Source organism: Monodon monoceros, unplaced genomic scaffold, assembly GCF_005190385.1.
Source record: "Monodon monoceros isolate NGI ecotype Baffin Bay Population unplaced genomic scaffold, NGI_Narwhal_1 Super_Scaffold_3, whole genome shotgun sequence".
Taxonomy (NCBI): Eukaryota; Metazoa; Chordata; class Mammalia; order Artiodactyla; family Monodontidae; genus Monodon; species Monodon monoceros.
Window position 1 is genome coordinate 61,816,962 of NW_021703780.1, and position 71,387 is coordinate 61,888,348.

The 71,387-nt window shown below is 47.5% G+C and overlaps 2 protein-coding genes and 1 non-coding gene across 5 annotated transcripts; 1 reads left to right on the forward strand and 2 right to left on the reverse strand.

Annotated features, from left to right (window-relative positions):
* Positions 1-3,172: 3,172 nt before the first annotated feature.
* Positions 3,173-3,245, reverse strand: TRNAR-CCU. Its single transcript has one exon. It is a non-coding gene; the product is annotated as a tRNA-Arg (tRNA).
* Positions 3,246-16,356: 13,111 nt separating this feature from the next.
* CCRL2 (C-C motif chemokine receptor like 2) lies at positions 16,357-18,184 on the forward strand. The gene is made up of 2 exons (XM_029243915.1): positions 16,357-16,592; positions 17,077-18,184. The coding sequence occupies exon 2, from the start codon at positions 17,089-17,091 to the stop codon at positions 18,133-18,135; it is 1,047 nt and encodes a 348-aa protein (XP_029099748.1). The 5' UTR covers positions 16,357-16,592; positions 17,077-17,088; the 3' UTR covers positions 18,136-18,184.
* A 10,446-nt stretch (positions 18,185-28,630) lies between these two features.
* Positions 28,631-56,723, reverse strand: LTF (lactotransferrin). Of its 3 annotated transcripts, XM_029242563.1 has the most exons (18): positions 56,677-56,723; positions 56,486-56,490; positions 52,860-53,023; positions 51,395-51,503; positions 50,913-51,095; positions 50,425-50,572; positions 49,428-49,483; positions 45,652-45,830; positions 45,021-45,195; positions 43,907-44,061; positions 42,711-42,801; positions 40,516-40,563; positions 39,426-39,581; positions 37,560-37,701; positions 33,635-33,702; positions 31,509-31,693; positions 30,204-30,393; positions 28,631-28,835 (listed from the first exon to the last, which is right to left on the reverse strand). In XM_029242563.1, exons 1-18 carry the CDS (start codon positions 56,721-56,723, stop codon positions 28,795-28,797), a joined length of 2,142 nt encoding a protein of 713 aa, XP_029098396.1. In that variant the 3' UTR covers positions 28,631-28,794. The 3 variants fall into 3 exon arrangements, with proteins under 3 accessions (XP_029098396.1, XP_029098395.1, XP_029098394.1); XM_029242562.1 differs by lacking the exon at positions 56,486-56,490 and having other exon boundaries at positions 43,913-44,061; positions 56,681-56,723; XM_029242561.1 differs by lacking the exon at positions 56,486-56,490 and having other exon boundaries at positions 56,681-56,723.
* Between the last annotated feature and the right edge of the window lie 14,664 nt (positions 56,724-71,387).

Sequence of the window (71,387 nt, forward strand, 5' to 3'; positions counted from 1 at the left end):
AACGGGAGTCTGTCCTCACGAGATTCACTGTTAAGAGAGAAAGCTAGGCAAATAAACAAAGTGACCTGATGTTTGAAGAGCGCCCTGTGAATGAGGTACAGGGAGGAGAGTGAGCTCTCCCAGCCTGAGTACAAGGGCCCGGGGAAGGGAGCCTGAAGGAGGCAATGTGTACTTGAGCAAGGGCTGCTGAGAAGCTCCTTAGGTGGTCATGGGAGAGGGAACAAGTGTGCAGAGGTGACCGAGAGCAAGGCACAGGCCAGGGACCTCAAGTGGCACAGCCAATGAGATAGGTATAGATGGACAGACAGATATACAGACTATGTGAGTGTGGGGGGAGTGGGCATTCCTCCCAAGGGAGGTCAGGAGTGGTGGCCAGTACAGAGAGGGCAGGACCAGGAAGTGTCCCCGCCAGGCTTCCCCTGGGCAAACCCTCTGCCCTGCCTTTGAGCAGAAGCAAAACACAAGGTGATGGGGAGCCAGGAGTCTCCCCAAAATACTACCCAAGTGCATTAGCTATTTATGATTCCACATTCCCCAATTACTCATTAATTCAACATTTACTGAGGGCCTACTGTGTGAAATGTCTGTGTCCAGCTCTCAGGTGTGGATTCCTTTCTGCTGGCCACAGGAAACCCCTGACACCAATAGATCCCATCAGCTTTGCTTTTCAGAAAAAGTCTGTCTGTAGGACAAAAGGAGAGACTCAGGGAAGGAGCAGGCGTCACAAACCAGAGGCGGTAGGGTGAGAAAAGCCAAGGATCACATGGGCCCCAGGGAATGAGGTTTCCATGGAAGCAGAGTTATTTCCAGACATCTAAAGCTCTCTGCTTTTAGTGCCAGTGTTTTTATCATGGCCATTTTATAAGGAGAGCCTGTCTACCACCTCTGCTTGTATCTATGCCTCCTTAAGTAGATTACACTGAACAGAATGTACTTATTCCTTACTGTCCAGCATCACTGTCCTGAGCGCAGGTCGTGGAGGCGTGGGGACATGTCTGCACCTGCAGACAAGGCCCCAGGCTCTCTGAATTCTTGGATCTGGTTTTGTAACTTCCCTGTCTCTCCTCTTGCTCTAGTTTGCAGGTACCAAAGGGAATAATTTAAAAGTCTCCTTCCCACTCCTATCTCCAGTTCCCCAGTTTCCTATCCTAGAGGCAATGAAGTTACCAGATTCTTATCATTCAGGAGATATTTCCTGCATATATAAGCAAATTCTGCATCCCTATCTCCTACTTTTACACAAATGCTAGTACAATATACTACACCTTGGTTCTTTTCACTTTATGATCTTGGGTAACTTACTTAAGCTCTCTGTGCCTCACTTTCTCCATCTGTGAAATAGGGATAATACCAACCCCACAGATTGTTCTAAGGAGTAAATAAATATATTAACTGGCATATGGCAATATGTGACATGTACTAACTGTCCCATGACAGCCACTCAGAGAATTTTAGCTATTGTTGTTGTTTGCCATTCAGAAAAATTTTATTTGTATGCAAGTGGACTTACTTTTTCTTTGGATTCTGGGTTTTGTGGCATGTTCAGAAAAGCCTTTCCCACTCTGAGATTGCAGAAGACTCCGTGTTTTCTTGGCTTCATTTTTTTTTATGTAATTTTTACTGCTCTCTCTGGGATTTATCTTGGAGTATGAAGTGACGAGTGGATCTAAGACATTCCCCCCCCCCCAGCGGGCACATGATCATCCCAAGATCATTTGTTAAATAATTTTCCTACTAACTTAAAATGCCATCTCTCTAATATTTTAAATGCCCCTCAATGTCTGGCTCTACCTCTGTACTTTCAGTTAAATGACTGCATCCTGGGGTGCCATTTAACACGTTTCTCTGTACCCTGTATTTTCTTCAAATTGGTTGTTACATCTGGAGGCCTCTTGAGCTGCAGGTGTGATTCCCTGGGGAGACACCTCATGAATGGGGCAAGCTCTTCCATCCCTCCACACAGGGGGTGCAGTGTCACCATTACTGTGATGTCAGTGTTGAGCACTGGGCTCGGGGCAGTCATATCAGTTAGAGAGCCCCCCTGCCAGCCTTTGGTGGTCTTTCAAGGGCACTGCGGTGGACACAAATTAGAGAAGCGACTTGCCTACACTGAAGTCTGGGTGTATGATACCCAGGTGAGCCAGTCAGATCCTGCTCCCAGAGATGATGACCATGACTGGGCCCCAGAGCAGCAGGCAGTGACCTGGAGAGAGTACCAATAACTGCCTGGTGGGGGGTGCGGGGGGAGGCTGTCCCAACACAGAACTGCCCCAGGTCACATCTTTCCCAGGGCCAGATGCTTGGCGATTCCTCCTCTCCTGTGATCAACCCCAAGAATCTGCCAGCACTTCCCTTCATTGCTGGGTAAGCCTGAGTGGCTCTCTGTTTGCACATAGGGTGCCTTCAGGAATACAGACAATACAGTCATAGAAGTCCCTGCTTCCCCTACACGTGCAGCAGAAGCACTTCTCCACACCACACTTTCCAGCCGCTCCCTTCTTTTTCCAGTTGAGTGGAAGGTTTCATCCACAGATGCACAGATATTTGTTCACCAGCTATTGTGAACTGAATGTGACCACCACCACCCGCCTCCCATTCATTTGTTGAAATCCTAACCCCAATGTAGCCCCAATGTGAAATCCTAACTCCAATGTATTTGGAGGTGAGGCCTTTGGGAGGTAATTAGGTCATGAGGGTGGAGCCCTCATGACTGGCATTAGTGCCCTTATAAAAGAGACAGGAGAGCCTGCTCTTTCTCTGCTCTTCCCCTGTGAGAATACAAGGAGAAGATGGACATCTGGAGGCTTTCACCAGACACCAGACCTGCTGGCACCTTGATCTTGAACTTCCCAGCCTCCAGAAGTGTGAGAAATAAATGCCTGTTGTTTAAGCCACCCCATCTACAGTGACTGGTTACAGCCAACCCAATGTGACCAAGACACCAGGCATTTTGCTACAATGTGTTTCTTTCTTTCTTTTTATCTATCTATCTATCTATCTATTTTGGCTGTGCCAGGTCTGTCTATCTATCTATCTATCTATTTTGGCTGTGCCAGGTCTTAATTGTGGCATGCGGGCTCTTAGTTGTGGCACGCAGACTCTTAGTTGCAGCACGCAGACTCCTTGGTTGCAGCATGTGAACTCTTAGCTGCAGCATGCGTGCGGGATCTAGTTCCCCAACCAGGGATCGAACCCGGGCCCTCTGCATTAGGAGTGCAGAGCCTTACCCACTGGACCACCAGGGAAGACCCCAAAGTGTTTCTCTGTCCTTTTGGAAACTGCTTTTTTAAGGGATCTATATTAATTACAAAATAATATCATTTTTGGAAAGTGAACCCTTCTGCCCCTCTTAAAGTGCTGTCTCCCACCGCACAGTTTTCCTCCTCTATCAAAACCTCCTCTCCCATTTTTCACCCAGCACAGGGTAACTAACAGATTACAGTGGAAAAGTGTCACTAATTCGGGGGATTTGCATTTTAAGTTAATCATTTATATACCCAAAAATACTTATAGAGAAGCTAGTGTGCTGGTGCTAGGGACACAATGGGGCGCGAGTTCCTGTGTTCACGGAATGATACAAGAGTCTAGAGACAGGATCCAGAGAAGTAAACAGACAACTGTACAGCGTAGAGTGAGGCATGCTCCAGCACCGAGGAGGGCTTCCCAGCCCAGTGCTGGGCTGTCAGAGTTGGCTTCCTGGCAGTGATGATGGCTCAGCGAAAGCCTGAAAACCAAGGAGGGCCTTCTGACAAATCAGGGTTAAATCAGGTCCCATGCTCAGAAGCATGAATGAAACTATTTTATAACCAGACATACTTTTCCTCAGTCTGAGCTGCATTTGTTTCAGAACACAAAGTTCCATTCCATCCTTCCTAGCATGTTCAATCCAACTCCGTGATTTTTCAGCTAAATTCAGGATGCATACAATTCATTTTCTGCTCGGTGCTCCGTTGCCAAAAATTTTTCCCCTTTCCCCTGACTCCCATGGTTGATTCTTCTAGTGTAGTGAATCTCAACCAGGGGATGACTTTCCCCCAGGGGCCATCCAGCCACGTCTGGAGACATTCCGGTTGTTACAGCTTGGGAAGAGACTGGGGTGCTGCTCAGCATCCTACAATCCCCCACAACAAAACTGTATCCACCCCAGCTGTCAGCAGTGCCACGGCTGAGAACCCTCCTCCAGCCTCAGCAAGGAGGACCCTGGATCAGGGCCCGCACAGACTGCTGCAGCTGACTCCAGACTCACGGAACATTCTGGACACTCTGCATGGCCACAGGAGACTCAGGCTATCCACAGGCACCCATTCCTGTCACTCCACCACTTCCACAGCCTTTCCACACCTGATGATGCAGGACAAGCCCACAGTGGTCCCACCAAAGATGCTCTCAGCTTCCCTACAGCATGTGCAGACCTAGTGAGTGTGTGTTCCCTGTGCCCCACCAAGCCCCCTTGGCCAGGTGACCTTAGAACACAGCAGTTCCAGATATTTTTCTCAGTGATCCAGTTTGTGTGCATATGGGGCTGGGGGGGGAGGGGGCTATTATATGAGGAGAAATTACAAGGAAAAGTGTATATATGTGGGATGAGTGGAAGAATTTCAATGGAAACAGTGTATGAGAAAACACAGAGGCACAGAGAAGAGGTGGCTTCAGGGAACAGATGGTGAGTGGTTTCATGACAGGGGAAAGTGAGAAGGGAGTGGAAAAAATTGGGACTGGAGGCTGGCGAGTAGAGGACAAATGAGTATGGGCCGCGCACACCCTGCTAAAGGAGTGTAGACCAGTGGAGGAGGAGGGGGCTTTGAAGCCAGGGAGTAAACGCATACTTTGGACCCTGAATGGCCCTGGCAAGTGGCAGATGTGCTGAAAGAAGACGAGAAGGGAGGCAAGGACCCTAGGCGGACGTTTTGGCAGTGCTCTTTCTGGGACACAACGGGGGCCTCTACCAAGATAAAGAGCTCTGTGTGGAGAGAAATAAATGTATTTGAAAGCTATGAGGGAGAACCACTCATTAAGATTTGGATTTAGGGAGTGAGTGAGTGGCAGAGGTCAAGGCTTGGGCCCCAGCCCAAAGGGATGGAGAGCACTGGCTCCAGGGTGTGGGATGATGGGTTCAATTTTTAGGACAGGTTGAGTGAGAAATCCTGGAGGACATTCAGGTGGCAGTGTCGAGAGACGCTGGATGTGCTGGCCTTGAACCCAGCAGAGCAAATGGGTGGAGATCCACATTTGGGGTCATAGGAAGGGAACACCGTGGGGGGTGGACAAGTGGCTCTAGACAGAACCCAGAGGAGCACAGGCAGCAAAGGAGCCCGAGAGGAGGAGAAGGAGAAAGTGGGCAGGGCAAAGCCAACTGCAGAGAAGAGAGCTCTGGGAGGAACAGGAAGTGTCAGTGATGTCTGATGCTGCCAAGCAAGATAAGAACGGAAAAAACATCTCCTGACCCCATGATGCAATCAGAAAGGCACAATAACTTAGTGGTTCCTGCCTTGTCTCTTCCTGGACCAACTCATGGCAAAGGAGCGTAGAATCATATTTCCTCCTTCCCCCAGAAAAACATGATTTTTGTCCCCAAGTTTTGGGCTCTCCCGAGGGGACAGGACTGGCCTTTGTAGTCTGAAGGTCCTGGTCTACTGGTAGAGGGAAGTGCCCTTTCCAATGATCTTTCCAGAGAGTGTGGCTGAATCCTATGAGACAGGAAGGGATGGGACCATGGACTCTGAGGCAGAGATAGGAGCCACCTCAAATAGAGTCCTCGGAGGCCCCAGGGCCTGGAAGGAAATGGCTGCAGAGCCTCTGAGGAGACTCGAGGACCAGCCTGGGGGAGCACTGGGCAGGAGGGAGCCCAGCCTGCAGTCTCCAAAACGTGAGGCTCACATGGGCCTTGGCCCTTGGAGGGGCCCAGAGCAACCAGCCAGGCTGAGGACCAAGGCAAACCCCATCCTGCAATTAAAATCTACCATGATTTAATTCTGTTAAAGGAACTATTTTTAAAGTGAGATGCTACTTAGTTTATTACCTTTTACCACTGTTTATAAGAAAAACATTCTTACCTAATTAAGATACGGTTAGTATCCAATCAGTGACTGTCCAACACGACCGACCCTACGAAAGCTGGAGTGTGGCCAGTGAGATGGGGAAGGAGAGGCGGAGAAGGGAATGTTGCGGGGGGTGGGCAGGAGGGACGAGCCACTTCCTCTTCCACTCTTCTGTTCACACCCTGATGACAACGGTGAGTAGCCAAGGGAGCGGTCAAGTGGAGTGAGCGGGCAGTGCGGCCTCGCTGTGCCCATGACTCCTCCTCCGTACACCGTACACATGGGTTTCACGGTCTTACGACACATGGTGGTGTTGAAAATTTCAGTTTCCATTTCTTGTCATTCAGGGTAAATGAAATGTGCGGGAAACCAGAACCCTCAGCCTGTGCAGCGCTCTGCCCAGATGCCCACTTCAGTCCTGGGGACAGGGCTGCTGCCCCCCTCACTGGGAACCACCCTCAGCCACCAGGACCCACCTGCCCATGAGGTGGCTGAGGCCGATGACGGGCTGAAGTGGGACTGCAGAGGCCGGGGCCCTGCTCTCACTGTGGGATGGCGCTCAAAGACCACCCCGGAGTTCCACACAGGACCGGGTGAGACCTCACATTGTGCTGAGGTGTGTGCTGTACTCACATCGTGGTGGCTCCTCCCTCTGCCCGGTCCTGCCTCGCTCACACCCTTACACGCGTGCCTCCTGGAAGCTGCCCCAACAAGACCTCCGTCCCTGAGGGCTCTGGATTACCAGGAACGCAATCTAAGGTAGTCTGATTCCTGGTTTCAACTTTCTCTTCCACAGAAACTCAATCACAGATGCCAGTAAGTAATAAAATGTCTCTACCCTGAATTGTGTTACTTTCCCTTCCCTTGCTCCATCTCTGACATCCAAGTAGATGGTCCCTCAAGGACCTGAAAAAAAAGACACTAGGAGGAAAAGGGAGGAGAGGGGAAGAGGCCTATGCACGCCTCGTCTGGCTAACTCCCATTCAGAATTTGGGCTTAGAAGACTCCCACCCTGGGAAACCCTGCCTGGTCCCTCAGGCTGGGCCAGGTGCCCCTGCTGACAGCTCCCACAGCTCCTGTGTTCTCCCCCCGTACAGCACATGACTCCCTGAATTATAAACAGGTATGCACCTGACCAGCTCCCTCCGGAAAGTCAATGCCACGAGGGCAGAAAAGGGGTCTACTTTGCTTGCCATTTTCTCCAGGGACCCGGCAAAGTTCCTGGCACTTGGGAGATGTGTCCTGCGGGGTCCTGGCAGCAAACAAATGGCACACGCAAATAGGGCAGCTGAGGAAAGTTTGGTAAAAGGACTCTTTACAAAGATTTAGACAGGGCATGGGGAAACCACAGGACATAGTGCAGTACCTGATGCTAGTGAGAGCAGGCCGCCATTCCTGCTGCTAGGAACAAGGAGCACAGGGCAAAGGGGGGGGCAGGGGCTTCTGTCTGACAAAAGCTGCTCACAGGTCAAGAGACACATCAGCCCCGCCGGGAAGGTGACCCCTGAGACCCACCAGGAAGGATCCAGGGAGCTAAATCCCTTGACCTCACTTTCCAATCTCCTGCCTAAAACTCCCCATTGGCCAAACGCAACTGAAACTCAGAGGACAGAGGAGTCTGCTATTACAAGATAAGGCTCCCTGGACATAAATCAAGGTGGAGGAAAGTAGAGAGTAGATACCGAAGAGCAAAAGGAAGATTTATGAGACAGTCGACACTAAATACATGGGAAATGAATAAATGAATGATGTTTTTCAACAAATACGCACTGAAACACTACTCACTGGATATTTATCATTCTGATCACTGTCTTCATGGAGACAAATCAGAGGCCGCACACATAAAAAGGCCACTAGGCGTAACTCCAACCTGTGGGCAGACAATAAGGCCTTAGGCTACGTGAGATGGACATCTGGAACTGAGAAGTCCTGACAAAAAGCAAGCGCTTGGGAAAAGGTGGACCAGAAGAAATTTGCCCAGAGGCAGATGACAATAAGTAAGCTTACCTGTTTCTGCCTAGGCTCTACGTGGTAGGGGGGAAATCTCTTGAGAATCCAAAACCTGCACCTCGTGAAAATCTGAGGTTCAATTTTACAATACCCTCAAAATGGGAGACCCCAAAACAGGCCAGGAAACCTCATCTCAGGCCATTGATATCTTAGTGCTCCTGGCTGAAACAAATGCAAAACTCCTCCGGAAGGGAGTGTTCCCACTTCAGGTCAGGAAGAAGCTGCTGCAGAGAAAATAATCCCCAATAAAGATGAACTCACATTGAGACTACAAAACACACAAGTAAATGGACCACCATGAGTGACAGCTGGCAGGCCTAACAACTATAGGATTAGAACTCTGAAAGGGTTGATTAAATCATGATTTGATTAAAAGTATTTTTATAAGGAATCAAAATCCTAAAAAAGGAACAAAATATTATTACCAGAACCCACTCAGTGTATACAAAGGTATACTCCACTCTAACAGAATCTGTCTTATTGCCCTAACTCGGCACACTGTCTTAGAGGATGAAAGATCCTAGAAACCCTTCTGGAATATGGGGGCTTTTACTCAGCAGGTGTTTCCCCTCTCTTTTCCTAGGGATACATACTCACCCTCTGAGTCCCCCTGTCTCCTAATTGAAGAACACTGAAATAATTCTCAGGACTTAACGATTTCCCTTCTTTCTTCAGTACCATATCTGTAGTAGGATTAGGTTTAGGTGCAATTCAAATGTACCACATTTCAAAGTTGTGGTACAAGATTGTACCCTATTTCTTGTTCAGTCGCTCCTGGCAAATTTTTAGAATTTTTGTTGAAACTATTTTTCAGTCGTTTTACAAGGCAGTGGAGAAGGAAGAGCCCTTGGCCCTACTTCACTCTGCCATCTTTACTAGAAAGCCCCACACTAATGTTCTTGAGATTCTACAGGGGTAAGCACTGCTTCAGCTTGGGCAGCCCTGGATGCAGCTGTGCTTGCGTGCTGACTTCAGAATTCTGTTGGTGGGGCTGGTGTTCACAGCTGGGCGGCAGGGAGATACTGGGCACCTCGTTTATGGGGCATTGGCCCAACTCGGCAGAGCAACTGATTACATGTCACCACACGATGTTGCTGGTGACCCTGGCAGACCAATCTCAGGGGAACGGTGTGGACAGAAGCCAGGCCAGAGGGGACTCAGTAGGGAGTAAGCAACGTGAAGCAGCTGGACAACGAATGAAGGCTGCCTGGGAAGAGGTAGAGTAAGTAGTTAGAGCAATGTGTGAGGTTAAGGGTGGATTTACAGTCTTTATTTAAGGGAGATACCTGAGCATTTTAAAATTTTGGAGAACCCAATAGAGAAAGAGAGGCTGTAGCTAAAGCAAAACATGGAAACAACTAACGGAGGTTAGACAGAATGAGATCCAGAGTGCAGGAGGAGACGCCAGCCTTCAATATAAGAGGAGTAACTCTGTCCGTGGAAGAGGAAGAATGGAGAATTTGAAGCTGGGGACCAGGGAGGTGAGAGAGTTTGAAAACTGTAGAACGTGAGCTCATCTCCTAAGCATAAATGTAGGTGATGGGAATGGGCATTTGAAGAGATGGGAAGAGCTTTAAATTGCTCAAAGTAGCAAATGGAAAATGAGAGAAAGTGACAATTTGAGATATTCAGAAGAGTTACGAGGGAAACTAGAAAAATCTCTGGAAGCCAGCTGAGATGGGAGACCATAAATGAGTGATGGATCTTGTCTTCATGGCTAGGTGAGTTTAACCAGCTATTCTCAGAAATACATTCTCAAATAAAGAATGGCAGGGAGTAGCAGATTGATGGATTGATCTAAGGCTGGTGGTCAAGGGAGCTCAGGGTACTGACCAGAGAATGACTACGTGATAGACTATTAGATCTCAGCTAGACTAGGGGGATGCAACCACAGGAGGGGCTGAGAGGCAGAGGCTGGAGGGCTTGATGAAGAATGACGACAGTTACAGAAGGAGCGAATGGAGTGAGGGAGACCAAAGGGGTAGACGTTGTGATCAGAAGAGTGAGCGATTTTATTGTGAAAGTCCAGTGGTGGATCAACTTAACAAACCTGAAATCTGACCGTGAGTGTGGACGATAGTGGAGTGAAACTGAAGGCCAGTGAGGCTGAGTAAATGAGCTGAAAGCCCTGGGCCCTGCATGGGGGTCAACATGGGCAATTAAGTCACCAGGATGATGGAGAAAACTGGGGTGAAGAGAAGCTCCTTATCCACGTACACTAGTCTTAATAAAAGAAGGGGGCAATCAGGCAGACAGTGGTAATGATGAGGTGGAGTAGAGGGTAGTGGCTGGAGACCACAGTAGTCTCTTATATATGTACCTATTAGATCTTATGGGAGTAATGGTCACCAAGTGGTCACCTGGGGCCAGGGACGTCACCTTCTGATCCCCAAGGGTGAGGCGGGTGAGAGAGAGAAGGAGCATCCTCAAGGGACAACAGATGGTAGGAACATTAGGAGGTGAGGTGAGGTGAGGGCAGAGGAGGCACAAAGGAGAATGGCAATGAGAAATGTGAGAAGGTACCTGACCTGAGGCACTGACTGAAGATGGTGGGGATGGGGGCACGATGACATCAAGTGGCCTTACGTGTTCCAAAAAGACTGACCCCAGCAGACCACAGGTAGACGGTGGTTAAGAAGATGAGAGAAGTATTAAGATGCTGCTGAACGTATCATTCTCCAGTAAGCAAAGGACTCAAGACTCTCTAGAGACTGATGTCTCCCTTCCAAGGCTGTGTTAGCACAAGTTCTTCAAAATATAGACGCTAAGATGGGACGTGGCATAAAAGAAATGTGTTAGAGGAAACGTCTCTGAGAGAGCTTGCAAAGGGAGGTGGGAGAAGCTGGGAAAGCTGCCGGATCACAATGCAGGTCTGACCACAAGGGAAGGAGAGAAGGAGGAAGTGAGGTTAGGGAGAAGCACCAGTCCATCTCCCAGGAATGGGCCTGTCCCAGTGCCCCTAACAGGGCCACTGACTGGGAGCAGCCCGTGGCTGGCATGGCCTCAGCATGGATGCAAGGATGCATTTCAGAGTGAGGAAGCTGGGATCCTCAGTCAGTTATGCTCATCCCCATGGCCACCACACAACACAGCAATATTTGTATGTCTGAGGCAACATTTCTCGAAATACAGCCTGCAGAGTCCTTGGTCCATAAGTAACTGCATAAGAATTAAAAGGGGATTCCATGATCAAACAATTTTGGGAAATGCTGCATACTTTCTCTAGGATCCTAATGCTTATTAGCACTTGAAGAGTTCTGAGAAGCACTGTAGTAAAGAAACTTGCTTTATATTTTCAGTCCACCTATTTCTCAAACCTACTTGAGTGAAGTCCACCCCCACTTTTTTTTACACCTTTCAGCACAAAGCAGAATAAACCAGACATGAAATGAGAAAGGGTTTTTAAGGATACAGTTAACTATTTTTCTTCCAGCAAGTACATATAAAATCTATATTTCAGGGTTGGTCATCAATACAATTGTTTTCTGGAAGTATCATTTCCCCCTCGCTGCCCTCCCAGGTAGCCCAGGTATTGAGAGGACTAAGCACTAAGGTGACATTTTAGGCTTAGCCAAGATGTGGGAGAAAATGTGGGGGCAGGATGAGACATTCTCAGAATCCCTAAAATTATAACATGTAGGTATAGGCCCCTTCAATCTACTGCTCAGTACCAAACAACGAATCCAGAGGAAAATTGTTTTCTAAGAGTAGCTTTTACACACTTTCCATTAAGAAGCAGTGCTATTCAGGGAGATCAGCTCGGTGCTTTGTGACCACACGGGAGGGGTGGGATAGGGAGGGTGGGAGGGAGACGCAAGAGGGAGAAGATATGGGGATATATGTATATGCATAGCTGATTCACTTTGTTACACAGCAGAAACTAACACACCATTGTAAAGCAATTATACTGCAATAAAGATGTTAAAAAAAAAGTAGTGCTACTTAAAAATTATAATAGCTGCTATTTGGGATTATCATAGATTTTTTTCCTATACTTACCTAATTTTCTGTAATATTTGCTAATAAAAATTAGTTAGACAGATAGATAATCTGAGAACACTGATATTTGATGAAGCCATTTTAAGGAATAGATAAATTATTGTAATTCTAAAGTTCTGAATACCCATTTCTCAATAACAAGCTAGACCTCTGAAAATGTCATCACGCCAGCATTCAGCATCCTAGCGCCCTTCCATCCCTTCGCTCAACTAATTTAATGTTGTATCTATCAATCAGCATCCAGTCAAAAGACAGGAATCATACCAGTAATTTGACCAAAGAGCATTTACTACAAAGAATTATTAACTACTCAAAGGGGATTAACTGTCTAAGGGAGTAGGAAGCAGAGGTAGGAAGAGGCCCCTAGACTGAGGCAGAGCACCCGAGAAGGAACACACATGGAAGAGGAACTCCCTCCCAAGGCTGAGATTCAGACCTGTTACAGAGGGTGACTGCAACCCACTGGATGGTCAGGAAGTTTGTCAAGGTGAGGCCCTTGGGGGCTGGTGAGCAGGAAACTGCCTGCAGGGGTACCAGTGAGACCCACAAGAGGGTGGGCACCACTCGGTCTCCACACAGCACTGTCAGGTCATCCCAAGGAGCAAAAACAAACGAACAATAACAAAATTCTGTAACCGAATGAGAAGCCCCTGCCTCTTCCTGTGATTCTCAGAGCCTTCTACATCAGCTGGCAAAGGAGAAATGCTTATAGGGTTCAGCTCAAGGATCACAAAGCAAGGCAAGGAAGGGTGGGTTAGGAGCTGAAAGGCAATAAATTACTAACAGGTGCACCGCATCCTTTGCTTGTTTTTTTTACTGAGGGTCAATGTAACGTGAAGAATATTTCTGCATCTCCTGTAAAATTATTAATAAAGTCATCACCCAGTGTGTCTTCCAACCTCCCTAATGTAAGAACTTAGAAACCAGAAAAAAATGAGAAAGAGAGTATAAATTACTGGGCCTAATCACCGGCTGCCTCACCCTGCCGGCACAGCTTCCTCTGACTGTCCTACGGAAAACGCAATCCCACCACCCTGGCCCTTCCTAGCCTCCTTCCCTGCTTTGCTTTTCTCCACAGAACTTCTCTCCTACCACCCTACAATTTACTTACTTATTTTCTTTTTGTCTGTAATGTAAGTCCCACGAAGGTCAGGATGTTTGCCTGCTGATGTGTCCCCAGCACCTGGAACAGTGCTGGGCACATGCTAGGCACTTTACAAACATTTGTTGAATAAATGAATTGAATAAATGCGTGATCTACATGTATGGGGGAATGAGAGTTATAACATGACGGTTTCCTAGACTGAAACTGGGATTGAGCTTGAATAGACATTTTTCCAAAGACGACATACAGATGGCCAACAGGCACATGAAACACTGCTCAACATCATTAGTCATCAGAGAAATACAAATCAAAACCACAATAAAATTATCATCACCTCACACCTGTCAGAATGGCTATCATCAAAAAGACCACAAAAAACTAAAGTTGGTGAGGCTGTGGAGAAAAGGGAACCCTCATACACTGTTGGTGGCAATGTAAATCGGTACAACCACTGTGGAAAAGAGTATGGAGGTTCTTCAAAAAAATAAAACTTCATATGACCCGGCAATTACACTCCTAGGTATAGATCAGAACAAAATGAAACCACTAATATGAAAAGATATATGCCCTCCAATGTTCATAGCAGCATTATTTACATTAGCTAAGATATGGAAGCAACCTAAGTGTCCATAAACAGATGAATGGATAAAGAAGATGTGGTGTGTACACATACAATGGAGTATCAACCATAAAAATAAATAAATTTTTGCAATTTGCAACAACATGGAGAGACCTAGAGAGTATTATGCTTAGTGAAATAAGTCAGAGAAAGACAAATACTATATCCTATCACAAATACTATATCACTTATATGTGGAATCTAAAAAATAAAACAAACTAATGAATATAACAAAATAGAAAGGTACTCACGGATGTAGAGAACAAACTAGTGGTTACCAGTGGGGAGAGGAAAGGGGAGAAAGGGCAAGATAGGGGTAAAGGATTAAAAGATACAAACTATTATATATAAAATAAACAAGCAACAAGGATATATTGTACAGCACAGGGAAATATAGCCATTATTTTGTAATAACTTTAAATGGAGTGTAATCTATAAAAATACTGAATCACTTTGTTATATTCCTGAAACTAATATAATATTGCAAATCAACTATACTTTAATTTTTTAAAAACTGGGATTTAATTATAGTAATAAAGAGGAACTCAGACCCTCACAGGTAAGGTTTGTGAGCTACATGCCAAAGCCACAGCATGTGGTGAAGTTTCACCAATAATAATGACCCTATTACAGTTCCAGATTTTAGAATGGTAAATACAACTTTCCTCTTGCCTCAACTTCAGACCTTTAAACCATTCCTACCTACCAATTTAGAATTTCCAAGAATCCCACAGTCTTAGAGATCTAATACACAGTACAGTGATTACAGACAACAAAACTGTATTATAAACATTAAAATTGCTAAGAGAATAGACCTTAATTTTTCCCACCACCAGAAAAGTTGATAATTTTGTTAGCTAACACTATCATGGCAATCATATTGCAATATAAATGTATCAAATCAATACGGTACACCTTAAACTTACACAATGTTATTTGTCAATTATATCTCAATTAAAAAAAAAAAAAAGAATCCCATGTCTGGGTGTGGATAAGCAGAATGCTGGGAATCAAGCCAAAATAAAATAATTCAGAAAGTGAAGGCCATACAAATATCAGGAAGTTAGGGTGATCCTGAAGTTACCAAACAGTGCCTTCTTTAGGAAACTTCAAATTTCACATGATTCTGTGACACAGATGAGGTGCCTGCTTGCTGCCCTTTTCCTCCACTTAACCATATAATGCAGTGCGTACGTTCACAGGGTTTTTCAAGTTTCAAAGTTTGACTTGACCCTCAGTCCCCTGCCTGGGACTGACCAGTGAGTATCAGGCAATAAAGCACCACGAGCCACCATCACTTACTCCGTCAAAGTTCTGGGGGTACTGGCGTGGCTACAGATAGCCCAGCCGCAGGGGGCTGAGCCCCAGGAGGAAGAAGCAGGGCACGGTGGCCCTCACTCACTCACAGAAGCCATACTGCCGGGCGGTGGGGGAAGACCTGCTGGGAAACATTCACAGCCAGGTTCCCACCAGCACCAACCCCTCCCAACCCCTCCCAACCCCTCCATACGGAGGAACATCATGAGTTTCCCTCTGAGTTAAATTTAATGCTCGATCACATGTTTGTCCAGGCCCTTTTAATGTTTATTTTTCCTTTCCCTTAATAGTTTCCTCAGTTCTATTTCTATTTTGGCAGGTCCACATTCTGCACCGACTACCACCTCAAACATATCTTTGGCATTAACAGATGTCGTTTAACCAGCGAAATGAACGCTAAGCCAACATGCAAGACTGGTCCTCAAATTAGGTCCATCACAGGTACAAAGAGTTGATCCAGGAGAAGTTCATACAGATTTTCCAGTTATTTCAAGTTCTTTTTCTCAGTTCATCTTTCTTCCAAACCGCCCCCATCCCCTTCCTCCTCCCCACACCCTCCTCCCACCACTCCAAATCTGGACTCTCAGCTTCCTTTCTCTCTGGCCTTAAACGTCACCCCACCCCAGCCTCAAACAGGGGTTGAACTTGTTCCCCTCACATTCTCTGCATGTGACTTGATGGAGCCTCTGCATCCTCACCATGGCATTTTCCTGTGCTGGGCCCTCCTTCTAGGAGCAGGGTCAGCTCCTAACATCTTGCCTAACTCCTTGGTTCCCTCACATCAATTTCCCCCAGGCACTGGTACTGAGGCTTTGTCTCTGCACCACCCCCTTGCCAACTGACATCACTCTGTAGCTTCCACTGTCCCCAGAGCGGACCCTACTGGGGCCCCATTCCTCAGCCAAAGCACACAGCGTCTCTCAAAAGGGACAATGAAAACCAAAGCAGTGGTTCTCACTGCAAGTTCTTGAAGCCCCATATGCTAATGCTGATGAAATGCTACATAGGAGCCTCAAGCCCCTGGGCCTGGACACACAGTCATCGTATGTGACACTTCTCTCCTCTGCTGCAAGCCACCACCTGCTCAGAGTTACATGTCAGAGCACTTTGCTATCCCTCCCTCAGTATCACTGAGAAGCAGCAGTAACTTAGTTCCCTTATCTAGGGCAGCCAGCAGGATGGCCACAGGGAAATCAAAGGCGGGGTACGGGGTGGGGGTGGAAGCAGCAGGAGAAAACAACTTCCCGGTTTCTCTTTGCAGCTTAAGAAACTCTCTGGGGGTCTGGGGGAGCTTTCAAGTTGCTTTATTTTGGTTAGTCCCTGAGATGTGTGACTGGTGGAACACAGCCACCAGGGGGATAAACAGTGGTTTCTCTTGGCCCTAAGGGTCAGGGGCCAGCTGTTCTGAAGGAAGCCAGCTTTTAACTGGCCCAGACGGTTCCCACAGCAACTCGGATGGTAGGTCAGGAGGCCATACCCTCCCCGCCTAGGAACTCGGTCAGTGGTAAGTCTTCAATGTATTTAACCAGTTATGTCCATGCTAATGCTTAGGGTGGTTTCGCTTTTGCAAACATTTATTTATATCCTTCAAGAGAAGAACTCAGACCTCTCCGCCTGTCACAGGAAGCTGTTACGGGGGGTGAGCAAACTTTTTAAATGCACAGAAATTGCGACTGACACCAATTTTGTGAAACTAAACCCCAGTACTTGGTTCTCTTTAATTGTGTTTTTTCCTACATGGCTTCAGGTAGGCAAGTCTTGTTTCTACCAAGAGAATGAAGTTATATGAAGAAGGGTAATGCTTACTTTTGTCTGCCTGTGGTAGCTCGCATACTACTAAACACCTAAGTGCTTAATGAAGGGATGAATCATAGCAGCTGCTCTCAGGATATAGGGCGTGTTAAAGAAATGTTTATTTTCAGTCTTCTGAGTTGTAGACCGGACCACACAGCTGTATGAAGGGAGAATCATCTTTCATTTCTCCACAGGGCAGCCTGAAGATGGCTAATTACACGTCAGCACCAGAGGAGGATTATGATGTCCTCATAGAAGACAATCTGAGTAACAACGAAATAGAACCATGCACCCCATACGAGCCCAAGATTCTCTCAGCCCAGCTGGTGCCTTACCTCTACACCATGGTGTTCACAGCTGGCCTCCTGGACAATATCTTGGTTGTGCTTATCCTGGTAAAATACAAAGGACTCAAGCAAGCGGAAAATATCTATTTCCTCAACTTGGCAATTTCTAACTTGTGTTTCTTGCCCACCCTGCCGTTCTGGGCTTACACGGCCTCACGTGAGGGGGTTCTTGGTGACCCCCTGTGTAAAATTCTCGTGGCACTCTACTCCATAGGCCTGTACAGTGAGGCATTTTTCAATGTCCTTCTGACTGTGCAAAGGTACCAGGAGTTTTTCCGCATGAGAAGGCTTGTCTCGGCCTGCAGGATGGTGGCTGGCAACATCTTCACAAGTGCTCTGGCATGGGTCACAGCCATTCTGGTCACTTTGCCTGAACTTGCTTTTTACAAACCTCAGATGGAAAGCCAGAAACACAAGTGCTTCTTTACCAGACCTCACTTCCTACCAGCTGATGAGACATTCTGGAAGCATTTTATGACCTTAAAGATGAACATTTTGGGATTTCTTTTGCCACTGTTCTTTTTTGTATTTTGCTATGTGCGAATGAGGAAAACATTAAAGTGTGGGGCGAGGAACTGTGACGTTTTCAAGCTTGTTTTCACCATAATGGTTGTTTTCCTTCTGATGTGGGGACCCTACAATATTGCACTTTTCCTGTCTGCTTTCAACGAACACTTCTCCCTGCATGGCTGTGAGAGTAGTTACAACCTGAACAGAAGTGTCCAGATCATGAAAATCATCGCCACCACCCACTGCTGCGTCAACCCTCTCCTCTACGTGTTTCTCAACAAGGCATTTAGGAAACACCTCTGCCAACTCTGCCATCTGTGCAGTGACACCACACCTCAACCCACTGAGGAACCTGCCCAAGGCACATCAAGGGAAGAATATCACCTTTCCACTTAAATGTAAACTAGCTCCTACCAAAGGCGGGATAAATAAACAATAATTTTTCCCTCATTGCATTGTTTTGTGCAATAGTCTTTACATATTTGTACATAAAATAGGCTCCAGGAAGAAAAGGGGGAGGTGAAGAAACATTCACCAAGCGCTGAATTTGTCTCAGGCGCTGTGCTAGGTTCTTGACAAACGTGAGCTCCTCCGTGCCTCACTGACTGCTCGTGGTGTAGGTGGAATTAGTCCCATTTCTCTGGGGGAGGAAACTGAGGCTCAGAAATTTGTCTAAGATCACACAGCTAGAGCGTGGCAAGGCTGGGACACAAACCCGGTGCCATTCACTCCAGAACCTATACCTTGTCCAGCATATGCCGAACTTCTAAAATTCAGGCAAGAAGACACATAAAGCAAATATGCACTTTTAAAACCAACCGGACCACATTCCAAATTAGAACAACCCATTCACACAAAAGTAATTCATCAGGCACAGTTTCTTTCAGGTAATTGAAAGAGATGGCTAGCTGGAGGCTCTGGATAAAAAGAGGAAAAGGGACTTGCTCTGTGGAAAGTTCTCTGGGTTTTCTTGGCTATTCACCACACCCCCCCGAAGCCCCCAGATACCCCTGAGGCCCCCAGATACCCCCAACCTCTGAGCCTCCCAAGGTTTCTAGCACTTTCTGCTATCTAACAATAGCAAACGTACAATTATGTCTAGAAATGTTTAACACAAGGCATGTTTTGTCCTTTTCAGTGTAACGTACACCTCAGGCCTCACCGCCTGTGACTATAAAACATCACAAGAAGAGTTTGCCTGGGGCAATCCAGTGCCCATTTTCTGTTACATATCCCAAGGAGAGGTGACAGATGAATACAGGATGCCTGTGGACCACAATCTCTCACCTCCATCACTGAGGAGGGAGGAGGAGGAGGTGGCACCTGGGGGAGATCCTGTAGGGAGCACAGTCTATACCAGTCACTGGCTCTTCCGTGTCCTCACCAGGTGCTATGGATGAACTGTGTCCCACAAAACATTCATATGTTGAAGCCCAAGCCCCAGTGAGATGGTATTTGGAAATGGGACCTTTGGGAGGTAATTAGGTTTAGATGAGGCGGAGTCTTCAGGATGGGATTAACGCCTTATAAGAAGAGACACCAGAGAACTTGCGTGCTCTCTACACCATGTGAAGACACAGCAAGAAGGCAGCCATCTGCAAGCCAGGAAGAGAGCCTGCACCAGAAACCCCACCATGCCGGCACCTTGATCTTGGACTTCCCAGCCTTGAGTACTGTGAGAAATAAATTTCTGCTATTTAAGCTACCCAGTCTATGGTATTTTGTTGTGACAGCCTTAGCTGAGTAAGACAGGGCTCACCCTGAATGACATTAAATAGCCAATAAAAACACCATGACAAGTCAAGAGCAAGACCTCAGCTGAAAGTACCCCAGCAGATATGAAAAGAGGAGAAGGAGAAGGGACAGGGATATCTTCTTCACACTCATACTCACCAGATATGAGTAGGTCTGGACTCCCCATTCACTTCTACCACATATGGGACAGAAATCTCAGGCAAAATGAGATCGTTTTTGGATGTTTATAGACACAGTAATGAATTCACAGAACAAACCCTTTCAGAATTTTCATAATGAAAACATGGAGCATATAGAGAATAAACTCTTACAGTGACTGAGAGTGAAATAGTTACTGAAAATCAAAAGTCTGTGACGGCTGATCCAGCTACAATAGCCCACACACGTAAGTGGTATATCCAGCAAGGTCTTCTTCCCCTGTCAGAAGAAGAAGACAGTTGTCCTAAAGATAAAAATGATTCATGCTTGCACTATTTACAATAAAAGCAGCCCAAGTGCCTATCAAGTGCAAGTCGGATGAATGGATACACACACACAATGGAATAATACTCAGCCATAAAGAAGAATGAAATGCTGACATCTGCAGAAACGTGGATGGACTGCAGAATATTATGCTACATGAAATAAGTCAGACAGAGAAAGACATACTGTATGATATCACTTGTATGTGGAATGTAGAAAATAACACAAATGAATGCACATGCAAAATAGAAAAAGACTCACGGATATAGAAAATAAACTTGTGTGGGTTTCCCTGGTGGCACAGTGGTTAAGAATCCGCCTACCAATGCAGGGGACACGGGTTCATTCCCGTGTCCCGTGTGGGGTCTGGGAAGATCCCACATGCTGCAGAGCAACAAAGCCTGTGTGCTGCAACTACTGAGCCTGCGCTCTAGAGCCCGCGAGCCACAACTACTGAAGCCTGCGTGCCTAGAACCCATGCTCCGCGACAAGAGAAGCCACCGCAATGAGAAGCCCGCGCACCGCAACGAAGAGTAGCCCCCGCTCGCCAGAACTAGAGAAAGCCCACGCACAGCAACAAAGACCCAGCGCAGCCAAAAACAGATAAAATAAATTTATAAAAAAAAATACTGAATCACTATGCTATACACTTGAAACTAATAATATGAATCAATGATACTTCAATTTAAAAAATAACACGTTTTCCACTTTTCTACAAACTATTGCATTAGAAAACTAACAACCAGTAAAAAGCCAAAGAGAACTAAGCATATTTAAGAAAATGTGACAGTGTTTCTGTTTTTGCCTGTAAATTATTTTCTAACGCAAAAAAAATTTTCCTATCAGGTCAAAATAATTCTGATTTGGGACATTTGAGAGAAAGACTGATATCTCATGAGAAATCTCTGATTCATCTCAATTTATGTGTTTGTGGGTACAAATGGAACAAATTTTAAAATGGTAAATGTGACTGATTTAGAGAATGAGAAAGCAATAAAACCTGAAATTGAAAAAAAAAATACAGGATGCCCAGTTAATTTTGAATTTCAGTTAAGCAACAAATAATCTTGTTCTTTTTGGTTTTTACAAATGTGCTGTGGCCACATCGGCCCAAGTTGTCCTCCCTCCTAAGAGCTGCTCACCATTCCCTGGTCTTAGGCTCCCACACCAAGCCTGAATTTCAATAGGACTTTATCCTTTACCAACTGCCTTCACAGACGTATTTGCACCACGTAACAGGCCTTCAAAGAAAACTGACTATCACCAGCCTCATTTTACAAGTGTGGAAACTGAGGCTTAAATCTCACAGCTCTCAGGGGTCAGAATCTGGGCTTGACATTTTCTGATATCAAATCCCACACTCTTTCCTCTCCTCCACCCAGTACTTCCGGACTTGTCTACAGCACTTGGTTTATAGAGTGAGTTCCTGTATACTATTGCTCCGGATTTTTCACAACAGTCCAAAGGACTGGGGGAAGGCACATCCAAGGATTGCTGCTCCCCTCAGCCACCCATTTACAGACCCTGTGAAAAGCAAAGTTCGCCAAAGAACCATCTCTGGCACATCTAACAGAAGAAAATCTTTGATTCAAATTTCAAACTCTGAATCCTTTGATTTTTCCCTGTGGTGTGGCCTTTAGCTATGAGCGGGGCCATGAGTCACCTCCCTGGAGTCCCCTGCCATGCCTGCTCTGGGAGAAGGTAGGAAAGGGTGTCTCTCTCTTCCTGTGGGACCCAACACAGGCCATCTAGCCTCCCTGTGCCTCAGACAACTGGGAATAAGACACCCCCACACACACAAAGGGCTGCTGGCCAGGATGAGGGCTTAGTGAGCAGCACAGTGACTGGCCCACAGGACGCTGCCTACATCCCACTTTTCCTCACACCCTCCACAGATGCTGCCTGCACCCTAATGGTGCTTGAATTTCAGTTCTGATGGACCTCCTCGTCCCCACGTCAGCCTCCTGCTGCTGCTCCCGGTAAATGACTATGCTGACAAAAGGATCTAGGGACATGTGGCTCAGCCCCAGCTTCTTTGTTTGAAGGAGTGGTGGGGAGGTTCAGACCATCTCGCTTATATCACCTATGACAAAATGTGTTTTCCTCTGCCCTCAACCACGTGGTCAGCTCAACAATTTTTTTTTAACATCTCTATTGGAGTATAACTGCTTTACAATGGTGTGTTAGTTTCTGCTTTATAACAAAGTGAATCATCTATACATGTACATATATCAGCTCAACAGTCCTGCTATGAGTCTGTGGACAGCCATCCCACCAGAGCCCCTGCCCACACGCTCTTTCAGGCATCCATCTTTGCAGAACACCTGCCACACACTTCCTGGGGGTGCACCCAGCTTGCTCACCATGGCTCAGGACCGTCCCCAGCTGCCCCGTGCAAACAGACGCTCCCTCCTCGGCAAAGCACACAACCCATGTCCCCAAGCTGATGCCACTTCCAGCGGATGGCTATCTGCATGCATACTCACTGTCTCCACTCTTTTGTCTCTGAAGGACTCCAAGGCAGAGTCTGTGGGATTCATCTCCAAATGGACTAGAGGAGCTGCGACGTGGTGATGGATGAGGAGGTGTCCAAGAGAGAGACTCCAGCCAACACAGGTGCTGTTATTCCCCCAGGGAGGTGACACTCATGCCTGTGAGGGAAGGCAGGAGGAGTTGACTGCCAATGGGTAGTGGGAGCACTTCCTTAAGAAACAAGCTTAAAGCCATTCCAGAGAAAATCGGAAAAATATGACTATAAACAAAATGTCAGATGACATACTTATCATTTTCAAGGGTGACAATAAAATTGCGATTATGTGGGAGAATGTCCCTGTTCTTAAAGAATGCATGCTCAAGAATTTAGGAGTGAAATGTCATAGTCACGGCTCACATTCAAATAATTTAATCACACACATACACACACCAGGTGCATATAAAAGAAGCAAGAGGGAAAACACATCAAAATGTTAACACCTGTCAACTCTACATGGAGGGTATATGAATGTCCACTGAACCCTCTCTGACCCCCACTGCACAAACGGAAATATTCATAAGACCAAGTTGAAGGGCAAAACTGACTCTGATTTTGTCTGGATAAAAACAAAGAAGAAAGATTGACCCCAAGTACAAATTTTAAAAGTCTCCTCCCTTCTGGTCCCTCATGACTGGGGTCAGACTCAATCTGTAGAAGAGTCGTAGAGAGAACAAGCCCCAATCCCTCATTTTACTTACAAAGCTGAGCCCAGAGAAGGTAAAGGATTTACCCGAGGTCATACAGCCACACAGCAGCAGAGCTGCGACTTTGCTCTAGACGTCCTGCAGCACATGCCACTTCTTTCCCACTCAGGACTGACCTGTAATTATTTCTGGAGACAATGGCGGGCCAAATGATTCCGAATACGCTAAGGCTAACAGCTGAGAAAAAAGTATGCAGACTCAGTCCGTTTCCCAACGACCTAAGTACACACGACCTTCCTCCTGACATGATGTGATAGGGAAGCTCCCAGCACCACAAGATACTGGCTTTTCCCTCAAAACTAAATGCGCACCGCTAGGGAAGCTGCCTGCAGGCATACCTTCCACGCTTCGTGCAACGCCACGCTCCGCGGAAGCACCGCGCAGGCGCAGACAGGAGCTTGGACTCCTCCGCGGCACCGATAGTCCCGGCACCGGGGGCGGAGCGTCGAGGCACCGCGGCGGCTGTATCGCTGCGCCGGAGCAGCTCCAGGCCTCGCAACACCTGGTACGTTGGAAGGAAGAGTCGTCGCCGTTGTACTTCTAAAGCACTTCCAGGAACTGGTCCTGCACATCCGAGAGAGGCAGAGCTCACCTTGCAAGAATGGATGAAAGGAGCCAGCGATGTTCCTACGCCAGGACAAAGAGCAGCAGCCAAAGGATGGGCGCATGCGCAAAGAGTAGCGTTGACTTTTTTTTTAATAGTTGGAAAAAATCAAAAGAATATTTCATGACATGTGAAAATTATATGAAATTCGAACTTCAGTGTCGAATTTCAGAAACTTTATTTTCAATAAAATAAAGTTTTTTTGGAACACGACCACACTCAGTTATATATGTATTGCCAGTGGTTGCTTTTGCACTGCAATGGCCGAGTCCAGTGGTTTTGACAGAGGTGGTCTGTGGCACTCTCATGGCTTCCCACTGCTGCTTGGTGCATTGTAAATTACAGCCAGTTATAATTCAATAGCATTTCAAGTACCAGACTGTGATGTTGTGATACAATAAGACATATACCTCCGGTCTTCAGCCCTGACTGATGGGGTGATAGGAGTGTCCTTTGTTATTCATAATAAACCCTCTACCTGAGTTTCAGTCAGACCTGAGTGTATGCTGATGAGGTGACGCTTGGTGCTTCCCTAGATAGCTTCAGGATGGGAGCTGGTTCCCAGAACCAACCTTGTGATGAGAGGATTGGAACTTTCAGCTCTGCTTCCTGACTTCCAGAGATGGGAGAGTGGCTGGATAATCACCAATGGTCAATGACTTAGTCAATTGTGTCTATGTTATGAAACTTCCATACAAACCCTAAACTACAGGATTCAGAGAGCTTCTTGGTTAGTGAACACATTCATGTACTGGAAGAGTTGCACACCCCGACTCCACGGGGACAGAAGCTCCTACGCTCTAGACCCTTCCAGACCCTTAGACCCTTAGCCTATGTACCTCTTCATCCGGCTATTCTTTTTCTATCTTTTATACAATCCTTTAATATAAATAGGTAACAATAAGTAAAGTGTTTCCCTGGGTTCTGTGAGCCATTACAGCAAATTATCAAGCCTGAGGAGGTGGTCGTGGGATTCCCCAGTTTACAGCCAAGTTGGACAAAAGTACAGGTAACCTGGGAACCCACTACTTGTGATTGGTGTCTGAAAAAAGAGGGCAGTCTTGTGGGCCTGAGCCCTTAACCTTGTGGGTCTGTGTTAACTCCAAGTGGTTAGTGTCAGAATTGAACTGACTTGCAGGAAACCCAGTTGGTGTCCACAGAGAATTAGAGAATTGTTTGGTGTAGGAAACCCACACATATTTGGTGTCATAAGTGTTGTGAGTAGATAGACATAGAGAACAGACTTGTGGTTGCCAAGGCGGAGGGGAATGAGAGAGGGATGAATTGGGAGTTTGGGATTAGCAGATACAAACTATTATCTATGGAATGGATGAACAACAAGGTCCTACTGTATAGCACAGGGAACTATATTCAGTATCCTGTGATAAACCATAATGGAAAAGAATATGAAAAAGAATATCTAAATAACTGAATCACTTTGCTGTACAGCAGAAATTAACACAACATTGTAAATCAATGCTACTTCAATATAAAAAATATAAGTGTTGTTAAGTAGAGAGAACAGTTTATCTTTATACACATAGAGCCAAACCACCTTTTTTAAAATTTTTATTACCAGTGCATATTCATCATGTTAAAACAAGCAAAGAAGAGAAAAGTGAATTTTGAATGTCACACTAATAAGACACTATGGATTGTGGATTATTTTGTTATCAAATTAGATGCCAAAGCACTGTATTTATTATGCAATGAAACTATAGTTGTGCTAAAAGAATACAACATGTGTTGACATTTCCAGACTAAGCATTCATTGCACTATTCCAAACTCATAGGGGAAAAATGGTCAGGAAAATTACAAATTTTAAAGTGAAATATCTCATCCCAACAGAATTTCTTCAAGGGACTTCCCCGGAGGTCTGATGGTTAGGACTTGGCACTTTCACTGCCGTGGGCCGCGGTTCAATCTTTGGTGGGGGAACTGAGTTCCCACAAGTTGTGTGGCACGGCAAAAAAAAAAAAAAAATCTTCAAAACAAAAAAAGAAATGAGGCTGCAAGCAAAGTAACTTTCTAAATAGCTCATTTGTTAGCCAAGCAAGAAAAGCCATTTACCTATGTTGAGTTAATGAAATCATGTTTGATTGCAGCTGTAAACAAATGTGCCCAGAGAAAATTAACTTAAGACTTTAGCCTTTCACTGACAACTCTTGCTTAAAGAGCTGAAAACATTGGGAACAAGAAATAAGACAAATGATTTGAGTGGCTTTCCTTGGCTTTTGATGAGTAAACAGATGTTACAGATGCTGTTAACTATTGTCTATTTGAGGAATCAGTGGTGAGTTTGAAGCCTCCAGGAATAGTCCACATGGGATAACTACAGGCAAGAATATTTTCCAGAAAATTGAGGAAACACTAATTCAGTACAATCTGAAGTGGAATCTGCTGAAATGTATTACAATTGATGGTTGTTAAAATCTGTGTTGGGCAGAAAAAAAGTTTAGAGTGGGGACCGTGCAGAATACAAGCTTTCCTTGAAGACTGTAAGGAACTTGAGGTCTGAGGAAGTAAAAGCAGGGACACCAAACACAGCCCCACACTCAATTCAGTGTCAGGGTGAAAGAATGCGGGACCAAAGACCCCCCTCATTGATGCTACGGCCGCCTGACTTGCTTTGGGCGATGAAATGATGGAAATGATATGGCCTCTCCTAGAAGGAAGCTTTAAGAGTTTTTTTGTGTTGCCTCCATCTCTCTTTTATTTCCCGCTCTGTCTACAGGCCAGTGTGCCCCAGGCAGGGGCTGCTGGTTCAGCCTGGGTCTCAGAATAAAGAAATGAACAACAGAGCCACTGATGACCTATGACAGGTATGAACGTGAGACAGAAACAAACCTTTGTTGTGTAAGACATTGACATAACTTAGCATGAGTTAATGGATACAGCGATGTTAGATTTTGAAATTTTTATTTCAGCCCGAAAAGGGGATTTCATGGGCCTTTAATTTCACCTAAGTATCTTATTTATACAAGAAGGTTTATACGGTTCAAATATGATGTTTTATCTTGCTGGTATTATGACTAATATGGCTACACCATCAAATGTTGCTCCCTCAGTAAACTTCTAGTTTACTAGTGAGGCTGGACTACATATCTGGGCCATAATTCAAAGTAGCAAAAAAGGGAGTTTTCATTCTAGGATTATGGGACCGTAATTAATGTCCTTCAAGACAGATTTCAGAGGCTTCTGCAGGCAGCAGAAGAACTGCCTATCTCATTTTTTTTTTAACATCTTTATTGGAGTATAACTGCTTTACAGTGTTGTGTTAGTTTCTGCTGTATAACAAAGTGAATCAGCTACACGTATACATATATCCCCATATCCCCTCCCTCTTGCATCCTCTAGGTGGTCACAGAGCACTGAGGTGATCTCCCTGTGCTATGCCTGCCTATCTCATTGATACTGGTCAATGCTGGCCATTCTTGTCTGCTCTCTGCCTTTGAAAGGGAAGATTCACCCTGGTTGACGCAGGTTTGCCTGTTGAGTCCAATGAGCCATTGGAAATACTAAAAACAGGAAAATGATCCTTTCTCAGGGAAGAGTTACTAATCTAAGGTAGGACCCCAATGGGCCCTGTTTACTGGTGGGGAGAGTCTGTGCATTAGCAGCTAAAACCCAGCCATTTGGTCCTCTCTTAATTCCCTTCCCTGGCATCAAGATAGTGGGTCAGAATTGAAACTCTGGAGAAGAAAACTGTGGGGAACACACTTAAAGGACAAAGCATGGACCTTCAAAAAGGCAGAAAAAGGAAGGAGCAGCAGCATGGAAGCTGAGGAAACAGAACTTCAAGGAGCACATGTCCACAGAATCAGACATAGTAAGGGGCTCAGGGAAAAGAGATGTGAACCCTACTAAGCTTGGCCATTTGGGAAGCTGGGGCTGTCCTATTCCAGAACCGCTTCAAGGGAGTGAACAGGTTAGAATCAAACTACAGTGGGGTGAAGAGAGAATGACCCAAACACCCACCTGACTTGCTGAAGTGAAGGCAGCCCTCTCTGACCACGCTTTAAAGAGCTTGGCTGAGAAAAGTGGGAATAAACTGGTGACCAGAGGTTAACCGGAGGTTGAGGGCCAACAAGGCCAAGGGATAGATGTACAGTTGTCCCCTGTACCTTGGTATTTGCAGGGATTGGTTCCAGGACACCCTGTGGATGCCAAAATCCAAGGATGCTCAAGTCCCTTATATAAAATGGTGTAGTATTTGCATATAACCTATGCATGTCCTCCCATATATTTTAAATCATCTCTGGACTACTTATAATACCTAATACAATGTAAATTGCAAATTCAAGTTTTGCTGTCTGGAACTTTCTGTAATTTGTTTTCAAATATCTTCAATCCTCAGTTGGTTGAATTCAAGGATGTGTAACCCATGGACATGGAGGGCCCACTGTGTTCCACATTTTCCTATGTCTATATTTGTAAATTTACTATACCTGATGCTATTTACTTAAAATAGCAAATACTCATAAATCTTCTTGATACCCAGCTTCTTCCACTAATCCCTTGATTCCTACTCTCTATTCCTTCCCCTGCCTTAGAAACACACACACACACATGCACATACACACTCAAACACACACACACACACACACACACACACACACACACAACTATATGAGGGACCAACAGGTGCCCTTGAGGAAAAGAGTTGCTTGGCCTGACCTTAGACTCCAGACCATCAGGCACTAAGCCCGAAACTGCCGGAAAGAGTGGGAGTGGGAAGTGGGAATACAGGGAAGGAAAGGTTCCACTGGGCAGGTGTTTGGTCAGACACATGATTTCAGTATGAAATTCTAGAAAAGATGAATGGCACTTTATAGGGAATGAAAATCAACAGCATTTCTAATTTTATTTCTTGTTAAGATGGTAGCAGGGATCTGTGAAAACTGATGGGCTTGGCAAAATCCGCCCTCAGGAAGGGAGAAGAAGGATCAGGGCTGGAAGCAGGGAGGGGCCCCCGGGGAGGCGGGGCAGCTTCTCTTCAGGTTTGACCTCTCAGGAAGGCGCAGGCTTCCAGAAACGCTGTGGGACACAGCAAAGCAGGAGATTCAGAAACTGATTCCTTTTTTTTTTGAATCAATACATCAATCAAAGAGGACACTAAAACAGACTTTCCTCTGCCCTCCCACCACTGTAGGTCAAGGCTTGCCATCCCCACATTTCCCCACTGTCCGTCCTGCGAAGAGCTGCAGGACCCAAGGGAGCACACAAAAGCTCTGGTCCTTATCAAGCTGTGAGATTCCCTGCTCTGGCCTGAGCGACACAGCTGCCACCCACTCGTCTCCAGGTGAATCAGCCGTCACACTCTCAAGTTCACAAGGTATTGATGGTCCTCGAATCTGTTCTGGAATGTGAGCAATTGATCATCTTTGTGCAAATCTGCTTGCAGTAATATCCACCTACTCAGTCACTCATTCATCCATGAGTCCCTCCTGAGCTCTGGCTCTGTGTGAGCCTCTGTGTTAAGTGCTGAGGATTCAACACTTCAACACAGACAGAGAAGCCCTGCCCTCAAGGGGTGTACCATATGTGCAATCCTGAGCGGGCTGCTCACAAGAGTAGACCTGCAGCGCAATTCCCTGAGATGTCCGTGGAAACAGCAGGGTTTCCTTGGCACTCTTGACATTTGGGGCTGGGGAATTCTTTGTTGCGAAGGCTGTTCTGTGTGTGCTCTGTTTAGTAGCATCCCTGCTTCTACCCACAGATGCCAGCAGCACCCCCTATATCAGGAGAATTAAAAATACCTCCTGGCATTGCCAAATGCCTCAGGGGCAAAATCATCCCCGGTTGAGAACCACTGATAAAGAGATTCCCAGCCCTTCCCCAGGCCCTGGACCACCATACCACACCCACCGATGCCTCCAACTCCCCGGGTGAGGGACCAGGAATAGGAACCCAGATGACATCAGTGCACAGAGGAGGCAAAACTTGCCGAAACTCGAGAATCATTGCCTGGAGGCTCACAACACTCTGCTATGTCTTCTAAATGTTTTTAAAGGGTTAAATTATTGTCAATACATTTTCCTGGCTAAAATGTTTTTTGAGAATTTGTATTCTCTATGGTTAGTACTTACAGTAAGTGCCTAGAAACCAGAGTTTGTCATTTGTCAACATATATGTATATATACGTATACCTTTGTGTGTATGTATATACATACATACATATATTTACAATCGCTATCAGCCTTATAAAAATTTAGCATATTACTACGGCTTTATTTTATTCTCTAGCTCTTTCACCTCATCAGTGAGAGTGTAATTTCCCAAAGTATAGAGACATTGTACTGCCTTAACGTTTTTATACCTGCTTCATCCCTAGAATGTTTGGCCCTCCAACCTTGACCTTCACCTGCGGTGGTTTCCCAGTGACGCTACCTATGTTCCACTTACGGGAGGCTGAGCATTTTTTCAGGTTAGCAATGGCCGTGACATACTCTGGTCCCAAATATTTTTCATATGTTGTTTTGCCTCCAAGTTTGGCCAGACACTCAGTGTTGTCATTGAACAGAAGGTTTTTGGTCTCAGACTGGAATAAGCAAAACTTGCTCGGGCAGTGTTTTCCATTTTTCCCAAACTGAGCCTGTGTCAAAAGGGCAGACAGTAAGAGAGCAGCGGAGGAAAACAGGAGAGGTTATGGATTCGGGGAGGCCAAGGGCATTTCTTCTGCACAGGATCAGCCACAGGAAAACCATGGGGCAAAAGGAGCTAAGTTCTGGAATCACTCTACTGTCCTGGCTAAGTCTTCCCCTGCCCCATGGCCCCCTGCTCCACACCCCAGCCCAGTGCCCAGGCCCCTCACCACTTCTGATCTCACCTCCCACCATCTTGCCTTTCTTTTTAATCTGTGGCCTCTTCCCTTAGAACTTCCTATGTGTGACTAGGTGACAGCTGAGGATTTTGAGATCCACCCCCAAAGTAATCACCTCTAGCATTCTAAGAGGCCAGCTGTCCCAGAGAGGCAGACTGCATTGGAAATCCTCTCTGCCACGGACCCAGTCATTGCCTTGGGCAGGTCACTTAGCCTCCCTTGGGCCTGCTTCCTCCTCCATGCCCAGGCCTCCCACGGAGGTGAGCTGCAAGAACCAAGCACCTGCATGGAAGCAGACCTCTTACGAGCACCTGTGAGTGTGCCCAGCGGGGGCTCCATAAATGCTAGTTATTGTGCCAATTTTTACATTCCAGGGCCACTTTCTTTAACGCACATCTAGAAACATGCCATTTTAACACAGAGCTAGATGTCCTAATAGAGAATCCCAGACTTCAAGGAAATTATAGGATTTCCTTCAAACCACTTCACGTAGATAGCCTTAAATCTATACAAGTTCTGGGTTTGTTGTTTTTAGAGATTACAAATGCAGGGGCCCTGTCTAGAACATCCCCAGTCGGCCCGGGCTCTGGAAACATCAGCAGAGTAAATCACTCTCTACCTGGCTATGGGAGGAAGGCTCAGTCGCCTCCCTCATTTGCCTGAAGAACAACAGGAGGCTCAAGGAGAGAAAGCATCTCCCAGCCAGACCGTGAGCGCACGTCCAGGGCCATGAGACTCAGGGCAGCCCCCCAGCATGGAGCAAATACTCTCATCACCAGCTTCAAGCAGAGGGATGGGACAGAAAGGCCGGGGATGGGTGGATTCCCTGAGCTCTGTGATTGCCCCACCTAACAGGAGCCCCTGCAGGAGGCCCTGGTGACCCATACCTGTTGAAGGAGCAGCACCTCTTCCACGTGTGCTGCCTTATCGCTCCGAGATACCACGGCATGATTTGGGGCCACAGCCAGGTAGCAGCTCTCAGCCTCTGTCACAGGCTTCCTGGTGCCATCGAGACACAGCAACTCAAAGTCGTCCTGATTCAATTTCCTAGCCCAGTCCGCAGTGTTCTCTCCTGGAGATATAAAGAAGGCAGCATCAGCCACGGCTGCCACTCTGAGTCAAAGCATCCTTTCCGGGTGGCTGTGACCATCCACCGGCCTCTTGAAATGCACACACTGGGGTTGCAGTGATGTGAAGGAGAGCAAATAAAGCTCCACAAGATACACAAACTTCAAACATATCAAGCATTAGTGCTATATCCTCACGATGGAGTATTACTCAGCAATAAAAAGGAGTCAAGTTCTGACACACGCTACGACGTGGATGAACCTTGAAAACATTACGCTAAGTAAAAGAAGCCAGTCACAAAAGATCACATATCGTAGGACTCCATTTATGTGAAATGTCCTGAATACGCAAATCTATGGAGACAGAAAGTGAATTGATGGTTGCCAGCTCTGGGGGAGTGGGGAAGGGACTGATAATAGGTGTGGGGTTTCTTTAAGGGGTTTTGTGAAAGTTCTAGAATTGGATTCTGTTGGCAGCTGCACAACTTTGAATGTGCTGGAGATCACTGAATCCCATTGAATCTACACTCTGAATGGGTGGATTTTGAAGTATGTAAATTGTATCTCCATAAAGCTGTTACATTTCTTTAAAAGAAAACCCTCCATGTATGCCAGATTTTCCAGTGAGTTCCAGAAAAAGAAGTGTTGGTTTGTGTTCAAGAAGAAATTGTTGGGACTTCCCTGGTGGTCCAGTGGGTAAGACAACCAGCTCCTAAGGCAGGGGGCCCGGGTTCGATCCCTGGTCGGGGAGCTAGATCCTGCATGCTGCAACGAAGATCCCGTGTGCCGCAACTAAGAACTGGCTCAGCCAAATAAATAAATTAAATAAATAAGTATTTTTTAAATAAAAAGAAGAAGAAATTGTTTCCTTTCATATTCCAATGCTCTTAGTGTAACCAGAGGAAGGATAGGAATGTCTATGGGTTTATCAAATATGCTTTCAGTCAATTCCGATAAAATACAGTTGTGAAATCCCAGAGAAGCTTAAAACTAAATTTGACACCCATCTGATCCCTGGAGATCACTTAGATTCACTGTTCCTGAATTCGAAATGAATTCGAAATGTAACTGTACACAGTTATGCCTGTGTGTGTGCAAATGGAGTTTTCGTGGTCAGGTGGCTGCTTCTCTCCTTTCGCCCTGTCCCCTCAAGAAAAGACTTCCTGCATTCTCTCAGCTTTGTCCATTCAATACTGAGATCACCCCAGATTTACATGTCTGGCCTCGATTGCTCTCCCCAGGGACTTGGAGGAGTGGCTCTGGCTGTGGCTGTCACTGAAGGGAAGAGGCAGAAAGTGGAAGCAGCCCCTTTGAGGGAGGAAGTGGCAAGTCCTCTGCGGCGGGGTGGAGGGCTAAGTGCAGCGGGTAGGGAGAGAGGTGCAGTTTGGAAAGCAGCACACTGCTGGGAGTCTTAAACTTGGTAATTAGTATTTTCACCAGAGGTCAGAAGAGAGGGTGACTTATTCCTCTATTGGCTGGGGGATTTTACCTTCTTTCATCTGCATCTGCCTAGGATTTTGTCCTCATTAACTCCCCAAGGAGTTCCCACACCGAGGGCTCACATGGGCTGAATGAAGGCTCCTACTTCCTTGTTTAAAAGGGGAAATTTAACCTGCATATGTCCCAATTTTTTTCATGTATCATCCACGTTCAGTTTCTGGTAGGCTGAGACAGGAAGATGGTGTGCTTCTGTGGCTGACTAGACAAAGCCAGGGAGATAGTTGCCCCTGAGTATGGCTGGTGTGTGTGTGTGTGTGTGTGTGTGTGTGTGTGCGCGCGTGTGCACGTGTGCGTGTGTGTGAGAGAGAGAGAGAGAGAGAGAGAGGAAACTAATTTGATCCAAGTCTGCGAAAGGTTATATTTCCCTATTGCAAATTTGAATAGTAATCTGTGTCGTGATGGCAAAGATTCTTCTTTGAAGGGGAAAGGGAAACATCTTTACCTACCGTTAGTATTATCCAAGACAGTGACATCTTTCACAAATGCAACATCCCCAGCGTCCTCAGCCAGGCACCTAAAATGTTTCAGAGAATAAAAACATTGCCAGGGCTTCCCTGTTGGCGCAGTGATTGAGAATCTGCCTGCCAATGCAGGGGACACGGGTTCGAGCCCTCGTCTGGGAAGATCCCACGTGCCACGGAGCAACTAAGCCTGTGAGCCACAACTACTGAGCCTGCACGCCTAAAGCCCGTGCTCTGCAGCAAGAGAAGCCACCGCAATGAGAAGCCCGCGCACCGCAACAAAGACCCAGCACAGCCAAAAAAACACATTGCCAGAGAAGAAAAACTATTAGAGTTTTCATAAATATTCATAATACACATTCCAAAAACTGAAACATGGAACTAAACATAGAAAACATAGAGACAAATATTTCCAGGAACTTAGAGTTTAAAATGGTAGGTTGAAGATATATGGGTACCTTCCCTCCTTCTAAAATTCCAGTAAAACGACATGAGTGAGATTTTTTTTTAAGTCATAAATCCATGAGCCAGAGGAAGGCAAGAGGGAAAGAAAGAAGATAATAATGACAACGTTTGGAGGTAGAGAACAAATGGGTGAGCAGTAATTGACCCAAAAGAGCAAAGAAAGCTGTGACATAAGTTGGAAGTGGGGGGCGCCCAGGAAAAAGCTGATGTGCATATGGCAGAACTCCAGAAAGACTCAACAGTTAGAAGTACTAGGCACCGCTGAAAGTAGCTGAGGACAGCAGCACTAGATAGAGCCTATATACCTGAAGTGTAAATACATATATGCCCAATCCGATGAATTAAAAGAAGACCCACTAAAGAAATATCATTGTGAAGTTTCAGAACACTGGAGGGAGATTTAAAAATAATTTTTAGAACTATTTTATTTTTTTAAATCAAAAACTTTTCACAAAAATAGTTTTCAAAGCATTTTACATTGGATGAAACGCAAAACTCATTTTTTCCTAAAGAGTATTTTTCATTCATAGTTAAATCTCTGTAAATTTAGAGAGAAATATAAAACATATGTGTCTGATTTATTTACTCTTCACAAAATATTCTTTGTGTAGACCTGTTTGTCTAAGACACTTCATGAGCCTTCTGAAGCTTCTCTCTCAGAATTAGGAAGCCAAAAATAAATTGTTGAAAACTCAAAAAACAAAATTCTTTTCAAGAAGAAAAAATGTCATATACAAAGAATCAGGGATCGAAAAATGGTACCAGATTTCTCAACAGAAACTCTAGCTTTAGAAGACAATGGATTAATGCTTTTAAATTTCTGTATTTGCTCGATTTTCTGTCTATGTTACATTCTGCATAATTTTTTCACATATTTTCCACATCGCTACTTCTCTTTTTAGCTATGTTTAATCTGTTAAACTGGTCAATTATATAGCAAACTTCAATTGCTGTAATTTTTTTCCTTTCTAGAAGTTCTATTTATTCCTTTTTAAAACTACTAACCTGTCTATTCTGTTTTTTGCTTCTGGCAACCTTTCCCCCGTGTGTGTGTTTCACATTGTTATAATTACTTTTTACTGTGTCCTGCTCATTGTTACTGATAGAGTATTCCTGAGCAGTACCTGAGGCTTAAACTGAAGATGCTGTCTTCCAGACAGATTCCTAAAGAGACCGCTAGTCTGGGACCACTTTTTAAAAAATTATGAGTTGAGAATTTCTGGACCATCCTAGGGGACACAAGTTGGAGCTGCAAATCCATGCAAGAGCTGGCCCATGGTTTCAATTTTTCAGGGATGGCATGTATTTTCTTCCCTGTTTTCCTCAGCATCCAGGCAACCTGAAGCCTCCTAGGAGTGGGGTGGAAGTTACTTCTGGTTCACTCCTACCTTAAAGGTGTATGTAACCTCTGAGTTTAAGTTTGTCAGAATAGCTACTGTCAGGACAAAGTGTCTCCACCTAGGTCTCTGAATTCCTATTCCCCTTAGATTTTAGTCTAATAATCCCTTCTTACTTTGTCAGTTATTCAATGCTCTTAAGAACACGGGTGTGTGTGTGTGTGTGTGTGTGTGTACTTAACCCAACATTTTTGCTTGTTTGTAGTGGGACAGTTGGTCAAAACAGTTAATGCTCCCATTTCCCAGATATGGAAATCCTGTCAAAATTCCTAGGGAAACTGTTTTCCAGCCTGTACTTAGTTATCCAGCCAAACTATAAATCACTTCAAGAGTAGACTAAAGATGTTTTTAGACACGTAAATACTCAAAAAACAACTCCTATTCACCCTTTCTCAAGAACATGTGTTCTGTTGCAACAAAACCAAGAAAACTAAAGATGTGGGATCCAGGAAACAGATCATTTAAGAGGAAGTAAGACAATGAAAAATCCCAGAATGATGCTTAAGGGGAATCCCCAGACCACAGATATGTAGGGGGCCTCGAGAGGACCAATCCAGACTGGGGAGGAGGGTGGAGATCTTCAGGTGCAACATTCGCAGGTAAATGATGAATCTGGGACAGCATCCAGTCTGTTTGTGCATGGATTGCTAGATTTATGCTACTAGTAGAAGGTATGGGGATGAATGAGTGATTTTTTAAAAGAAGTACAGAAAATTAAGCAAATTTTAAAAAGACACCTATCAACTCCAGAGTAAACAAAAACTCTGTTCAATAAGGGAAATATAATTTTATTATGTCACATATTTAATATGAGACTAATATTTACATATTCATAATAAAGTAAGCACTAAATATGTCATACTCTTGTTGGATACTAAAAGGAGGTGAAGTTTGTGGTTACGGGTGGAAGAAACACAGGAGCAGTATGAGAGGCTAGATCTTCTTTCATAATGGAAAGTCAGCAGAAAATAGCTGACATTTAAAAATCAAGAACCAGCAATATATAAGGATGTTAGTTAGAAACACAGAGATAAATATGGCTCTGGTTCCAGCTTTCGATTTGAGCAAAAGACAAAGCATTTCCTTCTAGTATAAATAGGAATACTAAAGTGTAGGTGTTTCCAGTGAATAATACCTTACCATAGGTTTGAAAAAGAAAACCACATGTTTTTTTATCAGACATGTTGTCTATTCAATATTTCTGAGTAGAATCACATCACAACACTTCCATTTGCAAAACTTTAGCCGCTTAAAGATATTTTTGTACATTCACGAAATTTTTTTTTATAAGTCACTCAGAGTATAACAAAAGCTACTTTTATATCATGCCATCACTGGAGAGAAGGCTACTGAATCTACATTAAAAAATTCAAAGACCAGCTTGGGCAGTCATTCTCAGATACATGACGCCACCTGGTGGTGAAATATATTCTTGGAGAATACAGAAAAAACGGATGGGGGAGAACTCTGCCCTTCAAACCCCTAATTGTACCACTGAGAAGTAACATCTGGATTATAAAATGAAGACTGTGCAAAGATACTGTGATTTACTAAGTGTTTATAATTGGTGAATTCTGGAAACTTACTTTTTGGTTTATTTTTCACTAGTGGAGAATAACACTGCGCTATTTTGCCATTTCTAAGGCCAAAATCAAAGAGAAAAGTAAAACGTGAAACATAACAATGACCTAGGCTGGGGTAGAGGGTAGTGCCCGTGAGAAAGAGAATTCTTCCCCATAAACTGAATTGCAGAAAGGACTGAGAGCACAACCTCTCCCCATTTGATGCTGAGGACAAGGACATAGAGGCCCACTGAGGTTGACCTTGGCTCCAGGCCACAAGGGGGAGACCAGCAGAGCTGAGGTCAGACAGCCCCGGGGCCAGTCCCCACTCTTGGGGTGGTGGGTGCGATGGGAGCAGCTGATCCCCAGGCTGCCCCTTGGCTCTGCTGTGAAGGGCCACATTGGGCCCCTTAGAAATGCAGTGCCAAGATGCTGGAGGATGAGAAACAAGGCCCCATCCTGGTAAAGCCTGCCCACAGCACTCACCTGAAAGCCCCAGTGTAGCCATAGTACCTCTCCTTACTGTTGGGCACACACTTGTCCATGTTCCGGTCATCGCCAACACACAGTGCACAGAGCCTGGATTTCGGGTCAGCCCCAGGGGCACAGCTTTGATCAAAGAATTCATCTGCAGAGAAGAAGCACGGCGAGTCAGCTCTTCCTACCTGAGTCAAGATAAGCGGTCTTTACCTAACAGGTGATGTGGCTTGGTTTCCATTCATCATATTGCCCAAGGCAGATAGAACACAGTCATTATAACACACAGTAACATGTTACCACCAACCCGGGCCCCACCAAGGTTCAGAAAAACTTGAGACTGTAGGTACTTGAGACAGGAAACCTGATTGGGGCTGGGGAAGAGAATGTGTAATGGTACAAAGGGTCCCATCATCACAGCCTCGAGCTGGGGACTCAACTTGATGAACCTGATGGCCATCTCAGCAGAAGCTGCAAAATGTCCACTCCAGGATCTGATTTCCCCTTTTCCTCAGTAATAGGAACCCTGCTTTTTACCTGGGCGCCTGGTCCCTTAGAACAGAGACAAGCCTTACTCTGTGGCTAGTAAGCCACATGGCTAAGTATCACCAGTGAAATATGAGCAGGGGTGTTGGGTGCCAGTGTCCTGACATCCTTAAAAGACAGTTGGCACACGTGTTTTGCCCCTTCTTCCCTTCCTTCATTCTGCACATGGAATGCAGAAGTGGGGATTGGACCCCCAGATGTGACATGGGCCATGAGCGACCTTGAGCACGGAAGCCACATATGTTTCAGAATAGCCAGATGTTTGAAACCTGGGCCCTTGACACCATGTAGTTGTCCTGCCAGCTCTGGACAATCCACTGCTGGACTCCACTCACGTGGGAGAGAAATAAACTTCTATTCACTTCTACTGGGGGTTTTCTGTCCTTGCAGCTGAACCTAATACGAACCAACCCACCATGTGATTTAACCCACATTAAGGAGTTAACATGGATTAATACAGATTGAAAAGAGAGGAAATAAAGGTGACAAGAAAGCCCTGCCCCGACAAGCAAGTAGCACCCATTATCCAACTCGTGCAGCCCCTGCCACTGGAAGAGCCATGCCACGTGCCAAGCTCGGGCTAGGGCTGGGAGTGTCCCACTGTGGTCCTGGCAGCTTGCCCACAACCTGGAGGCTGCCGTGGGGTCATAGAGGGCGACACCAGTGTGCACTGATAGTGAGGAACAGAGCCACACGAGAGCCCGCCAAGCCAGGATCACAGACCCATTCAAAATGCAGCAGGGCCCCACTTGAGCAGATGCCTGCCCGGGAGGTGGGCCATGAAAAGAATGTGGCACACAGCTCCACGTCACCAGGCCCACGGCAGGTAGGGCGTGGCTCACGTGTGGGGTGTGAGCACGGCGTGCAGCCAGGAGGCGAGGCTGAGCCAAAAGCCTGGAGGTCTTACTCAGTTTCCTCTACAGCGTGGAGTAAGACGTCAGTTCTGTTTAGTAACAGAAGTCACCTTTCATGAGGAAGGCAGATGGTTTTTCCCAAATTGAGAAGCCAGTGCCTGGGAGGAATTTAGATCCGGAGCTCCAGGAAGCAAAAAGTGACATTTGTACTTCTCAGGACCTGCATCCATTCTTAGGGTACAGAGAAACAGACCAATCCTCCAGTTTTGCGCCTTCGTGTGGGGTGGAGGGGGTGTGGGAAGTGCTGTGTGGAGAAGCTGCAGAAGGAAGCCGCAGGGGGATCTTGCTTACACCAGAAAAGGCCTGTAAGCCACGGTCAGCCTGCAAGTCCCCACACCTCCCCTCCCTGAGTTCTACAGAGGAGCCCAGCCTGCCCCTCAGGATGGCCGACCCACGACTCCCTCGGGACTCCTACCAAATTTGCAGGAGCCTGTCTGGTTGGCGATCAGGCCCATGGGGATGTTCCAGCCTGCGGTCCTGTCCACGGCAGTGTGGCAGGACTTCTTGCCTCTCAGAGAATTCCATGTGAGCTCAGCATTTGCCTTCTTGACAACTGCCACGGCAAGATACCCTTGGACAAGAGAAGAGCAGGTCTTAGCCTCCCAGGGCCCGGTCCATGCACTCTACTGCAGCTGTGTGCAACCCAAGCCAACGAAGGTCAAGAAGCATCACCAGGCAATGATTCCCCCGGATGACTGGCCACTGTCCAAGAGACCAACAAAGTTTAAGCTGCTGCTCTCTGTTAAAATGAGATTGATCTGGGTTATGAAATGAAATAGTAAGCTGATCCTTGAAGTCCTTGACCAGCCAGATACTGCCCCTGAGTTATAAACCGGCAGTTCATTCTATTTTAGACGTGGGCTACTAAAGCCACGAACACTGACCAAGAAGCATGACCCCAAGAGTGCGTAGATCGCCAACTGCAACATGCAATACACCAACCGCATCAGGCCAGAGCAATGATGGCCGCCGGAATAAGTGCTGTGTGCATGCAGGGGGTGTGTCCCCAAGGACCTCCCTGTGCTGAGAGAGGGTCAATGGGGTGCAGTCCTCCTCCTGAGAGCACGCACCGGGCAGACTCCGCTGCCGGCAAGTGCAGAGCTCTGCCGAAGTTGAGGAAGCACCAGCTCTGGCAGGCAGGTGGGCTGGTGCACAGGGCAAGGCATTTAGCACAAGGGACCTGGTTCCAGGCCAGGATCTGCCACAGTATTATCAATGGCTGTGAGTGACATCCGGGACACTTTCCGCGTCCAAATGAGATGGGGGTGTAACACCCCACCTTCACCGTGGTCAGGACAAAATGAGGAACTCTTATATTTCTCTGCCATGTATGAAGGTCCATAAAAACGTAATTATAGTTACTCATCTATGAATGATTTGCATCTGCAAAAGAACTTACAGCTTCTATGGCTGCATCTCTGTGAGGTTTTTTTAAGTTCCCACCACCTCCTCCTCCAGATACAAAAACCTACCCTTGACTCTGAAAGTGATCGATTCCAACTCACCTTCCGTTGGTCTGTGCACACAATCTAAGCTGTTGCTTTTGGAGGATTCTGAAAGAATAAAGACAAGCAAAACGTCATGAAACACATGTTTTATTGTGATCATATATTTTTCAAAGGTACACACATATCAAAGAACATATACTGGCATGGTTTTGTGTATATGTGTTTTTAATATAAATAAATGGCATTGTATTATAGACTTCACTAAGTTTCCTCCTTTTTTTTAAATTTTCAACCCAATACTGTGTTTTTAAGCTCTTTTTTTTTTTTTGGCCGTGCCATGTGGCTTGCAGGATCTTAGTTCCCCGACCAGGGATCGAACCTGGGCCCCGACAGTAAAAGTACCGAGTCCTAACCCCACTGGACCGCCAGGGAATGCCCTAATTGAAGTATAGATGATTTACAGTGTTGTGCCAGTCTCTGCTGTACAGCAAAGTGACTCAGTTATACACAGACACATTTTTTTAAATATTCTTTTCCATTATCATTTATCCCAGGAGACTGGATATAGTTTCCTGTGCTGTACAGTAGGGCCTTGTTGTTTATCCATCCTATATATAATAGTTTACATCTACCAACCCCAAACTCCCAGTCCCTCCCTCTCCCTCTCCCTCTCCCTCTCCCTCTCCCCCTTGGCAACCACATGTTTGATCTCTATGTCTGTGAGTCTGTTTTGTAGATAGGTTTATTTGTGCCATATTTTAGATTCCACATATAAGTGATATCATATGGTATTTGTCCCAATACTGTGTTTTTAAGTTCAAACCGCCTTACTGTCTGTAACTTATTGAGCTGAGTTAGGGCTCCTAAGTTCACTGCTTCCAATATTGTCACTGACATCTTCATACACGTCTGGGGATGTACCCAGGGGTGGAACTGCTGAAACTAACGTCTGGACAGTTCAATCACCACATAAACCAATCAACTATCTTTTTTATTTAAGCCACTTGGCAATGGGATTGTGTCATTTGCAACCAAAGTACTCCTACCTAATCCTCGCCCATTGGAGGTGAGGGGCACCTTGTCTCACCTGCCTGACCTCCTCTAGTTCCCTCTGGAGAGGCTAAGGATAAAGTAGCATTTCTTATGTCCCTTCAGCATGGGGAGATCCATGCTTTCAGACTCAGTAACTGGCTTCTCCTTGGGAAAAAGTCGCATCACTCCTGTTTCATGTGATGGATAATGTGAATCTGTAGGTGTTGTTTTATTGGAAAAGTATATTTAATTGGTTTATAACATTATTTAAGTTTCACGCATACAGCATTATATTTTGACTTCTATATACCTACCAAAAGTTTAGTTTCTATCCATCACCTACAGCTGACGCCCTTTACCCCTTTCCCTCTCCCCCCACTCCCCCTTTCCCTCTTGTATCCACTACTCTATTCCCTGAATCTGTGCGTTTGTTTTTGTTTGATTTGGTTTGGTTTGTTCACTTTTTTTTTTAAATATTCCACATAGGAGTGAAATCAGAAGGTATTTGTCTTTGCAGAGTCAAGTCCAAAGAGACTGTCCCAGCAGTTCCATGCAGCAGAAATGCATATACGTGCTCACCAAACGACACAGACACAGATGCTCATACCAACGCTATCCACAGCAGCCAACTGGAAATTACCCAAATGCTCATCCATAGTAGAATAAATAACTGCAGTGGAGTCACAAAATAGAATACTACAAAACGAGGTATAATGCTGAGCAAAAGACATTTTTAAAAGCACATGCTGTGCAACTCCTTTTACATAGAGTTCAAAAACGGGCAGAACTGATCTGTGCCATTTGAAGTCAGGAGTCATTACCCTTGCTGGAGTAAGGGGGCTGGTGACAGGAGGACACAAGGAGACTTGTGGAACCTGCTGTGTCCTGCTCTGGGCCCTAGCGCTTGGGGATGTACCACTTTGTGAAATGTCCTTGAGTTGTACACTTGTGTGCACTTTTCTGCATATATATTATACTTTACTAAAATCTTTTTAAAAATTAAAAAGAGGAAACCAATCTGGGCTTTGTCAGTTCTCACTACAATAGGCTGTGTGGGTAACATGGCCCCTGTCATCTATTCTTTCCCCTGATTCTCCTGTTTGAACGTATCTGTCCATTTTAATGTCTCCACTTGGACCCACAGAGTGGGGTTACTCCTCTCTATACCCCACCCCCGAAGCCCTGAGGGAATAAACCAGAGAGGACTCTTCTCCACTTACTTTGGTTCTCTGCCAGGACAGGCACCAAACCACACTTGCCCGCAGTGTAGACATATCCTCCATCTAAGCTCAGGGCATCAGCTTCTCCTTTCTGCCAAGACAAAGCATATCTCCAGCACCACAGTGAGGCTGTTTCCTGTCCCGCCTGCCTTTACAGCTCTAAGAGAATGGCTGTCAGGTGCCCCAGTAAAGCAGCAAGGGTTGAACTGAGGACCCCAAGGAAATGCCATGTGCACTATTAATTCTCTACCAGACCTACATGCCTTTCATGCTGTCGCTTCCATTGGAAAGACCGGGTACAGATAGCCCGGTCCTCTGAACAAAATCCCTTTCTGCACTTGGAGTACTGTTGGGATGCCCTCCTGGACCAGCCTCCCTCACTGAGGAGACAGATGGGAAGAGCTGGTCTTGTCTAGTCTCTGCTCATTAGCACTACACTCAAAGTGCTACACAGAAGCTATTCAAGTGGGCAGAAACAATGAAATTCGCTCACCATCAGAATGAACGAGCCCACGCTCCAGAATTGGAACACGGATTCATCAAGATTGTAAAACTCCCTAAGTAATAATTTTTTTACAACATTATTAAAGCTAATAGGAGATGTGGATAAAGATTTCTATTCAAGGCTGCACAGCACAGGGTTATTGTTAACAACAAAATAAGGAGACAAAGAAGAATAGGGTCATGGCTAAACTGTGCCACACCATATAAAAGATATCCTGAAATCACTTTTGAAAGTGTTTTCAAAGAATATGTCACGTGGGGAAATGGCCATGATACACTGTTAAGTGAAAAGGACTCAAACTACGTAACTGGAACGACCCAGTACTGTTCCGAGCCTAAACTGAGATGAACCGAGAAATCCTGGAGTGGGAAGTTAGCAAAACTCTAACTGTGGTATCTCTGCATGAGGTCCCAGTGTTTTGTTTGTTTTTACATCACATCTTTCTATATTTTCCAAATTACCTGCATTCATCGCAACTCGTTCTTAAAATCAGATTGGAAAGCCCACAGTAAACAGATTGCAGGCGGAAAGCTGTGTCTGTTCCCACACTGCGCAGGAGCGAGCAGACCCCGCCCCCGGGGCCGTAGCGCTTCTAAGGTCCGCCTCACTTCAGACCAGATGCCCGTGACCTCGGTCTCCTAGGAGCGCTGCCCCGCCCGCATCGCCCGCAGGCCCGCCGCCGGCCACCTACCAGCACCAGGGCGATGCAGTCCTCGGTGGTGGAGGCCGTGGCGCAGGCCACGCTCTGGTTCCTCTGGAGGCTCCACTGCCGGCACTTGCGCTCCTCCTCGTGTCCCACCGCGCACCACACGACCCGCGCGCGCCGCGCCTCCACCTCCGCTAAAGCTGCCCGGGGACATGGCGGTCGGCAGGTGCCCTGAGCCCAGCGAGGGACACCCAGGCCCGCCGACCTCCCTGGAGCGCCGGCTCCACTCAGAGCCCCCTTCCTGCCCCGATGCTCGCTGGGCGGCAGCTACTTCCTCCAGGGAAGAGTGGAATCAGACACCTGCGCCTCTTCCCTTTCACATGCTCCTCTCCCCCCTCCACTCTCAGCTCCCCAAACCCTTCTTCAGGCATAGCCCTCCTTGTGTCTCATTTCTGTTCCTTTGGAGGCTTCCCCGGCTTCTAATCCACCCTTCAAGCTTTAGTGTAATGAAAGAGATACCGAGATATTGCCTAATATCTCTGTCCTACTGGATGAAAGCTCCAGGACACAGAAACAGTGGCAGCCCCAAGAGATGGCCTAGGGGAACTTGAGCCCCGTCCTGACTTCCCCTAAGGCAGACAGTCACCACCACTGACAACAGCGCAGCTTCCCAGTTCACCCAGACCCCATCTGAAGCCTCCAGTGGAGAAGGAGCCATGGCTGAGCTGGCCCAATGTGGTATCCCAGCCAAGTTCAGGGCCCAGGCACTGGGCCACGTCCCACCAGGCCTCTGGATTTATCCCAGGAGGGGCCCTGGCTCTCTTGGTTCATGTTCATACTTCTCACTTCCTGGGAGGCAAACTGACTCTTTCGTCAGGGCTGGGGAGCCTGACGCACACAGGGACCTGTGGCAGTATTATCAGGAGGCGACACATTCCTTTGGAGACACTTTTCACCTGACTTGGTGCACAGAAGATGCTCACACTCACATCAAACCTACCATGGTGAAGACCTCCAGTGGCTTGGAGATGGCCAAGTGACCACTACAGAGCAGGGCCAAACTTCCCATGGGGTGGGGGTGAGGTGCTCCCCAAAGGCCTCACCCATGGCTTACCACCCACACCAGCCTGCCCTTGGGGCCTGCCTGGCCCTCACTCACTTTCCCTCAGGCCCTGCAATGCGGTGAGGTAGCGGAAGCCCAGGTACAGCCCAGAATCTATCTTTGAGGGGATCCTCAAAAACCCAAGGGCAGAGTCTTTGAATAGCAGGTCCTTCTGCCCACGAGGAGAGCCAAAGAGCTGGAACCCCTGTAGAGTGCTTTTTCCAAACTTCTCCTAATTAAGGGAAAAGAGAATTATGATGTCAGTGGTAAATAGGAAACAAAAACACGATGTTGAAAAAGAACATCTGGAACTTAGGGATGACTCTGAGAGGAGGAACCTTGGTTGACTTCCTCCCATAGAGGGACTCAAGCCATCCCTGTGACATAGCTCAGTTATAACTTCATCTTTAAAAAGCTGCTGGGTTCCAAGCACCTTACAGCCCTGAGAATATCGCATTGTCCTCCCCCTGCTTCTACTCCAGCCCATGAGACACCACCAGTCCGTAATGCTAGAAGGGGCTTCATTGTTCCTGCTGTGTGGAATATGGCCTAGAGACAGGCAAGCCACTGCATCTGTGCAGTGAGGCTACAGAGGACTTCTATAGTGGCGGGTAGTTAGGGAAAGAAGGAAGGAACCCCCCCCCACCACCAAATCCAAGCAGGTTAGGGGTACTCTGGGTGGGGATACCTGTGCCTTGAGGAGAAGCTTCCAGATCAAGTCCTCCTTGCCATCCACACTTCGGGCCACAACAGCATGAGAAGGGATCTGGGCTAGGTGGCACTCCTTGAATGCATCCACTGGCTTCCGAGTATTGTTTGGGCAGAGCAGCTCATACTGGTCCCTGTCAGCCTTCGCTGGCAGGTTCTCTAGGGAAAGAGGGAGGTGGAGGGGAGCCCAGATGAGGCAACCCCAGACAGTAGCCGTGAGCTGTAGTCCCCCTTCCCCCATAGAATTTGAGCTGGAGGAGACATCTTACACAGTTGACAAAACTAGGGGTCAGAAAGGCAGTGGATTGCTCCAGAATGTCCAGAAAGGTAAAGACAGTGCCCAGAAAGCCTTAGGGGCAAAGCCCACGTTCCTCTGATTGCATCATACAGGCCCTGGGGTTGCTGCAACTCCTGCCTGGCAAGCCAAGGAGGGTGAACCAGACCCATCTGTTTCCACGGCAACTCCACCTAGAAAAGGGTCACATGACGGAGACAAGCCCAGGGGGCCAGCCAGGGGCTGCTGCCTTACCCACATCTCCAGCAAGAATAAAAACAAGAAAAATTTTAAAGCAAGAAATACAGTTGAGCCACATCTCAACACTTGGGTGTATCAAAAGAAAAGATTATTTTTATGAGTGAGTTCATCCCAATTTGGAACTGTTCATCTATATCACATGTAAACTGCTTCAGAATACATGAAGTGACGGAAACTGACCCAAGTTGTTTTATGAGCTTAGTATAATCTTGATCTCAAAATCAGAGAAAGAAGTACAGGAGGGAATAATTACAGACCTATTTTACTTATGAACATAAACACAAAAATCTAAAATAATTAGCGAACTCAATATAACACAGTATTTTAAAACTAATAGATCAGGATTAAGGTTTATCAGTTTATTCCATTCACAAAAGAATGGCTGAATGTCAAAGAAGCTAAAGTAATTCATGACAAGAATGGGTTAAAGGAAAACCATGAGATCATCTTAATCCTAATAGGTGCAGAAAAAGCATTTATATGTTCAACATCTATATGTGCTTTTTTTTTTTTTTTTTTAGTTTTGGAAAACAAGTAACAGAGAACTTGGCAAAGGTTATTAAACTTGATAAATGCCACTTATCAAAATATCTACAGCAAAATCATTCTAAAAGAAGAAAATTTAAACAGTCACTTCAAAATCAGGAACAAGGCAAAGCTGTCATGTTGCCAACACAGTATCAGACGACCTGGATTTCACAATTTACTAAAGAAATAAGAGATGTAAGCACTGGGAAAAAGACAAACTCTAATTTTTTAAAGATGAGGTACTCACCTACATAGAAAAGCCAATGAAACCAAGAAAAAACTAATAAAACTAACAAGAGAGCCCAGCAAGGCAACACTACAAAAATCAAGTGTTACTCTCATTAGCAATAATAAAACAGAAACTAATACAGAATATGATACTATAATAGCAACTAAAACCATTGAATAGCTGGTAATTAGCCTCATTAAACAATGCAGGAAGGAGTTCCCTGGGGGCCTAGGGGTTAGGACTCGGTGCTTTCACTGCCGTGGCCTGGGTTCAATCCCTGGTTGGAGAACTGAGATCCTGCAAGCCATGCTGCGCAGCCAAAATAAAACAAAAACAAACAATGCAGGAGACCAAGAGAAAAATGTTAAGTTCTGTAAGTTCTATTAAGGGACATAAAAAGAGGTGTGATCAAAAGGGAGAGATTGGGCTTCCCTGGTGGCGCAGTAGTTGGGAATCCGCCTGCCAATGCAGGGGACACGGGCTCGATCCCTGGTCCGGGAAAAGCCCATATGCCGCAGAGCAACTAAGCCCATATGCCATAACTACTGAGCCTGTGCTCTAGAGCCCATAAACCACAACTACTGCAGCCAGCGAGCCACAACTACTGAAGCCCACGCGCCTAGAGCCCATGCTCCGCAACAAGCGAAGCCACCACAAGGAGGAACCTGTGCGCAGCACAAAGACCCAATGCAGCCAAAAATAAATAAATTTATTTTAAAAAAAAAAAAAAGAAGGGAGAGATTTATCATGGTCAGGGATTGGACAGTTTGACATAAATATGTCAATTTTTCATGAATCAATTTAAATTCAATACAATTCTACTTAAAGTATGATGTTTTTAGAAATTCAACAAAATAATTCTAAAATTTTAGTTAGAAAATAAATAGCAAAGTGTTGGGGGAAGGTGCTTGCGTGCACTCTCTCTCTCCCCAGACCCCCACAAGCTATTAAGAACCATTACAAGCCAGAGTAATAAATGCAGAAAAATACAAATAGACCAATGAAACAAAATAGCTCAGAAACTGATCCATGATTATAAACAAGCTTGATGTATAGGAGGCTCCACATATCAGTAGGAAAAGGGTGGAATTTTTTACAGTCGTTACTGTAAGGAAAATGATCTCACTCTAAAGGGGGGAAATACTGAAGCTAAATCCATACCTGATTTCCTAGGTAGAGTACGTATGAACAAACAAGTGTGTGTTAGGGAGGGGAGTCTATAAATCTTATTGTAGAAAATATTTATGATCTGGAGGGAAGAGGGCATCTTTAAAAGTCCCCAAAACACAAACCACCAGGGCAAAAGTGACCAATTTGACCTTATCAATATCAAGGGCTTCTGTTCAACAAAGGTGCTACTGACAGATTTTTTGACTGAGAAAAGACGTTCCTAAAGTCTAGAACCAACAATGGCTGGATATCTAGAGAGAAGGAATGCCTAGCCTTGAATCAAAATCATGAAGAAACAGACATGAAAATCAAGAGGAAAATAGTCAAAGATCATAAAAGAAGAAAGGGAAGCCCAAACTACTAGCAAATATATTGAGATGATCAAACTCACTAGACGTCAGAGAAATGCAAAATAAACCAACAATGACATATCTATTGCTTTACAACCATAGATAATAAAATGTGATGTGTGTGGACTTCCCTGGTGGCACAGTGGGTAAGAACCCGCTTGCCAGTGCAGGGGACACGGGTGTGATCCCTGGTCCGGGAAGATCCCATATGCTGCAGAGCAACTAAGCCCGTGCGCTTAGTTGCAACAACTACTAAGCCTGCGCTCTAGAGCCTGCGAGCCACAACTACTCAGCCAACGCACTGCAACTACTGAAGCCCACGCGCGTAGAGCCCGTGCTCCACAACAAGAGAAGCCACCACAATGAGAAGCCCAGGCACCGCAACGAAGAGTAGCTCCCGCTTGCTGCAACTAGAGAACGCCCGCACGCAGCAACGAAGACCCAATGCAGCCAAAAAAAAAAAAAAAAAGTGATGTGTGCTTTCCATGGAGCATTTCTCATCTATTAGAACCACTGAACCAGACAAGTACAACAACATGGATAAATCTCCAAAACAAAATGCTGAGTGGAAAACCTTGATCACATCATGATCGATAATGATCAGTAAAGCTTCTGTGAGCTTAGAATCCAGAAACACAAACCAGCACTACACATTTTGCAAGACCACCTATATATCTCGGAGGACATGTGTCAAATATGTTGGCATGGGCGTCTTTGAGGGGGAAGAGAAAGACAGCGGGCATGGGAGATTTGAAGAAAACTGATCGTTTAAAATATGAAATAACATAAAATAAGAGCTATGCTCTGTAGGGAACCTTGATGATCGTGGGCCAGGAAGTGAGGAGTCAAATTAGCTCACTACTTGGAATTACAATAAAATGAAATGAAATAAAATAAGGAAAGAAAAGGAAAGGAGGCAGTACCCGTGGCTCTTCCTCTCTTACCAAACACTGTACTGTCTTTCACGAAAGCCACATCTCCAGCCCCGTCCTGCAGACACCTGTGGGATGAGAAAGCACCAGAAGGGTCAGCACAGAGCGGCCCTCCCCGACTTCTTCCTCGTGCCTCCCTGTGGAACAGGGTCCTGCGGCTTGTCTTCTGTGGGCTCCTGATCTGTGGAGGGCAGGGCCATCAGGCTTTGGGGCATCCCCACTGGGAAGCCTTCAGGGGTCACCTCCAGGTGAATTCTAAGGAAGAAGCGCTCAGGTGCTGGCAGGAGACCCCTGCTTTCTGCTTTAAGGGCTTAGAGGGCCAAACTTTGTCCTTCTATGTAAAAGAGTTTCGAAGCCTCTACACCAGAGGGTAAAAGTAGTGTCCTTGGCCATGTAGCTTTTTTCTCCCAGGACTAAGTGGCAGATGTGCCCTGGCCAGTGGAGAAGCAAGGAGGCCTCCCTGCGCAAAATGCCTGAGTCCGAGAGGCAGATGGGGGAACAGGGGCAGCATCAGTTGGGTGGGGGGTTTGCAGAGAGGCGCTGGGGCCAGTCAGTAGGAGCCCACTGCCTCCTGGCTCCGGGACAGGCCAGGCTGCCCTGCCTGGCCAGGAGACTGGGACTGGTCTTCTCATGACAAGACTCCTTCAGTCCCTCTGTGGTTATGGAGGGGACAGAGTCAGCAGGAGGAACCCAGGGCAACAGAGGGACAAAGCCCGATTCAGGGTTCTCTGGGGGGACAGAAGGGGCCACTGGCCAGGTGGCTGCTCATGGGGCTGGTGCAGAGGTAAGAGGGCACATGTCGGGCCTGGGGGGCTAGAGGGGAAAGTGCACTGGGAAGATGCACTGGGCACCCTCTTCGGACTCAGTTTCTCTGTCTGCACAGCAGTAGGACTGGACCTCCTCGATGGTCCGCACTAGCTGACTGAGCTCTATTTGGGACCAGAGACACGAGCGCTTCCTAGCCGGAGGACATGTGGGCCACTGGGGAGAAGAGGACAGTCTCACTCACTTGAAGGCACCAGAATAGCCAAAATATGGTTCCTGGGAGGAGCAGGCACATTTATTTCCCCCTGTCCCCGTGCACAGCTGACAGAGGTTAGGGTACTCTTTTCCATCCACGCAGGGAACACAGCTGGCAGAGAAGAATTTGGCCACAGCTGTTGAACAGAGAGAAATGAACCAGAGTGTGAGCCCACCGGGCCACAGCCAGTGGCACCCCCCAGTGTGCACTCCCTCCACCCCTGCCTGTCAGCCTTTGCAAAGCTAGCAGCTCAGAGAGATGTACTTTGGCTGAGAACAGACTCAGCTGCCACCTCGCAGGGCTGCTGGTGCGGGCAGACCCTGCCCCTGCAGGCTTCACATCAGTTAGCTTCACCCCTGCCTTGGAGTCATCCCACATGTCCACCTGGGCCATCCCGAAGTGGCTTGTGTATGTGCCACTGGAGTAGAGACCCCAGCCTGAGATCACCCCCAACACCCCTCCCCCAGCCATCTTACCTTTCTGGAGGGGCTCAGGTGGCCCTGTCCAGTTCAAGAACGGGCGAAGTATCCCCATAGGTATGTTCCACCCGGCGGACCTGCCAAAGCCCGTGTGGCAGGACTTCCGGCCTTGTAGCTGGTTCAGCTGAAAGTTGCTGTCCTTCTTCACTACAGCCACGGCATAATACTGGGTTTGGGGCTCTGCAAAAGAGCAGAAAGAATCGAGAGCTCTTAGCCTGGACCGGAGGGAGAGAAACAGCCCAGGCTGGCCGAGCCCCCAGTGGGAAGGGGAATGTGTGCTGCCGTTTCACCCGGTCACTGCAGCCCAGAGCCTGCTCTGTTTCCCCGGTGGGTCAGTGACCGGCCCAAAGAGCCCAGGGACTCCGTTCCCTGTAAGTGTGATGCTGCCCGAGACACCACCTCTGTGGCTCATCCACTCTGACTCCACGGAGCCCAGGGCCCAGGCCACCCCACCTTCTGGGTCCCCAGGGGCAACTCACGCTTTTCCGTCCCGTAGACCTCTGCCGCTACCGGCCGCAGTTTGTAGGGGTCCAGGCCTGCCTCAAACACCAAACCACCATCCAGGGTCACAGCATCTGCCTTTTTTGCCTGAAAGCAGAGACCAGACCGGCTTAGGAGAAAACCCACCCTAAGCCACGCAAGTGAACTTCAGAAGGTCAGAAACCTCCATGGCTGGAAGGATCTTCCAAAGGGTCAGCTTTCAGTCATGTCCTCGCAGGTGCCATGAGAGGTGGCACAAGCCCAAGCCCCCTCTTTTTGGGTAATGAGCCCCAGTGGAACTGCTTTGACTCCTGAGGCTGGCGGGTGGCCGCTTTTTCACGTGGCTTAGATCTCTCCGCGGATTGCAACCTTCGTGGTCATTTATATTAAAAGTTGTTCTAGATGCTTTCTCCCCTGTTTTTGCTCTATATTTCTTTTAAGTTCTTGTTTATTAAATAGAAATTTTAACTCTTAATATATCTGAAACTTATCATAATAATAGACCACGTTCATTCCCTTTGGCATATTACCCCTCATATGCTTACCTATTTCTCATATTTGCAACCTGGTATAGATAATGTTTTGTGGACTGTTTTATTCATCTAAAACTGACTACATTTTCTTACTTCTGTAGTGCCTTTATTGATTTTATTGACTTCATGATATTTCATTATAAATGTGGCTGTTCCATAATTTATTAAGCTAAATTTTAAAAATTCCCTCCAATGTTCACCACTTGGGTTCCTTCTAACTCTTTGCTGTTAAAACTGTACTTTTATGGACAGCTTTGTCCTCATAGCTTGTTTTTCCTTCTGATGACCTGTTGCCTCCGGATAGGCATCTGAGGGTGGGATCGCCCAGACAATAGGCATTTTATCTTCAAGGCCTTGGCTGTCATTGCCATTCTGCTTTCCAGCTGACTCGTTTCTAACTTGGAATGCCACTCACTATGAGGATCAATTTCACTATAGACTCACCAGTGGGCCAGGGTTTCACTTTATTAAGGGTTATTATTTAGGAAATGCGGGTGCTAACAAATTGCTTAGATTTGTATTTCTCTTGATTATGAAGGGGAACATTTTCATCAGTATTTTTATTCATTACGAACTCCATCTCCTCACGTTGCTTTTCTTATATGATCCTACGTTTCTTACCAATTAGAGTTCTTTATAGAGTGTAAATGGCAGTCACTTGTCAGAGCTGTTGCATATTCACTCTGGTGCTTTCAAATTGTTGGCTTATTCACAATTTCTGTGGCCATCCCAGTTTCCCTACACGTGGTTCTCCACTTCAGAATGTTAATTTCTGCTTTCAAAATAGCATCGTGTCCTATGAGAGAGGACAGCTCCCAGCTTACAGGTGTCCAGGAAGAAGGACAGAGGGAGCAGGGAGAACACATATTCTATTGCGCTCGGATCCTGTCCCTTTCAGTCTGGTCCCACCCAACCTATTGCATGGACTTACTGCAATGGCCTGGATACATTCAAAGCGAGAGGTCCTCCTCACACAGGTGACAGAGGAAGTACCCAGTATTTTCATCCTCCATTGCCATCGGTAGCATTTTAACCACTCTGGTTGTGATATGGCGCACCATCGAACATTTTTCTTGGGGACAGCCAGACACAGTCCTGGGAGAAAGAAGCCGAGGAGTGAGGGCTCCACCACTGCCCATGGAAGAGACTGCCTCACCCTCTCATGGAGTTGTCCTCCCCTTCCCTCTCCATTCTGTGGCTAAGTCAGGCCACTCTCCTCAAATGGAGGTGTCTTGCTAGCCTAATGCCAACACCATGCTGGCCAGAGGGCTGTAATTCTCAACAAATTAGAGGAGACAATCTGGATTGTCTCTCTGGATTCTTTGCCCTCCTATGACTGACATACTTCCTATCCCCTGTAAAAAACAATGATGCTGCCTTCTATCAGTTTATGGAGTTCTTCCACCTGCTTTCCCCCCCTGGAACCTGGGAGGCAGGCAGGGAAGAGATTATTACTCCTGTGTTTCTGGTGTGGAATCTGACTCTTGAGGACACTGAGTGATGGCTGCTCAGCAGTGGCAACGTCCCACCTGGAATCTGGGTCTCTCTAGATGGTTGTGGCTACGAGCATCTCCCAGAGGATGCCAAAGGAACAAAGGAAAATACACCGCACCCCTTGTCAGTAGCTGTAGTAGGTGTTGCCAGTGTGGGTGGGTTTGCCTGAGTTATCACCATTCACCACTGTATCAGAGAGAGGACTCTTATGGGGGGATGGAAATGTTCTAAAACTGATTTACCATGATGGTTGCACCACTTGGTAAAGTTCCTAAAAATCGTTAAATTGTACACTTTAAATAGGTGAATTTTATGATATGTAAAATATACCTCAGTAAAGCCGTTACCAAAAACAAAAAACAAAAAACTCTTGGTTGCAAAAGCCACCTCCCCTTTAGGATGTGCTTTGGGGTGGACCATTCAGCCCTCTTCCACCTCCTATTCATGAGCCGTCCCCTGCGCAGTCAGACCCACCAGGGTATTGAGACACCCGCCAAGGGTGTGGCTGCCACACCCTTCCTCCACCAGCCATCATCCCAGAGACATCTCTGGGGGTGTAATCTGTCCTTGGAAACCTTCCTGGAACTGTCCTGAAGTGAGAGTTAGCCTTATCAGATTCAGCCATTTGTGACCCAATGGCATGTCCTGGATGCTGTCTGCATACACAGCACTGAGTGATATGCAGAGGAACATGCGAGCAGACAGCACCAGCTCTCACCTCCTACCTGGAGAGGCAAAAGCCCAAAAAGAGGACGCCAAGTATGATGAATGCTCGAGAAGAGAACAAATACCAAGCCAGGAGTGATGTCCCCATGACCTCAGCCAATAATGGGGGGTGGGGGCATTCCAAGAGGTGGGAACAATGGGCCACGTGCACAACGACGGCTGCAAGCACATTCTACACAGGTCTTTACTCAGCCCTTCATGTGTTCTGTCTCCTTCAACCCTCCCAGCCCCTCTTTATTGTGAGTTTTGCCGATATCCGCATTTTCCAGGTGATGAAACTGTGGCTTCAACTAGTTATGTGGCTTGCCCAAGGTTTCACAACTAATAAGTTAGGATCTAGGATTTGAACCTAGGCGGTCAGACACCAAACCCCCTGCCTATTTAGGCTAACTGGGTTAGAGACGGGCTGCCATGGAGATGGGGCTGGTAAAGTGTTTGGGGTCAGATCATGGAGAGCCTCCAATGCTGGCCCAAGAAGTTCTGATTGGGAAGCAGTGGAGCAGTGACTCATTGGGAGGGCAGGGACAGGTGGACTGAAACCTAGGAACCAGGCAGAAAGGCATCGAGAATGGAGAACAGGGCACAAATAAGGAGTTGGCGTCCAAAGTTAGCTTAGTAATAGATGGGACCTGAAGGGAGAGAGCAAAACGAAGACCACCCCTCAAGCTGGGGGGAGGGCGTGAGCAGGGGCAGGAATGGGAACATGGGGAAGAGCTCGTTTGCTCCTCTGGGAGGGGATGAACCAAGAAACTAAAGCGTCACTGAGAGGTTTTCTGAGATCCACAGTCCCCAGCCCCCCCAAACACCAGGGCTGGGTGCAGAACACAGCATTCTGCTCATCCCCTCCACAGCTCCCACCAGCCAGCTCTGAAGCTGTGTGTCCCTCTCAAGACAAAACGCTCCCTGAAGCAGGTCTGGGCCTGGCCCCTCCTGTATCCCTAGCCTTGCTCCTGATCTGTCTCAGTCACTCAGATGCTGCCCACCTGAGCCTCGAGGAAATCTTCCTGAAAGTACAAATCCTCAGATTCCTTCTGTGCAGACATGTAGTGCCCCTGTCTCAAAGGCAGGGGCTGGGATGGAGTTACTCTTCCCACCCCACCCAGCCTTTGCCAGCCAGGACACCCATGAGAAGCAGGGCAGGAATCCCCTAGGGCAGCTGCCACTCCTTCCGCTGGGTAGGACAAAGGATTCCGTGACACTTTGGGACATTGGCCACCATCCCATGGACTGCAGGATTTAAACTGCAGACCTCTGTGGGGGCCAAGACAACCAAAGATTCAAGTGAAAATGGAACCCAGCGGTGCAACCCTGAGCCAGAACCCAGACCACCGCCCGTAACCACCTCTAGGAAGCAAGGCTTCCCACCCCTCGGGCCTCTCCCAGGTGGCCCTGACCCTGTGCTGGGGGCCCGAGCAGGCCACGTGTCAGGGAGCAGACGGGAAGTTGGTCCCGAGCAGTTGGTCCTGGCTAGGCCAATCCTGCCTTAGAGAAGAGAGAAATAACCAATACCCATGGGAAGGAATTTGGAGAAGGGGACCAGAAAAGACAGGGACAGGTTTGGGGGCATAAACTCATTGCTATCCTTTAGCCACCCCTTTTCATCCAGGAAGCTCCCAGCCCAGAGTAGATGCCCTAGGACAGGAGGAGGCTGCACTGGGCTGCCTCTGGGGGAAGGGGGTGACACCTGGGCTTTCACTCTGAGCCCCATGCACACACACTGCCTAGGTGCTGACGCCCTCGAGCCCTTACCGCTGCTGCCCTGGACCCTCCCCCTCCACTGCAGGAAGCCCTGCCCTCACATTTACATCACTAATGTCCATCATAGGTGAGTGTCCTGGGAGCATCCCAGAAATTATTTCAGATACTTGGGTACAGAACAAACAATTGTTTAGTCCCTTCTGTTTAGTCCCCTTCTAGTCCTGGCACATTAAAAACCAGAAACCAATCACTTCTCTCACACCCTCTGGCAGAAGGGTCCCATCAGCAGGGTCTGTGCCACCACCCCTGACCTTCTGCAGTGGGAGGCTTGTGTACACCTTTGCCTACCACAGAGCAGGTGGACCCTGCCCCCTCCTCACAGCTGTGTGGGAAGAGGATTGGACCATTTTTAAATGAAACTAAGGTTCAGAAAGACTCTCTCTTGCCCAAGTTACATAGTCCTTGCAGGAGCTGGGATCCCATCTCCAGTCTCCTGTGTATCTTGGGCAAGTCGCTCACCCTCTCTGAGTCTCATTGTCCCCCCCATGTATATGCATGTAACAGTACTATGGGTAGGACAAAATGGGACAGGGACCCGGAAGACCCTTCGGGGAGCTCTGCCAGCTCTAGGGAAAAGACCCAACCTGCTTCGCGGAGCCCTGCTCCAGCCCCTCCCCAGGCGAGTGGGCGGGAGCCGGCCCACTCCCGGGCTCCTCCCCCGCTGCAGGCGCTGGTGCCCACCTGGCGGTGCGCGGGACCGGGATGCCCGCCCTGAGGGGCCAGGGGACCCGGACGCCCGCCCGGAGGGGCGTGCCCCCAGGTACCCGCACTCACCAAGGGCCCCAAGGGACAGCAGGGCGGGGAAGAAGAGCTTCATGTCTGGGCTCTTGAGGCGACTCCGGGAACGAAGGCTCTGCCACCTGCGCTCGCTCTGCACCCGTTTATCCAGCGCTTGGTGACCTCACGAGGTTAGCCACGCCCTGCGGCCCAATAAGCGCCCCCCCACCGCCTCCCCCTCCCCCTCCCCCTCCCCAGGTCTACTAGTTCCTTGAAGGGAAGCAGCAGCGGGGAGAAGACAGAGGAAGCCGGAATGGTGCCTGGGCTGGGCTTGGCACACCCGAGAGGATACCCAGCCCACACCCACCTCTCAAGTCTGCCCTGGTGCTGCCTGGATTGGGGATGTTTTTCCTCTCCCACTAGTCTGCAGCCCCTGGGGAGTGGCAGCCCCTAAGTTTTGCCCTCCCTCTGGTCTCACTGCTTCCTAGGGAGTGGGACACAGAGAAGCGGTCCTAAGGTGAATCTTTGTGGATCATCTTGACTGTACAGATGGTATCTAAAGTGCTTGGGAGCCAGTTAGGACAGAAGGATGCCCCTCCATCTGCACACAGCAGCCAGCCCAGCGTTCGAAAGAGGACTCGCTGCCTGGACCGAGGTCCGCAGCAGGCTGGCACAGCTAGCGGAGGTAACAGAGGCTGCCCATTGTCTGACCCAGGCTGCCCATGGGGCCCTCCTGGCCCTACTGAGACCACAACACGACTCCCAGAAAACAGAGCCAGAGGCCTCAGTGACCAACAGCTGTCTCCCGGTTCCCTCATTTACCGAGGTAAAGGATAGCCTACCACTTGTTTCGTTTTTGTTTTGTTTTGTGGCAGTATGAGATGGGAGATGGGAATCTCATTTTGATAAATGTCCTATTTTGTCCTCAGTACACAAGCCGACCCTATTTCAGGAAGCTGGTTTTAAATTCTAAAACTAGAATTCTGCTTCTACATCTTTTAAATACACTCCCTTGATGCACAATGGCTCACATACAGGGGTCTCCAGTGCAGCCCTGCTTATCATTCACTGATTGCAAGCAAACTAAACGTCCATCACGGTGTGTGGGGGGGTGGTGGGTGGGGGGTGGGGTCACACAGAGCAGGGGTCCCTGACCCCCGGGCCACGGACAAGTACTAGTCTGCATGGCAGGAGGTGATCGGCAGCGAGCGAGCAAAGCTTCACCTGCCGCTCCCCATCGCTCCCCATCGCTCGCATTACCGCCTGAACAACATCCCTTCACCAGCCCCTCCCCGCCCCGTTCCATGAAAAAATTGTCTTCCACGAAACTGGTCCCTGGTGCCAAAAAGGTTGGGGACCTCTGACATAGAGCATGGTTCTGTGCCTACAGGGGGACACATTGGAGGCCCCAGAAAGAGCAGGTCACCCTGCATGTATTGATGTGAACTTAGTTCCAGGAGATGCTAAGTGAAGAAGTCAGGTACTAACGATGAGGGAAATCGCAGGTCGTCTAAACATTCCCTCTACTGTTTAGTCTGGACAATATGTTATTCTGAAATCTGCTTGTCCTGAAAAGCTGGTCTTGATTCTTTGCTTAGACTACTTGGTACAAAAAGCGTTTCTTGGAGCAGAGGGGCAAGACCTAGGGAGACAGCACTGTTGAGAGTGGGCATGTAGCGAGCAGCACTTGGCCATGGAGAAGCAGAGCCAGCCCAAGTCTTTGAGGCCCTCAAGGAGGCTGTGGGGCCCTTCTGTCTGGGTGTGGATGCTGCCAAGGCACGACAGTGGTGTCTGACCAGGGATCCTGCTTGATGGGCACAAGAGTGGGGTCCAAGGTTCAGCACCAGAATCAACAGCCAGGCTTTGGGGTGACAGATCCAGGGTCTCTCATTGTTTGGAAATACAGTGTTGCAACATTAAAAGTTGCTTTCATCAATAATTGCAATAAGCTGTTTCAAAAATAATGAAGTAATACAAAACTGGCTAGTTCTCAGGAGCACTGAAACATCTTTTTATGTAAATTAGCAATTTGGCTTTGCCTTTCCATGATTATAAAAGAATTAAGAAATGTCACAACCCATGTCTGTATCTCCAAGTGCAAATTAGAAAAGGGATGTGTTGGGAGGTCAGAGGCCTCTAGATCCTCTTATGTCTGCTGGCAGGAACACAGAGAACCTGGGGCCCAAACAGAGAGGCTGAGCTTAAGGGCCGCCCTGGAGGCAGGACTGTGGCAGGCAACAGGGCAGACTGTTTGCATGCTGTGTCTTCAGGAAGGCCCAGCCTCAGGCCAGGGATGTGCTCAGCTGAACACCTGCAGAGCAGCCCCCAGGCCATCTGCAGGGTAAGCTGATGAAGGGGGTGGGCCTGCCCAGAAGACAAAGTTCAACTGATCTGTTATCAACGTTCATTCATTCACTCTTTCATGCCAGAACTGGTGGGTGCCATGAGGGACACAGAGAAGAGGGGTCCGTCCTTGCCCTCAGGAGCTCATGGCACAATGGGGGACAGGGGTAGGCAGAGGCCACCTGGAAAGAGGCAAGGCAGCATAAACAGAGTGAGGGTGGAAGCCAAAGGAGGCCTGACTGACCGGTTCCCATCATGAGGGTCCCAGAAGACTTTGAAAAAGAGCATTTGACCTGGGTACCTGAAGGAAAGATAGGGTTTCTACAAAGAGAATTTCGGGTAGAGGAAATAGCCAAGTAAAGTCTCTGGAGCGTGGATTCGGTGACCTGGAGGAACAACAAAAAGTCACTCCGGGCTTTCTGGCCTGGAACGCTTATTGAAGAAGGATGAACAAAGTCACCTCCTCCATCCTCAGCTCCACACAGGTGTCTCTGTGCCCCTGGACAGCTCTTCCTGCAGGTCCAGCAAGCACTACAGTCAGTGCATCTAAAATGGAACTCCTCTGCTCCCTCCAGCCCTGCATCTCCTCTCATATTTCCTACCATTTTCCACCAAACCCACCAGACAAAGAGCCTCGGAGTCATCCTCAAATCCTCTGGCCAGGTAGCCCTACATGTGTGCCGGGCACTTAATAATTAATATTGGTTGAATGGATGGGTGAATGAGTGAGGAGGAAGGACAGAGCAGGGCAAAAGATCCTGCTTGCAGTGTGTCAAATCTGAAAGACAGAGCCTGGTCTGGCTATGCCGGCCGCCCCAGAGCCTGTGTGCCTGGAGTCATCAATTTACCCGTTAATTCAACATCCATCTATGGGGCACCTCTGATGTGCCAGGAGCTGGGCCAGATCTTGAAAAGCCTGCAGGGAAGTAGGACGCAGGTTTCTAGATGCTGAGATGGTAGCATGGCATGAATATAAGGAATACAAAGAAGGTGGATGTGGTACAAACCCGAGTGTAATGGCAGGAGCTGGTGTTTCACAGGCAGGTGAGGGAGGCTCTTCCCCAAGGACCCCACCCTCTCTCCACTCCCGAGATTCACACAGCAACCCTTTGCTGGTCCAAGCTAAGCCCTCCCGACAAATGGGCAGCAAACCCCACACCCTGCCCTCTCTGGAGTCCTCCAGCTTCAACCCCCAAGAGAAGTGTTGGAAGGAAATGTGGGATCTGGGCAGAATCGGCTCCAGATGGAGTAAAGGAAAAAAGGAGTTCCCAATGGGCTTCCCTGGTGGCGCAGTGGTTGAGAGTCCGCCTGCCGATGCAGGGGACACGGATTCGTGCCCCGGTCCGGGAGGATCCCACATGCCGCGGAGCGGCTGGGCCCGTGAGCCACGGCCGCTGAGCCTGCGCGTCCGGAGCCTGTGCTCCGCGACGGGAGAGGCCCCAACGGTGAGAGGCCCGCGTACCACACACAAAAAAAGAGGAGTTCCCAAGACATCCACTCCCATGGGGGCTTCCAGGCTGGCTGACAGGAGACAAAGGCCTTGTTTCCTGCCGCTGCCAGTGGTGTGAGGTTACTGGCTTGGTAGAAAGCCACTTGTTAAATATTTAGGGATGTCGTGGTGGTTTGTTAAACCATTGGTAGCTTGGAATCAGTCATGGTGGGAATATTTACACCATGGAAATTAGCGAATTCTATAAATCATGTCATTTTTCCCTCTAAGAAAGCCAGTTTACAGCACACCTCTGCCTATGTTTGTCATTATTTGGAGGCATGCAGTGCCCATGTGTGTGTGTGAGGGGGTGGGGGGCATCCCAGGAGAGAGAAGATAATAATCCTCAGTGTTTAGATGGCACTTTCAACTCCGAACAGAGCTGTCAGTCACTTTGTCTCCTGTGACTCTAACAATAGCTCTCTGAGGTAAGAAAGTCACTGTTTCCGCTCTAAAAAGAGGGAAACTGAGGATTGCCTGTGGTCCCGCAGTGAGTGAGATACGGAGACCAAATGACTAACCCCGGGTCTCCCGTTAGGCCCGCAGCCAGGTGCGCTCTTTTCCACCAGGCCCAGAACTCTCTGAGAGCGCCGGATATAGAGACTGGGGCCCAGGGATGGCCTCCGCTCTTGATCTCAGCGGCAGTATTGGACCCTCCTGTGGATCAGGCACTGTCCAGCCCCTTCACACATCAGCCATGGCTTCACAGAAGCACCGTGATGGCCTCATTAGACCTCATTCCAGACGAGGGGATTCAGGCAAAGTAGCTCGTCCACCATCATGCAGCTAGAAATCTGTCACTGACCCCTGACTCCTGTCCCATGACCTCTTATTGGTCTGGTCAATCCTGTGCTGACCACCCTGAAGAGAGATCAGGAACTAAGCAAGAATGAGCAAGAGATGGATGGAGAGCTCCCTGCCTTCCAGCCAGTGTGATGACCGTGATTTCTGGAGCAAGGCCTTCGCTGGAGCTGGGCCCTTGCATAGAGCCGAAGGTCCCCGAGAGTCTTCGGACACGCCTGTGGGGTTTAGGGTGCCGTCACGAGGGAGCTCAGCTGAAGCGCCGTGGCAGGAAAACCGTGCTTTTGTGAACTAATAGGTCTTATTGCCAATTGTTGCCCAATTTACAAAGAACCCACAGAGACAAAGCATTTCCATCTCCATGCACAGACTTCTTCCTCTTCCTCCTCCTCACTACCCCTCCTCAGAGTCAGGACCCTTGCCCCGCGGGGACCCTCTCCTCCCAGGGCCGGGCCCTCCCGGGGCCAGCACCCGCAGACCTGCTGAGGGACACTCTCCCCAGCAGTCGAAGGGGCAGTGGAAACACCCCAGGTTGGCCCAATTGCAAGATTTCAGTCTTGCAGGTCAGGGTGGCACCCCATGTCCCTGGCAGAAATCGGATTCCACGAGCACCTAATCATCACACCACTGAGATGAGAATGGGCAGTACGCCAGGCCTAGGGAGAGCTTTCCAGGAAGGTGTCAGCGAAGGGCAGCCTGGACGATGGTGGAGGCTGGCCCAGGGCCAGCCATGCAAATTTCTTCCCAGAAGGAATGAGGCCCCTTGCCCAGGGAAATGCCCAGGCGGGAAGCACCTGAGCCCTGGGGGCCCTTTTGCTGCCCCTCTCCTGGGGCCACATTCTGGGAGGGAGGGGTCCTGCCCAGTGACATTCAGCATCTCAGCTCAGCTGGCCGGAGGCCTCCATGTCTGCTGCCTCCATGTCTGCTGCCTGCACCCCACGAGGGAAGGTCAGATGGGCTTTCGCTGAGAAGGAGCTTGAGATGGGTACTTAGCGGAACAAGGAACCACCGTTTTCCTCCATTTCCCTGGGTGAGGCCGTTGCTCCGTCTCTCCAGCTCCTCTGGGCCAGGAGTGCTCAGTCCCCAGACCACTGCTCCAGGTGGGCTTCCCTTCCTCAGCCCCTATTCACTTCTTCCCTGGACAATCTGGCAGGCTGGAGGGCCCAGGGGAGATGTGGTTAGAAGCTCAGGAGGTGGGTTTGGACAACTGGGTTTCAACCTGCTCTGCCCTAAACAGCCACCTGGACGTGGGCCAGACTCTCAACTTTTCTAAGCCTCAGTTTCCCCAGGTGTAAAAAAGGGACACAAATAATACCCACCTTGTGAAGTGGGCAGAGTTCAAACCTGATGTTTGAGATGCATACACAGGCTCAGTACAGGCAAGCTATTGTCCATATTTGCAGACACTCATGAGCCCTCGCCGTGTGGGGCTCAGCTGGGCACAAGGGTACAAGGGGAGCAGAAATGGCCTCTGGGGGCACCTGGTCCAGCGGGAAGGGCTGTGTGTGCTGAGAGCTGCCTTCCAGTGTGTAGATTTACAGACAGAGGTGTCGCAGGGAGCTTTGACAGCGAAGGGAACAGCGCACCTGGGGTGGAGACAATGGCAGAGGTAGTTTTCCCACATGCCCCTCCTTATCACAGAACACATGGTTGCCCCAGGTGCCCCCATGTTCTAAAGTGTTCAGTCTTACCCTGTCCTGCTCTCCGGCCCCTTCTCCGTATCTCTGTCTCTAATCCCGCCCTCCTCCCCTCTCCTTCTCACTTTCTGTCTCTCTCCTTGGCTTCTTTCTCCATCTCTAGCTCTGTCTCTCCCTCCCTCCTTCTTAAACATGTGTCTGCAGTTGTCCTGGGTGCCCCTCCTCTGGGAGCCTGCACTGAGCCTGACTCAGCCTCCTTCTACCACAGTCATTGCAATTACTGGCCCATCTCCGGCACCCACAGCCCCCAGCGCTGAGCTCCAGGGGGAAGGGTCTGTGGCTGACCCATCTCTGGCCCAGGAAGAGCCTCACTGAGGGCTTGTTGACTGAGTGAGTGTGGAGAAAGCTGGGGTGAGAAGCCAAGCAACCCCCCGCACCAAATCCTTTGGTTACAATTCTAATTGATGGCACCCTTCTCATCCCCCTGGAGGTGGGAAGAAGCCCCAGCACAGTGTGGTGGGGAGTGGCTGCACACATCCTTCCTCCTCCCTACCCTGTGCCCTGCAGAGGCCTCCCAGCAGGGGGGACATTCTGGTCCTGCCTCGGACCTCGGGAGGGAGCAGGAACATCAGAGCTGAGAGAACCCAAGGCCTCATCTGATGGAACAGAGGAGGAGGGGCCCTGCACAAAAGCGCAGGAGAGTTGAGAAGTGCCCCCACCCTGTGCTGTGCAGCACCTGCCTGCCTGGTGTCCTGAGGAGGGTCGGTAAGAGCATGGCAGCAGGGAGCGGATGGGAGAGGCTGAAGAGGAGATTCCTCCATCAACCCCAGCACCCAGCACTCTCCTACAGGGAAGCTAGGACCTACTTCTACCAAAAGGCCTCTTTCCTCCCCACATCAGCTTCCAAAGACAAAATGAGAGGGCAGCAGGAGAGCACCACGGAAATGCCAGTGATGAGCTGGGAGAACCGTGGAGGCAGGGTTCCAGACACCCCCAAACCCTCATGTGCCTCCCTTTCAAGGCCAGAGGTGCTTTCAACTTAGTGGGTTAGTTTGCAGTCAAAGGCTTGTTGGAATCTCCAGAGGGGTCCTTGGCAGCCTAGGGCCTCTCACTAGCACCTGCCAGGTGGGTCTTCCGTGGGGACACGCCCTTTCCATTCCCTTCCCTTCCTTCCCTCCCAGCTCTAGATTCTAGCCTCCTCGGTCCTCCTTCTATTCCTATGCATCTTCTATTCAGCTGCAACCAGAAGTAAAAATAGCACAGACCCAGGGCCCTTCAGGAGGTGCTTGCCCGTGAGCTGTGGCATTTATCCTACAAGTGTGTCTTATCCCAGAAATGACACTCTCCCAAGGTTGCTCAGCAGGCACTGGCCCAGGGCTCCCTCCGGGCATCCTGTCCACTCATCCTTAACCTCCTGTGTGCTCATACTGGGAGTGAGAGGAGGGGTATGGGGGTAGCAGGATGCCTCCTTTTCTTGATCCACCAAGCCAATCTTGACCCTGAGCAAAATCTTCCTGCAGCGAGAATTAATTTCCAAAAATCCATTCAGGAAAAGACTCTTAAAGCTCAGCCACCTGGTTGTCCCTCTTGAAAAGAGAGCTGACCCCCTGGAGCTGTGGTGTTTGTGGGGGACTCTGAGGAATCTGAGGGGAGGGGGCTGGGGGACAGGAGAGCAAGGGCTCTGAACCAATAGCAGTGTTGCCCAATGTTGCCCCATTTGTAAAGGAAACTCAGCAATCAAGAGCTTCTCTGCTTGTCCTTCCTGCCCTTTCTCCTTCCTGCCCTTTCTCCTTGCGCCCCGGAACCCCTGCCCTTCCTTGTGGTCTTCTCTTCACTCCAGTCTGGTAGGGCTGGGCCCATGTTCTCAGTCTCTCCGGGTTGATACTGGTGTGTCTTTCTGATTCCCTTTCTCCTTCACCCACTATGTGTGATCCAGGGCCCAAATGCACCGAGTCCTTCTTCATTCTGCCCTTATGTCCACATGTTCCTTTCTCTTCCATGGTCACAAGATGGCCCTGGGCTCCTGCCTGGGCTCCTGACCACTCCCTTGCCTCTCGGCTCCCCCACTGCAGTCCGTCCCCGAGGGAATCTTTCAGAACCACAGAGCTAACAGTGGTTCCAAGTCATCTCCCCTTGTCCGCCCCCCCACCACTACACCCTGTCCGTAAGGAATCTCATCCCCCTTCCCCCTTTGGATTAAACCCACTCTATGCCGAAAACCCCCAGAGCTGTATTGCCCACCCAGATCTCATGCCTACTTGGAGGTGCACTCAGCCGTGAACCAGACAACTCATCCTGAAATCCCACCAGCACCCCAAAGCAGCACACCCAACTTCCAGTGCTGGACAAAGATTGAGTAGGCACATCTCTCCCTGTTCCTCCTGCTAAGTACAGCCTAAACCCTGGAGATGATAGATATAGTGGTTTAAACAATATGAATGAATCATCTTAAAGTTGTAAAGGTAGAGGTTCAAGTTATCCTCAGTGGGCCGAAGAACACCAGGCTGTGCTCCTTCTGGAGACTCCAGAGGAGCCCACTTCCTGGCCTTTTCCATCTTCTAGAGGCCCACCATATTCCTTGCATCTTGGCCCCACCTCACTCCCACTTCTGTTTCCATCATCGTATCTCAGTCTCTCACACTGACTCTCCTGCCTCCTTCTTATAAAAACCCTTGTGGTTACATTGGGCCCACCAGGATAATCTCCCCATCTCAAGATCTGTAATTCAATCATATCTGCAAAGTCCCTTTTGCCACGTGAGGTAACATACTTATAGGTTCCAGGAGTCAGGACATGTACATCTCTGGGGTCCATATTCAACCTAACAGGCCAGTATATTGTGATAAATTGTGTGTGCGAAGTAATACCTAGAGCAACCACTACGTAAACTATACAAAGAGATACACTCAAAAACACTATAGATAGGGCCTTCTCTGGTGGCCCAGTGGTTAAGACTTTGCCTTACAATGCAGGGGATGAGGGTTTGATCCCCAGTTTGGGAGCTAAGATCACGCATCCTTGCAGCCAAAAAACCAAAACATAAAACAGAAGCAATAATGTAACAAATTCAATAAAGACTTTAAAAATGGTCCACATCAAAAAAAAAAAAAACAAAAAACACTAAAATGTTTTAAGTAACCCACAAGACAGCAGGTAAAAGAAAACAGTGAAAATGTAAAAATAGGGAAAACAAACAAAAATTAAAATAAAATGACAGACTTAACCCTAATATATCAATAATTATATCAACTATAGTCTAACTATTCCAATTAAAAGACTGGGATTAGCAGAGTGTTTTAAAAAAACAACCCTGCATTGGCTGTCTACAAGAAACTCACTAAAATATGTAACAACATATCTAGGTTGAAAGTAAAAGAATGGAAATATATATACCATGTAAATGTTAATTAAAAAGAAAGTAGGAGTGGCTGTATTAATATCAGATAAAGTCAAATTCAGAGCAAAGAAAATTATTAGGGGCAGCTTGGAATACTACATAATGGTAAGAGTCAACACACCAAGAGATCATAACAATCCTAAATGGGTATGAACCAAAAAACAGAGCTGATAGAACTAAAAGGAGAAATAGATAAATTTGTAATTACAGTTGGAAGCATCAAACTCCTCTCTCAACAACTGATAGAACAGGGAGACAGCAAATCAGCAAGGGTAAGGACCAATCCAACAACACCACCAACGAAGATCTAATCAACATTTATGGAACACTGCCCAACAACAGCAGAATACACATTGTCCTCAAGTGTCCACAGAACATTTACCAAGATAGACCACATCCTGGGACATAAAACAAACTTCAACAAATTTAAAAGAATTTAAATCACACAAAATGTGTTTGATCACAATTAAATCAAACTAGAAATCAAGAACAGAGATAGGAACACCTCCAAACACTCAGAAACTAAGCTTCACACTTCTAAATAATCAATGGGTCAAAGAGTCAGAAATGGGGAGCTTGAGTTCCTCCCAAAAGACAACGAAGTCATAACTTTGAATAAGAACCTAGGTAGTTTTAAAACAAGCAGCCAAGCCAACATTTTGAGAAACGCAGGTGTGAATGTTCAGATATGGGGGAGACACACACACAGAGACAGAGACGTAGAGAGAGAATGAGAACCCATTATTCTTTGCAGAAGCCCTCTGTGAAATGAGATCACTTTCTTCTGGCTCTCTCCTCCCCCACATCTCCCTTTTCCCCTCCCATACTGTCCTGCAAAGGACTATTCTTGAATCCCATGGCTCTTTTGATCTGGCTATAGCCAACTGGCTTAAATTGTGGATCACCTACTCAAGCTGGCCAAGGAGTCTTTTTTGAACTTTTTAAAAAACGGCGGTCATACAGAAAAGTGTAAAAATTTAAGTGTACAGCTCAATAAATTATCCTGAAAAGAACACTTATGTAACCACCTCTCATGTCTAAAAAGAAAACATTGCCAATTTTCAGAAGCCTCTTTATATCTCCACTCAAACCAACACCCTTCTCTGTCCCCAAAGTTAACTACTATTCTAATTTTTAACACTATAGTTTACTTTTGCCTCTGTTTGAACTTTATGTAAATTGAATCATACAATATGTATTTTCTTGTATCTGGTTCCTTTCATTGAACATTATGTTAGTGAGATCATCCTTTTATTTTTCATTTTCTGATTTTTATTTTGTTTCCTAATAATTGCTAGTATTACAAATACAATCTATTTTTGGATATTATCCTTATATCTGGCAACCTCATTAAATTCACTTATTAATTCTAAGGCCCCTCTTAGCAGCCTCACTGGCTCATCTTGGCATTTTCTAATCCATCTTCCAGTCAGCTGCCTCCTGACTCTTAGGTCTTACCTCTGCTCCTACCTCCAAAATGCTCTGGGCTACAAGGAAAGATTTCCCAGAGCCCATGTGGTCACTTGGCCACTTCCTCAGGAGCTGAGGGTCACTATGTTGGTGACTAAGGACAGGTGATGTGCTTTGCAGGGGCCACGGAGAGTGCCACGGACTGAGGGGTGAGTCCAGGACTAGCTTGTTCTGAACCCATCATTCCCTAGTCATCGGGAATGGTTCACCTTGTTGAGGAAGCAGCAGCAGGATGCAACATGGATGCCAGATGGCCAAGATGAGGGTTTAAAGGCAGAAGATGACTCGTAGAATGAGGAACTGGTAGCAAAGCCTGGGGACGTGCTAGATGAAGCAGAGCCCGATGACTATTTGCAAATGGAGGAAAGAGTCAGAGAAGTGAGCAATTTCCAGGATATTTGGAAATATTCTGGCTTGAGGTCGTTCCTATGAAATAACTTGAACAAAAAAAAAATCAGACACTCTCAGAGTTGAATGCTTCCTTTGATGCTATTTTACAAGTAGGGTCTCTAAGCCCAGAGGCGGGCATGTGGCCTGCCCAGACTCGCCCAGGGAGGGCTAGGTAGAATCTGGCTTCCTGACTCCTTGCACTAGGGGAGGAGTGGGGTTCCTTTCAGTTGAAAACATCCTCATTGAGCATTTATTCTGGTCCAGGCACTTGTCAAGAGCTGTGTCACCAAAATGAACCAGACCTGGTCCCTGCCCCCAACAGCAACAAACAAGTGAGCAGGCAGTTACCATGATGGGAGATGAGAATGTCCAGGAAAAGGCATGGAAGACCATGCCTGTGCTCAGTGCCCTATAAATGGGAGAGAGAGTCTGCCTCCCACCTGTGGCAGCTCTGAAAGGGGCAGGGAAAGTCCCCACACACCCTCACTCTGGCATCTTCCAGCAACCTCCACAAGGTGGCCTTGCTGGAACCAAGTGACTGAGAGAGAGTATAGGGACGAGGAATTGTGGGGCCTTGTGGGTAACTGGAGGAACTCTCTCTTTTACTCTGGGAAGGTAGGAGCCACTGCGGGGTGGGGGCTAAAAATAGACTGAGAGGGAGCAGAGAGGCAATTGCGGAGGTTCGTCAATAATCAGGGACAGAGATGAGACAGCTTCGCCCGGGGTGCAGCAGCGGGGAAGTGGAAAGACAGGTTGAATTCTAGGCACATTTGATAGGTGGACACCATGGGATTTGCTTACATTACCAGGGGATACGGGGTGTGAAGGTCAGGAGTGGAAGACGACTCCAAGGTGCTTGGCCTGAGAAGCTAAAGGATGGACTTCCATTAACTGAGATTTGGAAGACTGTGGATGGAACAGATTGGGAGGGGGTGGACCAGAAGTTCCATTCTGGACACCATCGGATTGACAGACCCCTGGACCTCCAGACGGATTGTGAGAGAGGAAGCTCCCTGACTCACCACCACTCAGAATGCACTGGTACTGCAGAAGTCAAATGCAGAGGTCTGGAGCTTTATTTAAAATTATTTTGGGGGCCATGGATCCATTTTCTCCCCAGGATAATGCTGATGTCTAATTACCCAAAACACTGTCCAACTCCAGGGCCTCATGAAACACTCTGTATCATGTTGATGGATCATTCTTACATGTTAGGAGCCTGGGACAACTTTCCTAATGGCCCCCTCAAGTCCCACTCTGAACCTTCTGCCCCTGCCCTACCCATGCCTGCAGCAGTGGAGTGCAGACAATCTCCCATTCAAGCCTTCAGCTTATCGGCACTGTTCCATGCATGTCGGTTCCTTCCTTGCACAGGGACCCAGAAGGGCTGGAGTGTTTCTCTGTATGGTCCACATCTAGCACAGAGCCTGCCTCTGTGAGTTTCATGACTAACAGTGCTTTGTGACTGATTGTTGACCACTGCTTTGTGATTGATTGTTGGCTTACCCCTGAGCGAAAGAGAAGGAAACATCTACCCTGGCTGCAGGGAGAACAATGGGTGCATTCACAAGCTTCAGAAGGCCTTGTGTGCATTTTTGGACAATGTTTATTCATCATTTTATGGGCCACTTTCTGTTGGCCACAGATTTCAGTGCACTAAAGAATTTACTGAGATCAGAGCTGAGCAGTGATCCATAAGATGTGAGAATTAAACCCATGAGAGAAGCCTTGAGAAGGAGAAGAGCTTTCTCACACTGGGCTTCTGCCCCAGGGACAGCCTAGTTCAGGCTTCCTTCCAGGTGGGCCATGGGGCTGATACATAAAGGACAGGAGACCCGGACAGTAGGGATACAGCTACCAGTGGAGTTGCCCCCAGCTCTGTGCCCTCTGCCATTGTTTATAGGAAGATACTCCAGCCATACTCCTTGCCCTGCAATGCTCACAGGCTGTTCCCGCCCTGATACCTGGTGCCTCCCCTCATCACTCAAATTCTCAGAGCCAGCAAAGGGCAGCCCCCTCGAGGAAGCCGAGTAGCTGCACCTGCGTGAACTCTTCCTTCCTGCAGCCCACCTCCCTGCCCAGATCACACGTCAGCAAGTGGCCCTACGGAACTAGCGTTTGCTTATGGAATCTTTTGCGGATAATTATCACCCAGCCTGTGTCAGCTAGTTTGCTCCGCCATGGCCTCAGTTTCTAGGAAACTGCTGGTCCTGAGATAGGACTACAAAGTACAACTGAATCTTGTTTAAAACCCCACAAACAGACATATGAATGGGTACAACCCATTTGGAGAACCATTTGGCAGGATCAGCTAAAGCACAATAAGCCCCATGACCAGGGCTGGGCTGCTAAGAGCTTAATAACGGGTTCTGGGAGTGTAATTCCAGCATGACTATTGTTTGATGTATTTTTTCATGTTAAAGAGCAAGATGAAAGAGAAACGACTAGATGCATGTCAGAACTTCACTTATTTGTCGGTGATGTGAGCAATGTCTTTCCTGAATCAGATACATAATCGTTTTCCAGTACCATACAACTGAAAAATATTTTCTCAATTGTTTGTGCTATTTATGATGTTATAGCTACAGAGATGACACACTTATTAGTTTAATCTGCATTGTGGACATTTTCTCTATCACTTTCTTAAGTCTAACTCTAGACAATCCGTAAAAAACAACAATCTATTAAGCCCTGATTTGTAGCATTTGCTAATTTCCAAGGTGACTGATTTCGTATTGCCAACGTGGATGGACATCACTGAATCTGGAGTTGGGAAGAGATGAGTAATATCACGTTACACAGTGTTCCTGCCAAACAGGTAACAATAGACATAAATAACATCGAGAATAACGGGAATGCAAGGGAAAAAGGTCAGAGTGGGGCAAAATTCTGCAAGCTCCTGGCAATCTAACAGCTGGTTTTCATGAGCCCAGATGAGCCAGCTCCTGTGCAGCCCTGCCTAAGTGGACACCTAATAGAACTGTGTGCACGCGCACACCAAAAGCACAGACAGGAATGTTCACAGGAGCATTACCCCTAACATTCAAAATGTCTCTTAGTGGTAGACAGGAAAAATAAATTATAAAGCAACAAAAATTGCTGCTACCCACTATAACAGGGCTGAATCTCAAAAATACAATGCTGAGTGAAAGAGATCGGACACAAAGTTGTGTCTACCTTTGTGCATAGCTCTGACTGTGTTTATATAAAGCTCAAGAACAGGTCAGATGAGCCTAT

Coding starts and splice junctions, on each gene's coding strand:
- CCRL2 (XM_029243915.1), top strand. CDS start 17,089: ATGGCTAATTACACGTCAGCACCAGAGGAGGATTATGATGTCCTCATA.
- LTF (XM_029242563.1), bottom strand. CDS start 56,723: ATGAAGCTCTTCTTCCCCGCCCTGCTGTCCCTTGGGGCCCTTGGTGA. Junction 51,096..51,394: donor GGTCTACGGGACGGAAAAGC/GTGAGTTGCCCC, acceptor GCTCTTTTGCAG/AGCCCCAAACCCAGTATTAT. Junction 31,694..33,634: donor TGTCTTGGATAATACTAACG/GTAGGTAAAGAT, acceptor TTATATCTCCAG/GAGAGAACACTGCGGACTGG.